The 62,012-nt window shown below is 42.2% G+C and overlaps 1 protein-coding gene across 1 annotated transcript; it reads left to right on the forward strand.

Moving 5' to 3' along the window:
* The first annotated feature begins 301 nt into the window (after nucleotides 1-301).
* Nucleotides 302-59,844, forward strand: ANKDD1B (ankyrin repeat and death domain containing 1B). The gene is made up of 14 exons (XM_012497435.2): nucleotides 302-628; nucleotides 10,624-10,727; nucleotides 14,134-14,232; nucleotides 19,476-19,574; nucleotides 19,680-19,784; nucleotides 28,683-28,781; nucleotides 29,569-29,667; nucleotides 41,177-41,275; nucleotides 44,033-44,131; nucleotides 47,300-47,398; nucleotides 51,410-51,505; nucleotides 54,798-54,999; nucleotides 57,248-57,379; nucleotides 58,979-59,844. Exons 1-14 carry the CDS (start codon nucleotides 436-438, stop codon nucleotides 59,038-59,040), a joined length of 1,587 nt encoding a protein of 528 aa, XP_012352889.1. The 5' UTR covers nucleotides 302-435; the 3' UTR covers nucleotides 59,041-59,844.
* Nucleotides 59,845-62,012: the final 2,168 nt, after the last annotated feature.

Raw genomic sequence — 62,012 nt, forward strand, 5'->3', positions numbered from 1 at the left:
TCTTACTTTATTCACAAGAAAATGTTGGAAGCCCATTTGGAAATGATTTGATATTGAAGTTCCTATAGTGTTGGTTATAAATTCAACCTTGACATTTCTCAAAATTATACAAAGAAGTGGTAGAGTAGAGCTGGGAGTTCATTGGGGCTTGTAGATTTTGCAGGATGTTTTATTTTCCGGAGAACCAAACCTTAGCACAGTGCGCGCCACACCTGAGGGCGGATTCTCCCAGGCCAGCCCAAGTCAGGGCAGGGCTGGAAAACCAGGGGCTTGTTGCCCAGTGAACCGCCACAACAGAGAGCGGACGCGATACTGCGCTGCGGCCGGGCTGACCTGCCTGCGTCCAGCCCCGCGCCCTGGGCCTGCCTGGGTCTGGGTCTGGGTCTGGGTCCGAGTCTGGGTCTGGCCCTGCGCTCCGGGCCCGCGGAGGCGACTATGGACTCCGCCGGGCGCGCCCGGGGCCAAGGGGCCACAGCAGGGGGGCGTCTGCTCCGGGCTGCTGCGGCCGCCAAGGGTCTCAGGGAAGACCTGTGGGGCGCGGCCGCCCTGCCTTGGAGGAGCCTGTCCCGGATCCCAAAGCGGGAGGGGCTTGGAGAGGAGGACACAGCAGTTGCCGGACACGAGCTCCGTGAGTCCCGGGACGAGGTCTCAGAAAATCAGGCTGCGGGGCGGGGCGGGTCGAAGGGACTTGACAAGGTACCCAGTGCAGCACCTCCGGACGCTGCAGGAGGGAAACTGGCGCGGCGACTCCGTCCTGGGACCCCGAGTCCCAGCCTCCACCGCTGCACTCCCTGTTGGCTGGTTTTCAGCTTTGGAATTCACCCCCACCGTGTAGTGTGGGTGGAAGGACAGTATTATTCTTCCGAATTAAGCAGGAGGCTTTTTTTTTTAAATTTTTTTATTTTTTGAGACGGAGTCTCGCTCTGAAGCCCAGGCTGGAGTGCAGTGGCGCAATCTCGGCTCACTGGAAGCTCAGCCTCCCAGGTTCCCGCCATTCTCCTGCCTCAGCCTCTCTGAGTAGCTGGGACTGCAGGTGCCCGCCACCACGCCCGGCTAATTTTTTTGTATTTTTTGTAGAGACGGGGTTTCACCGTGGTCTCGATATCCTGACCTCCTGATCCGCCCGCCTTGGCCTCCCAAAGTGCTGGGATTACAAGCGTGAGCCACCGCGCCCGGCCGGAGGCTTTTAAAAATAATGATTAAGTCCTTTTGCAAATAAGAGTTTCATGTGCTCTTATCTCCTATATCGTGACTCATGCTCCGATTTATTGTCTGACTTTAAATAAGTCAGTCACTTAATCTTTCTGCACTTTTAAAGCATGGAGTGGATCATCTATGCCTTGGGAATAATGTGTAGCATAAACTGAGGCAGCTGTTAAGCAATTCAAAAGCTGAAAGCGATTCAAGTCTGCCCCCCCGCCCCTCCCCGCAAGCAGGGTCTTGTTGCTCTGTTGCGCAGGCGGGAATGCAGTAGTGCAATCACAGACCTCCTCAGGCTCAGGTGATCCTCCCACCTCAGCCTTCCCAGTACTCAAGCCTCTTAAAGGGGCACACCATCCAAGCCTACTGGCTGGGACGGCCTTAGTTCCTAAACCAGGCTTGGTAACTACACCAATTCCTCAATATAGTGTTCATTCAGTCATTCTAGAAATATTTTCAAGGGCTTAACTGAAAGGGTGACTCTGTAGGCTCAGACTCAGACCACGCCACACCGGTTGCAGTCAAGAGATCTTTATTGGAGGAGTCCGAGGGAGAGCCGAAGCGGAAGAAGAAAAAGAGCGTGAGGGCTCTGCAGCCTCCGTCTTTTATGCCTAGGGACGTTACGTGGGGGTCGCTGGTTGGCTGAGGGGCTGGGTCTAGGCTGAGGCGGGAAGGCGTGACCTCTGATTGGCTCCTTTTGGCGGGCCTGTGTTGGGGAGGAAGAAGAACCTGGAACCAGCGCCATTAGGGTGCTCTTGTTACCTAACATTCCTCCCTTTTTTGTTTTTTAAGAAGTGGGGAGGTGGGCGTCGCTGTTCGTCTGGCTACTTCCTGCTGAACAGGGGCGTCGTGGGGAAGGGATATTGGAGGACTGTAGGGGCAGAGCAACAGCAGGAGGCCAAAGAAGACGGTGCTGAAGGTGAACACTTCCCGGGGTGTGAAGTCTAAAGATGTCCCTTGTAAGTAGAGGTCATCTATGGACGCGAGCCATCCATATGGCAGGGAAGGATCTGCTGTGAGCCACGTATCTTCTTGGAGGGCCTGGAGGAAATCTGAGAAATTACAGGTCCTGGAGGCGGAGGCCATAGGTACAGGAGTCCTGGTCATCTTCCTCAGTTGCTAGGAGTTGGTAGTGCCTAATGAGAAGCTGGTTAAAAGTCTGGTTAGATAAGGAGGAGATTCGTTGTTGTATGAACTTTATTAGGCAAGGGAGGAGAATACACAAGGCCGCTATGCCTAAGAGGGGTCCGAGAAACGGTAGGACCCAAGCTAAAAGAGGCATTTTTAGAGTGTCCCAGGAGAAGGAACGAGAATCTGAGATGCGTTGTCTGATCTCAGAAGCCTTGTCCTGTATACGCTGGGCAGCATCTCGCACTATCCCTGACTGATTAGTGTAAAAACAACACTCTTCCTCTAAGAAGATGCAGAGTCCTCCTTTTCCAGCAGTGAGGAAGTCTAGGCCTCGGCGGTTTTGGAGAGTCACTGCTGCTAAAGTCTATTTGAGATTGTAAAGTAAGAATAGATTTTGTTATTTCCTGTAAACTGTCTGAGAAATCTTTTGAGAGTGTGTGGTAGTAGGATAATGACGTGGACAAGCCGGTTATTCCAGTTCCTGTGGCAGTGGCCATTCCTGACCCTATAAGTAGGGGTATTAGTTGCACGGCTCTCCGCTGACGGACTTGAGCTTTGAGGGGTACTGATAAGGTCTGATTCCCTGGGGCAATGTCAATGTGGGGGCTTAGAAAGACTAAGGTGCAGGTGCCTGTCCAGTTAGTGGGGAGGCAGATATAGGTTGACATTCCACATAAGAAGAATATGTCTTGGCTGGGTAGACAGAACTCGTTATGTATGTTAAAAAGGTGTGTGAGTTTGTTGTTTTCATTCTCCCATACTCCTAGAGTACTTGCTAAGGTAGCTCCAGTGAGCGGCTGGAAAGGGGTGTTGGGAGCAAACTGAGTGGCTCCCTGTGTTTTATTTTCCCATTGGAGGAAAAAACGTTTTGTATCTACTAGGAGCCATTCGAGAGAGCGATTGAAAGAGGGGATGAGAAGGCACTCACTAGTGGTGGGGGCGCTGCTGCAGGGAGTCCAGGGGTGAATGGTCATGCAGGGAGTATGTCTGCCATTACAGAACCCGGACTGTTTGTTGATTAGAGAGGAGGTGATGATTTTGGGGGGCCCAGAGAAGCGGACAGGCTGGTTGAATGGAGCTGTTTGGGTGACTTGAAAGCTAGCATGATCCATTGGGGCTTGAAGTTGTAAGGTGTAATTACACTGATGTGGTGGTAGGTGCCCTAGAGGCAGGCCAGATGACAGGTTGCGTTGTATGCGTAAAGGGGCTTGGAAAGTTAAAATAGTATTTGTGGTTACAGGGCCGTTTATGGGCTTTTTATTGTTTGTGTAACGGGTGATGTTGGAAATGTAAGAAAGCAAAAGTTGGGTTGCACGTCCTGTCTAATGACTGCATGTTTAGAAGTTGGAAAGGGTCTTTTCCTTCATAACGAGGGTGGTAGGTCAAATTGGTGAAGACCTAGTTTTTTTGCGGGAATGGGAGTGACAACATAGCCAGAGGCTGATAGAGAGATACACAGCCAACAGTCATTTGCCAGGGAAGGATTGGACTGGTTTAACAGAGTGTGAGTTAAGTTGAGAGTCTTGTAGAGGTAATTAGGAGCTAGTGAAAGGGGAGGGGTGGTTGTATGAGGTACCCAAGGAAGTAGGAGGGATATATAGGCAAAGAGCAAATAGGAAGGTAAAGAGGGTGCTCTGGAAAACGAGATCATTTTATCTAGTATGAGTTCTTTCACCTGTGTATTTTGGAGGAAGCGGTCGTTCCTCAGGGTTAGTGGTAGGAGCCTTTTAGTCTGGGATGTTTCTTTCTGAAATAGGAGGTGCAAGTCCTCTAATTGTTCACAGGTGTCTTGGGATTCCTGAGCTGATGATCTCCGACTATGGAGGGCCAGAGGTGGAGACAGTGCCCCAATACCCCTGCAGAACCGAGAAAGTAGCTCTGGTATTAAGGAGGAAAATGACGAGACGCCCATCCACTGTAAGAGGCACCCTGGGCTCCTGCGTGGTGATGGTGTGTGTCAGGGAAGAGGTCCCAGGGCCCCGTCAGTCATAGGCCGCTAACCCAATGAGATCGGCTTCAGGACGGGGGTCTGGCCCAGCTCCCCCGAGGGAGCTGGGGCAGTCGGTCGTCCAGTGGCCGGATTGTTGGCACTTGGGGCACGGTCTTTTGGGTGGCCTGGGATTAGGACACTCACGAGCCCAATGACCTTTGTTCCCACATTTAAAGCAGGGTCCAGGGGGTTGGCGGTGAGTGGTGGACATAGAGGCATGGCGTCTGATAGGCTGGGTTGAGGCCTTGAAGGCCTGAGCCAACATCTTGCACTTTTGCCTCCTTGCCTGCTCGTCACGGTTGTGGTAGACTTTGAATGCGGTGGCGAGGATCTCGGTCTGCGGGGTAAAGGGACCTCTGTCTAGCTTTTTTAGTTTGGCCCGAATGTCTGGGAAGTTTTGTGCGAAGGATTGGGACATGAGAAGTTGCCTGCAGTCGGGGGCTTCGGGGTCTATGTTGGTGTAGTGTTGGAGTGCCTGTGTAAGGCGGGCGAGGAAGGCGGACAGGTTTTCATGTTTTTCCTGAATGATTTCATGAAGTTTTTCAAAATTGACTGCCTTTTGGGCTGCCTTGCAGAGACCTGTTATTAAACAGGTGGCGAAGTGGTCTCAGGCCAAGACACCGTTCTGGGAGTTATAGTCCCAGCCAGGGTCGTGTTCGGGGACTGCCTGCGCCCCGATGGGTAGGGCTGGGGTTGTTTGGTGAACCTGATCTGCATAAGTACGGGCCTGCTCCCAGACTGGTCTGCGCTTCCTGAGAAGGAGGGGGTTAGAGAAATTCTGATATAAGAGGTGGAGTTAGAAGTGTATGAGCCTAAGCGTTGACAAGACAGTCATAGAGAAGGGAACATGGACAGGAACAATATATTTTGTTCGTTTAACTTCTGTAAGAGGGGCGAGGATGGAAAGGTGTGATGTGGAACGAGAGGTGGGAGGGAGCTGGGGGGGTTGTGGAGGAAGGGGAAAGGAGAGAGAGGTTGGGGGAAGTGATAAAGGGCGGGGCTGCTGCTGGCCGGGGGCGGCCGGAGGGTGGGGCTGAGGGGTGTTAAGATTGGGGGAAGGTGAGGGCAGCGATACGATGTTGAGGGTTATACGGGGCTGTGGGCATAGGGGATCTCTTCCCATTCTCCTGTTCGCTCACAATATTTAGAGGCCTATAAATGGGCCATTTATTTTGGTTGTTTAAGGGGTTGTGAATTTGATTAAGCATTTAGGTTTGAGGTCGGCGGCAAGGCCTAGGGTAGCCAGATTATTTAAGAGGCACTGTAGGGGAGAGTCGGCCGGCAGGGATGTGGAGCCTCCTATTGTGGGGCTACAAGAGGATATGCAGTGAGGGCTAAGTAGGGCGTCCCCTAATAGCCGAACACTGCGACGTGACTCAGCTTCCGGTTCAGTCGTCACCAAAGCGGAAGGACTGAGGGGCCGATTATGGCCGAGGACCATGGGCCACCTGGTACCAGGATTTTCGGAGCGAGAAAGGGAAGGGACCCAGGCCGGAGACGCGAGGAGGAGAGGGAGAAAACTTCGTTCCCTGCAGGCCGAGGCGGAAGTGAATGATGGGGCCTACCAGTGCCGTAGGGGCGTCGGGCAAAATATGTTTGTCACGGGAGCGGCTACGGTCTGGCGATTTGCCCGAGAGGTAGGCCCGGGAGGGGAAAACTTACCGAGATGAGGCCGGTGGTGGGCAAAGAGCTTGGCGAACAGGAACATGGGCAAAGACTGACTGGGGCCTGGTCTGAGCCTGAGAGGGATTGGGGTCCCACCAAAGGCGGGGAGTCCCAATCTGAGTCACGGCACCAATGAAAGGGTGACTCTGTAGGCTCAGACTCAGACCACGCCATACCGGTTGCAGCCAAGAGATCTTTATTGGAGGAGTCCGAGGGAGAGCTGAAGCGGAAGAAGAAAAAGAGCGTCAGGGCTCTGCAGCCTCCGTCTTTTATGCCTAGGGACGTTATGTGGGGGTCGCTGGTTGGCTGAGGGGCTGGGTCTAGGCTGAGGCGGGAAGGCGTGACCTCTGATTGGCTCCTTTTGGCGGGCCTGTGTTGGGGAGGAAGAAGAACCTGGAACCAGCGCCATTAGGGTGCTCTTGTTACCTAACATTAACTATTTGCTAGGCATGTTCTAGATGTAGAGTTGAAGAGAACAAGACAACCCCTGTTCTGGTGGAACATTCTGTTCTGGTGGAGGGGTGATAGACAATAAAATAAGTAAGCAAATAAATGAATAAGATAATTTAAGTGCAGTGAAGGCCATGAGACAGGGTAATGTGGTTGGAGTCAGGCTGCCTGGGACAATTCTATTACTTACAAAGCATGAACAAGTGGTATAACTTTTGAAGATCTCAGTTTCCTCATCTGTAAGATGGAGGAATCATGCCTACATCAACAGATTATTTGTTTTATATAAACCCTAGGGCATTCTAATAGTCGAAGATCAAGCAAAGGAAAAAGAGCCAGTAGAAAAGACTAGAAAGCCACAGTTCGTTTACCAGACCTCTAGAGAAGAACATGTTACATGGAGTGTGTGTTCCTCTGTGTCAAAGTTGCCAAGAGCTCAATGCACATGACGGAGGTATGATGACTAGGTTTTGGCAAGACAGAGTGACCTCAACAAGAGCAGTTTCAGTAGAGGGGTGGGAAAGATGTCTGATTAGCATGGTTTGAGACAAGACTGTAAGACGAAGAAATGGAGACAGCAATTATAGAATACTTAAGTTTAGGGTAATGGAAAGTTGAAAAATGCAGCAGCAGTTGGAAAGGAAGCTGGGGTCAAGGGAGGGCTTTTTACACACAGGGTATTACGGCATCTCGGTATTTTTTGAGGGGAGTGATCCACTGGAGAGAGATTAAGTGATCTAGAGGAAAGAAGAGATAATTTCCAGGAGATTGACATGAAACACTTGAAAAGATAAAAGGGGATGGGATCCAGAGCCCAAGTGTAGAGGTTGACCTTTCCTAGGTACCGGGATGCTTCACCCTGCATATACAAATGAAGGTATGTTGGTAGACTCACCTAGGTGGGAAGATGTGGGAATTCGTGTCCTATTACTTCTGTTTTCACTATGAGGCAACGGTATTAACTGAGAATTAGTTGATGGTAGTGGGAGGAAGTAAATTAGGTAGATTAGTAAATTCAGATATTTGAGGAGAAAGGAAAGGATATGACATGTTGAAGAAGGGAAGACTAGGGAAATGTAGAGGCTAGCTAGTTGTGCTGAGATGAGTGGGGAAGAATTTAAGAGACCTGTTAGCATGTGTATCAGTCAGGACAAAGTAAGCTTTTCCTGCAGCAATAAATGACTCCTACATCTGAGTGACTGGACATAAAAATCATCTATTTTTGGCTGGGTGTGGTGGCTCACACCTATAATCCCAGCATTTTGGGAGGCCCAGGTGAGAGGATCACTTGAGACCAGGAGTTCAAGACCAGCCTGGACCACGTAACGAGACCCTGTCTTTACATTTAAAAGAAAGATCTATTTCTTGTTCATGTAGCATGTCCAAAGTAAGTTGGTGAGGGTCTCTCATCTTCTTAGTCTCTCAGGAACCCAGGTGTCAAGGATCATAAAGGGGTTGAGATTTTACCCTACTTGTAATCTCACAAGTTAGCTTGCTGGGTGATAGAGATGCTGGCAGAAGACACTTTTGGATCAGAGATGATGAATTTCATTACTCACAGCAGTAGCAGTAGCCAGAGTGTTAGCATTTGTGTCAGTTCTCCAAGCCCCAATTCCCACAGGGAGATATAAAGATGCTAAATGACACCTGCACACACAGTGGGTTGTGTTACAGAAAAATCCTGTGCTTAGGGAACCCAAATCTTTTGTAATAGTCAGTAAGCATGCCTTACCATTGCTTTCTTCCAAGAATGCAAGCAAACCTGCCCTTTGCTCCAGAGGAAGATATTATCTCTATCTGTCAAGGCTTTTCACTATACAAACATCCTTGAAAAGATAGTAAAGAGCAAAGCCAGTCAGTGCTTTTGCTTGTAAGATGTGCAGAAATGTGAGAGACCCAAGGAGAACTGTGTCCCAATACCAAGTTGATGGAGGTACCACAATCTTGTGACCCCTTCATTTAAACACGTGGCTTGCAGTGTTGATAAGGCAGGGAAAAGAGACCTAGAGGGTGACACAGGCTTTTCACTGACTCAGCCCCAAAGTGACCTGCCATCACTTCTGCTTTCAGTCCATTGGATACACCTCATCTAGCTGTATCCAGGCTGGGTTATGGGCTTGCACATGTGACCAGGTAGAAGAGAAGAAGCAGATATTGATGAACACTAGCAATGTCTACCACAGCATGGCTCTGTGTTTTTCTCCAGTACCATTTAGCTGTTCAGGTACAGAAACAAAGCAAGTAGCAGTTGGATTTAATCTCAGAATTAGGATTCTGACCAACTAGTCTAATGGAGGAAAAGAATGGTGAGGGAGGTAAGTGTTTGCACAGAAGTGATTTCATAGGTGGACCATGTGCTATGGTCTGAATGTGCAAAATAAATTTCTGTTTTTTTTTTAAATTACTCAGTGTCAGGTATTTTGTTATGGCAGCAAAAACAGACTGGCACCATGGAATCTAAACATGGTAAGGAGAGAAGTAAGGACATAGAGATGAAGAATATGAAAAAGGGCTAGAACTGTGGACTGGAGGACTTCAAAAGGTTGCAGAATTTCTGGACTTGGAGAACTAGAGCAGCTGAGCTGAATGGATGAGAAGTTGTGGTCAAAGAATAGGATTCTGGAAGTCAGATTTCAGTTTGACTGATGATTAGTTCAGGAATGTGTCTCTGAAATTTGATGGCTAAGGTCAGATCTGGGGAAGATTATTAGAGGTGACAGAGTCAGGGAACTAAGAGGCCAAGGTGTTGGATTAATCATCTATGAGGAGGTTGAAGTCACCTAGAATGGTGACAAGAGTCGGGGTAGGAAGGAAGAGAAGGATCCAGGTAATAGAAAGAATGAACATGTGAATCTTTATGAGTCTGCTCAGGCTGCCACGACAAAGTACAGCAGACTGGATGGCTCAAACCACAGACACTTATTTTCTCACAGTTCTGGAGGCTACAAGTCCAACATCAAGATGTTGGAAAAGTTCAATTCTTCTTAGGCCTCTCTCCTTGGCTTATAGATGGCCACCTTCTCCCTGCCTTCACCTGATCTTCTGTGTGTGTGTGTGTGTGTGTGTGTGTGTCCTAATCTCTCTTCTTATAGGGACGCCAATCATATCAGATTGGAGCCCATTCATATGACCTCATTTTACCTTAATTACCTCTTTAAAGGCCCTATCTCCAAATATAGTCAACATTCTGAGGTACTTGGGGTTAGGACTTCAACATACGAATTTTGGAGGGACACAATTCATCCCATAACAATATTTCCCAAGAAGATACTCCTTGGTTGGTCCTTGATTGGACTTGGCAGTATCCTGAAAGGTTTTGCTTTGGCAAAAACTTGGGGAACATTGAATGTCATGATGGTACCATTTAAAAAACAAGCAAACCCTTAGGAAACTACTCCACAACGCATCTACAGAAACCTCTCTTACGGTCTTTTCTGTTTGGAGATGGTGTGTTATTGACTCCTACTTAACCTCAATTCTGGTCTTATCCCCTTATGTTGGGCTGTCCTCTGAGAGCCCTCTACTCCCCTACATAACAAAAAACTCAATAAACCCTGGAATCTTCTCTATGATAGTTAAGAAAGCCTACCATATGAATGTATATATGTGTGTGAAATGTGATGTTTATAGTACATGTCAGTCTACTTCTATGTGTTTTTATATAAATGAGAATAAAACATTTTAATCCCCTTTACCTTTGTGTCTGTACGTATGATGGGCTGCATTTTGAAATTTTCATGCAGGCCTGGCATCTGTATAGAGTTCTGAAGACAACAGTTTTATCTTTGTGAGCTGTAGGAGCATTTGGACTCCTCCTTTCCTAATCTTGTACAAGGTTTTTTACAAACAATGCCCCCTGGGAAGTCTACGGCCTTCTGACCTTCTAAGCCAGATACCACGTTACTGACTTCAGGGTGGTCCTCATGAATAATGTTTTGTTTGGGTCCAGGAACATTTTTAAGGGTGTGAAAATGCTTGCAGCATGAGGAGAAAATTAAATCTTGATAATACAGTTTTGTAAGATATTGAAGCAAAGTTCCCATGTCCTAAATAAAATAGCAAAATGTGAAAGACTCAAGGCTGTTGTTTCATTTCAAGGCTGTTGTTACAAGGTTTGCCCTATGAAATATGCTTTCTCTTTGGCCTCCTTAAATTCCCTCAGTCATGCTTGCTTTGCTTTCTTTCAGTACTCCCAAATGAGAGAAGCTTTCAGAATGCTGCTAAAAGCAATAATTTGGATCTTATGGAGAAACTGTTTGAAAAGAAGGTTAACATTAATGCTGTGAACAATGTGAGTAGAAGTCATAATTATGACAAGTGACTTCTCCAGTAATGGCTTGGGTTTACACAGGACATCTGAAATAATAATAAAAATAAAAATCATGGTGCTGACTGAGATAAGGGAGAGCTGCTTTGTTGGTAATCCAGGTGTGTTTAAGCTAAAAGGCGGAGTCAAACAGTGGAAGAGGCTCTGGGTGTTTTAACTCCTCTTCCAAGAAGGGGAGTGCAGAGAATCTTCATGCCTATCTGTTCAAAGTCTGTGGGTGGGCAGTAAAGCTAGCTGTCAGGGTCGCAGGCCCGGACTTGGTCCTGGATTGTCGCCTGTGGATCAGTTTGGCCTCACACATTCTGGAAAAGCAGAACATTTTTTGCTATACAATCTGGGTTGTTTTCTTGCCAATGATGTCCTTTGTGGTTCTGTTTTTCCAAATTTAAAAATCTAAAGAGGCGTGTGGATTTTCATTATACTGGTTTTGAAATGTAGTGCGTCTGCCTCTTGGGCAATGAGGCCTTATCTAAAACCTGGCTCTTACTTGTTCTTTAAGTGCCTGGGTTTTAGCAGAGGGAAAGTCCACTGCCATAAATTTGGATTCTCTACTGCTTGCTTTTGTGAGGATTTCCTGATAGTCCTTTGAGGCTAGGTTTATCAAAGTGAAGGTTGGAGGCTGTGTCAATTGCTTAGGACAATTTGTGGAGTGGTTCAAGGTGGGTGTGGCAGAGGTGGATTTAATGGTAAATGAAGCATAAGCTTCAGGGCCCTTGCTTGTACAGTCCCCTTGTAAGGCACTGAGAGGGCTCTAGTAATATGTTCCTATGACTATATGATTTTGTAAAATCTGAAAAAATATAAGGCATTTTAACTGCAATTATTTAAGCTTTCTGACTCTGGCTTTAAGGAAGACTCCCTAAATAGTCTGAACTCAGGTTTCACAAAACCTGTGTCTGTGGCAGGCAGTAAGGTCCTAGAAACTGAGGCTGCAGAATCTGAAATCATGTCCCATGTGCAGTGGAAGAATGTTGTGCATGTGGGGCGGGGCGGGTGCTTTGTGCTTATGTGTGGGGATAAGTGTGGGGATTGATATGTCTGTGTATAATGTGTGTGTGTGATGTGTTATGGGTGTATATAGTGTTCATGTTCCATAGATATCCTGGAATAGGAAAGCAGCAACATTTTGTAGTGTAACAATTTTAGGGACAAAAAGAAAAAAAAAGGAATCCAGAAAGGAAGGAAAGGCAGAAAGGAGAAAGGATGGAAAAGAGGGAAAAGAAAAGAAATAAGCAAGTCTCTTTGAAGGGAATATTTGCATAGTTTCAAAAATGCTTACGGATAGATATCTTTGAAGATTATTATGTCCATGGAAGGTTAATTGTGGGAGTAAGTGAAGCAATAATCACTTTTCCAAGTAGCAGGAAATAGATTCTCTAGTATACTATTTAAAACATTTAACATTTTTCCATATACAACTGTTATTTTAAACTTTTTTTTAATATTAAAGTACTTGAGAGAGATACTACAATCTAATACACTTTAACTTGCAGTGTGGCAAGTTATTATAAACTCCTAATGAATTGTATTATACTTTCTAATGACATCTGTTTACTGTTTACAGCAAATTGTTGACATGGTTACTTGTAGAGTTCCTTAAAACCAGTGATGATGGAGATTTTAAAAATATAAGTAATTTTATTGAATTATCTTGGGTGCAATTTTGGCTTACATCCTTATTCACAAGTAAAATTAATAGTGGAGCTTATAAGCCCATATTTGACATAGTAGAGCAAAGCTCCAGATTTCAGACAAAGTCATAATAACTCTTGGGTTTTTTTGTTTTGTTTTGTTTTGTTTTGTTTTGTTTTGAGATGGAGTCTTGAGCTGTCACCCAGGCTGGAGTGCAGTGGTGCAATCTCAGCTCACTGCAACCTCCACCTCCTGGGTTCAAGCAATTCTCCTGCCTCAGCCTCCCTAGTAGCTGGGATTACAGACACGCGCCACCACGCCTGGCTAATTTTTGTATTTTTAGTAGTTACAGGGTTTCACCATGTTGGCCAGGCTGGTCTCAAACTCCTGACCTCAGGTGATCCACCCACCTCGGCCTCCCAAAGTGCTGGGACTACAGGCATGAGCCACCGTGCCCAGCCATAACTCAAGTTTTGTTGAACTTATTTTATCACTGGTTTAGCTATTGTGAAAGTTTTCAGAATCAAAATGGAGTCATCGATATTAAGAAAACCTTGACAAATAGAGCTGGGGAAGGCCATGAATACAGGGTTCTCATGCTTGTATACCTGATAACAAAAACTATCACAAAAGACTGCAAAACCCACAACCTTGCACAAAGGCCATCACAACCTTACACAGAAAATATTCTGCAAAGACATCTGCCCAGCAACTGCCTGTCTAATCTAAGACTGGCGTCAGCTTGTTGTTGAACTTTGTAGCAAAGGATAATTATTTCAAAACAATTATGTAATCTGCCTCATTTTTTCCTTTAAAAACCTTTGTCTTCTTTTACTTCCCTAAATACACACATAGTTTACTATGACATGCATATTCCCATTGCAATGCTTTATTCCCAAATAAATATATTTTCTTTTGAGAGTCTTTCTTATTATTTAAGTTGACACTACCAAGAAAATCAAATATTTAAACAGTTCTCATTTTTTTATTATTTATGTGTAATGAAGAATAGTAAAGCCATGCCCAGACATCTTATTTGGTAGCAAAAGCAGTGTCTAGAATATGGGAAATATGACACATATCATTTCCAAGCAAAACTTCCATTATCTGAAATGTATTAGACTGTCTCTGGGTATCCCAGGAGCACCATGTTGACTTTCCTTTGGAGCAAGATAGTCATAGCTTTCTTTCTCTGCCTTTCTTTATTTCCTTCCTCCTTTCTTCGCTCCTTTTATCCCTTCCTCCCTTCCTTCTTCCTTTCAGAAGGACTTTATTTGCTTCAGTAAAATTTACAGTCCAAAAACTTAGAGAAGAATGAACACGAGTGGATTGAATATCTAGGAAAATTTCTGCTATGCATTATTAGTATATTCTAAGCAGGAAAATTTACCATTATTAATGATTGTATAAGGGGGGAATCCAACTTTTACTTTCCAAACAAAACCCATTATATTGCTACAACATAATGCTACAATACAATACAATATAAGCTGAAACAAGAATTTCATCTTGAGGCGTGTCCTTCAGGGGACTGCCAAATTCTCTAATGTTATCTCATAATGAAGGCAGAATTCAGCTGGACACAATTCTCTTAACTTTCAAAGGTAAAGGCAAAGAGTGAAGCCAAACAATCAAAATAGAAACACTTGATAGAAAAGTATGGCTATTCAAGAAACAGGAAACTTAAAAACACTAAATAATGATCAGATGATTAAAAACATAAATTATGCCTCCTCAGATGAACCGCACAGCCCTGCATTTTGCAGTGGGGAGAAATCATTTATCTGCAGTGGATTTCTTGCTTAAACACAAGGCCAGGGTGGATGTTGCTGATAAGGTAAGCTCATCTTGAGTAGAACAAGTTGGAGCATAACCAATATACAGGGAGAATCTGATCATTCCAGTTAGACATCTTTTCTTCACATACAAACAAAATATTTTAATTGGCAGTGTTCATTTTGGAAAGATCTCTTCATAGAGAATATACATATATGTGCTCTTTGAATTTGAGGACTAAATTGTTTCCCCTTTACATATGGGACCTGGGTTTTTGCTTATTTTCTCATATTGACTTTACGGCCAATAGCATCCATTTGTAAAAGCAAGATCATTGTCCAGAGTATAATCTGGAATGTGGAAGACAGAAGCTAACTGGCCCCAGAGACATCAAATATTGACTTTGCTCTATGAACCCTGATAATAAATAGGCTTATTAAACAGCTCAGGGGTAAGCCCAGGAGCACACACAAAACTTTATGCCATCCCTTTCTCAGGCTCCATCCTCTCCCATGATCAGCTCCCCTACATTTTCCAGCTCCCCACCCTCTTTTCCTGGTCCTCTGGCTGGAAAGCCAAGGCTGTGGTCTCCCAGCTCTGCTGTGTACTTCTCACAAATAGGTCTGCCTCCAGGACCAAGTGGGGGAGGGTAACGAGAACATTTGGATTCTCCCTCCACGCTGCTTTATGACCACAGTTCCTCTGATCAGAGAGAAAGATCCCCCTATGTCAGAGTTTAAGGTGCTTGCCCAGCCACTGCTGCTACCCCTACCACTGTCAAGTTGTAGCTTTGGGAGTGGGGCTTGGCTTGGGGGAGGGGGCAGGGCCAGTAGAGAAAAATGAAGCAGAGAATTTCCTCTACCTTATCTGTTCTATAGGGGCTCCCTTCTCCTTCTTAGACCAGAACGAGAGAGCTTCTCTTGGAAATCTTTCTGACTGTGCCCAGGGCACAGTTCCATGATTTGCACTGCCTTGAGTCCAAGTTGGACGGTATGGGAGGAAAAGAAAAATCAGGAAAGTCACTGCAGGATTGTCCTTACTTTGAGTTCTGATATTTTCCCCAATCCACCTGATACCATTTACAGAGTCCTCAGCTGTTCCATGCATTCTTTTTTTTTTTTAATTTTAATTTAAAATTTATGTGGGTATATAGTAAGTGTACGTTCCATGCATTCTTTCCAGAGATTTTGTTTTGGTGGCAGAGATAGAGTGGACTGTGCTTACTTCGTTTTAACCAGAACCATAACCCCAAATCTTTAACATACCAAAGTAGAGGGAATCTTACAGCAAACACCTTTGTATCCATTGCCCATATTAGATTGCATCTTTTCTTTTAAACAGCATATCTGAGGATTGCCATGTTTCTAATATGTTAAATACAGGACTGGTTTGTGTCAGAGTGCAAATCAATTATTCCTGAAATGATGGAGAGATATTTCACCAACTTGCTCTCCTTGAGGTTTTTCTAAACATCTGTTTGTATTACCTTGTCTCTGAAGCATGACTATTTCTCTTAACTTTGCCTGAAGATTGAAATAATGTCAGGTGGGAAATATAGTAATTCCTGGTGTGTCTCTTTTTCCTGCTTTGAAGGTTTCACTAAGTTAAATATGTTTATAACTGATTAAATCATCTACAGTGGCATTACTCTATAACTAGTAAAATGTTTTTCATAATTCAAGCAAGGTCATGTTTGACCCAATCTGGCAGCTTCTTTATCTGAATGATGAGCCTTGAGTTTGACTTCTTCTAAGTTCTAACACCATTTGCAAAGAGCTAACATTTGATCCCCTTCACCATCAATATTTATTCAGTGGCTGTTGTGCATATGTCTCAGTGTCAACTACTGAGGATTCAATTAGACAGAAGTCCTTGCTATTTAAAGTGTAGTCCCAGGGCTTGAAGCATGCACATCATCTGCAAGCTTGTTAGAAATGCAGGATCTCAGGCCCCACCCCAGGCCTCAATCAGAATCTGCATTTTTAAAAAATTCCTAGGTGATTGTTTTTGGGAAGCACTGGTATGAGAGTCATGGCTTTGCAGGGTGTACAGTCTATCTGGGGAGCAAGGACAGAGACTGTACCAGCTGAGTGCCATTCAAGGCACTGCATGCTAGGGACCAAAGTGAGCAGCACCCCCGAGTCCTGGGAAGAGGCAGACTGGATAAATGGAGGATCTTACTCCAGACAGGAGTAAAGAATCCCAGGTGGGTGCAAGTGGTGCTCAGAGGATAAAAACATCTGCTCACAAAGCTTCTTACCTCTGGGAAGCTCCTAACATAGAAGTGTTCCCCAGAGGAAATTATTGGCCTCACATATGACGAGAGACTGGCAATGAGGACAGGTTGTCAGTGACTATTGGGCAATGTACACTTTACAGAGCCTCGTGAGCCAACTGTGAGTGTAATTTGTGACACATGGTCTTAAGTAGTCTCAGGTATGCCAGTTTCATATCAGAAGAATTTGTTTTATGGAGGTTCTTCTCGGGGAGTTTACACCTGTGAGCGGTGATTCATTGCCTCTGAGGAACAATGGCTCCACTCTGAGTGTGGTTTTAGAGACTCAAGTTGATTGCAGCTTGAATTCTCAGCTTTTAGATTTTATGATCGGAGCTTGGAATTTTAAAATGTAGGCTGCTTTGAAATTAGGAATTACCTCTTAGGGAAAAATAGATCTCCTATCAAAGAGTGATTTGTCACCTGTCTCAAATATTTCTGGTGTGTTTTTTTTTTTCTTTTTTTTTTTTTTTGTTTTTGAGGTGGAGTTTCACTCTTGTTGCTCAGGCTAGAGTACAATGGCGCAATCTTGGCTCGCCACAACCTCCTCCTCCCAGGTTCAAGCGATCCTCCTGAGTAGCTGGGATTACAGGCATGCGCCACCACGCCTGGCTAATTTTGTATTTTTAGTAGAGATGGGGTTTCTCCATGTTGGTCAGGTTGGTCTCGAACTCCTGACCACAGGTGATACGCCCGCCTTGGCCTCCCAAAGTGCTGGGATTACAGGCAGGAGCCACCACTCCTGGCCTTCTGGTCTCTATTTGAATGCAGATTTAGTATTACTAAATATAGAGCATTGACTTGTAGGGAAGTCCAAATTAAGGGGTGGAATTGTGTTTAGGGAACATGTTTTGAAGAACCTCAAGTAGTCATTGTTCATCATTTCTCTTTGGGACAAAGAGTCCAGAAATTAAGAGTCTTCTTCATGCTGGAATTGTAAACCTACAAATGGACTAACTCACCATCTAGAGTGACAGCTGAAATATAAATTTGATAGGATATGCACATTAAGAGCGGGATTTCTCAACAGTGGTGCTATTGATATTTTGGGCCCGATAATTCTTTGTTGTTGGGGATGCCCTGTGTATTGTAGGATGTTTAGCAGCATCCCTGGCCTCTATCCACTAGGTGCCAATATTAACCTCCCCCCCACCCACAGCATGACAGTAAAAAATATCTCCATACATTTTTCCAAATGTTTCCTGGGGGCAAAATCACCCCCAGTTGAGAATCACCACTTTAGAGTTATGCCTCAATAATTTGGGACTTGTTGTTTTACTCTCCCAACATGAATTCTACTGAGAATAAGAGAATACATTAATGCAACTTGGGGGCAGCCAAAATAAATGCCAAAAGGCTTATGCACTTTACAAATAGAAGTGTACTACAGGCCCTCATTCCTTAGTCATTTACTCATACTGTGTACATCTAACAAACAGTTTCCAGATCACAAACACAACTGATTAGGAAAGGCAAATAAAATGTAGTGTGAGAGCTTACTCTGGGTAGGCACTTGTACTGAGGAAATGGATTACTTTTTCGTGGAGCTAAAGGAAACAGAAAAACAGACACTTGAGTTTGCAGGTAAGGAAGCTGAAGCTGAGAGTTAGAACTAAGTTCACCAAGATCCCCATACTTGAAAGTGATAGAAAGTGAGCAGAATCTGAGATTAGTTCTGCTTGATCCTGGAGATCAGGCTCAGAGTGTCTGCCCTATCCTGCTTCTGTAACTTAGGGCCCCGGGTGCAGGTGCATTTTTTTGCTTATTTCCCTAAATATCTCACCTCCCTAAAATAACCAGTGTTAACTGCTGGCTGTGCTTCCTTCCACACTTTTTTCTCTTATTTGGTAGACAAGTCAGCGTACAACTGCCCACAGCATCCCTACAGGTCACTAAGTCCTGGTCTTTTTCAGTCTAACAACTTTATGCACACGTGTTTGCACACAGACAAATCTAAATAATTTTGTATAAATAAAATATTTTAAGTAGCATCTATATAAATGAGATCCTTTTTATAACTTGTGTTTTTTTTCACCTGTCTGTACCCTTTCCTCCTCTGGTAACCATACTTAACAATCTGAGATATGTGTGTTTATTTCTGTACTTTTCTCTTGCTCACATAGTCATATCTATATTGATCAATCGACCTACCTACCCACCAACCCACCTATAGATAGACATAGATATATACATATACATGTACGGGGTTTTGTTAATTACTCCTTTTTAACAAATGGGATTATATCATATTTATTCTCTATTTTATTTTCCATATTTAGCAAAGCTCATGGAAATCTTTCCAAGTCAATTGTTGTAGCACTAATTCATTATTTTTAATGCTTGCATTATATAGTCTGACTATTCCATAACTTATTCAGCATTCCTATGTTGATAGGCTCTTATCTTGCACCCAGTTTTTAGTATTACAATTAATATCCTTATATATATAGAATTAGGTACTGACATTTTTATTTTCACGTGATAGATTCCCAGGAGTGGGACTGCTGGTTGTATTTTCAATTCTGATGTCAGATACTTAAACAATAATCATTTCCATTTCCTTTCTTTGTCCATTTTTCTGAGTTTGTCTTTTTCTTCTCCATATGTAAGTGTGCTTTCTGCGTTAGAGAATAACCATTTATCTTTATTAAAGATACATTTTAAAAAATCTGTCATTTTTAATTGACTTTGTTTATTATCTATCTGTTCTAACTCTGGATTAAGAGACTGTACATTATAGCCTGGATTTTATTCTAATATATTTATTGTTTGTGTGCTATTTTGTGAGTATGGTGTGATACAGCTTTTCATTTTATTTTCTTCCAGATGGAGAACCACTTGTGCCTGCACCACTTATTAAGTATAATCATTTTTTTCCCATAGAACCAAAATATCACTTTTGCTGCATATTAAATTCTCAATTTCTTAGTTTTCAACAATCTAGTATTAATTTGGCCTTTGTTGATGAGGCAATATATGCTACAGCTCATCAGAGTGATAGATTCTCTTTTTCTGTCTTCTTGGGGCAGCACGGCTTGACAGTAATTCACCTTGCAGCCTGGTCTGGGAGCCTTGAGGTCATGCTCATGCTGGTTAAAGCTGGAGCAGACCAGAGAGCCAAGAATCAGGTAGGTATATGGATCATGCCTGGACAAAAGCTCTTACCTCACCATTGCAGGAGAGAGGAAGTTCTGAGGTCACTGTGTATCTCCCCCACCCCTGGCTCTCTTCAGGATGGAATGAATGCCCTCCACTTTGCTGCTCAGAGCAATCATGTGCGCATCGTGGAGTATCTTATTCAAGATCTGCACCTCAAGGACCTGAACCAGCCTGATGAGGTGTGTTTACTTTGGTTGTATAGGAATTGCATACACCTCTATCAAATTTCACTTTCTTTCCACCTCTGGTACAGCTGTGAAAGCAGCCAGCACAGACAGACCTGGCCCTGTAGCCAGCTCCTCCACCACCATGGCAGACCAAAGAACCAAAGAGGAGTGTTGGTATTAGTGGTGGTCCTGGCCCCTGCTTATAGGGAGAACAGTAAATGTTGAGGAAGCAGCCAGATTCCTTCTTCCCATTCTACTCCCTCATCCTGGCCAGAGTGTGGACAGTATCCTATCCCCTTTAGTAATCAGAATGTGTACCTAAATTTTATTTTATTATGCTTGGCCTTTTGGGAATATATTTGACCCAAAGCTATACAGTAATGAGCCTTGAAATACAATGCAGTTTTATTGCATTTGTCAATATTCCTTTTCTTTACATAAGGGGATACATAACAATACCAGCTACTACTTAACGAGTATCTATTAATGTAGGTACAGAGGAAAGCTATTTACATACATTATTTCAGTAAGAGGTCTTGGGCCTGGTACCTACTGATGCTCAACAAATCATTGCTGAATTAATGAATGATCTCATTAACCCCTACAATAGTCCTATAAGGTAGAAAATATTTTGCTCATTTGTAGAGGAGAGGACGTTGAGGCTCAGAGAGGCCAAACACCTGATCAAAAGTCTCACAACTAAAAAGTGACAGAGCCAGGACTTGAAGCCAGGTCTGGCTGAATCCAGCCTTCATGCTGTGCTGTCCCCTCCTCAGACTAACGTTGGGTATTGGCCATGTCAGGGACTGTCCTTCCCCTGGAATATCTCCCTCTAGGCCTTGTTTTTTTTTTTTGTTTTCTTCATAGAGGAGTAGCCTTTGTGCACTTGGCATTTTGATTTCTCAGCGGTAGAATATACTTCATGAATGGGACTTCCTTTTCTCTGTGCCACCAGAATACTACACCATAAAAGTTTCTTTAGAAGCTGGTCAGTAATAGTCACTTCATTTCACCTGTTTTTAAAAATTGTGACATTTGTTTTCTGACCTTAATCTTAAAAAGAATATTAACAATAAGAAGTATTTCTTCAAATTAGGTCTATAAACTTCTTTGACTTCCTCTACATATGATTAAACAACTATACATTTACAGCTTAGAGGAAGACAGACTTGGGCTGTGGTCTGGTCAGTACCACCATGCACTAGCTGTGTGGTTTTAGGCAAGCTCTTCAATTTCTGAAACCCTCAGTTTCTCCATCTATACAATGGAAACAATAAAATCTACTCTATGGTAACAACAAGGGTTGATAGGAGAAGTCTTGTCCCACATACAATTTTTTTTAAATCAGCAAACCTCCATTCTTTCATATATAATGATTGACATTTCCTCAATCTTACGTAAAAGTACCTATGCAAATGAGCTTCATGGTGAGCAATTCCATAACCCCCTTTCGTTTATGCCATTCCTTTGTAGCAGTGTTGGAATAGCCACTGCTGAGATGCTTAAATGAGCTAATGACTATCAAGCACTTAGCAAGAAGCCAGGCACATTGTAAGTGCTCACTGCTGTAACAATTGTTGTAGGATACAATATCCTATCTGATTTTCTCAAAGTGACAATCATAGTCAAATGCTATTTAGTATCAGAATAAGGAAGTTGGATCTTCCTAATTTTATCCATGCCAAGTAGAGATGTGGCCAATGAATGAATTCCATTCAGTTCAGTTCAGCAGATATTTGTTGACGGCCTGTTATGCATAAGACACACAGTTATTTTGCCCTTCAATGTGCTCTGATTGCTTCCATGAGAGATGGTAGTGTGTGGGAAGGATCAGGCAGGCTGATGGGGTTCAGAAACCAAAGCAGGTTTGCGGGGAGCCTTCCCCACTTCTTGAGTTTCTGCTGGCCAGCAGCCTTCCTGTCCAAAACTCTTTTCAGCTGATTCTGGGCATGTCCTCTTCTCTCACCTTCTTCCTCCTCTATCTGTTGGGAAAAAGGGCTGGCAGCAAACTGCAGAGAGTAATGTCCAGCTGCGAGATCTTAAATTGAGTTCAGAGACATACAAGGAATGAGCAAATAATGAGTCCACTGGGTCATGTAGGGAAAGAAGACTCTTTGAGTCTAAGCCCAACTTTAGTCTCTTAAGAAAACTAAATTGGTGAAGAGAAAACACACACACAAAAAATCTACTTTTTTTTCTAAGATCTGCGAGTGGGCCACACCTGTTGACAAAAGTCAGTTGGAATGGTAGTTGCCAGGAGCTAGGAGGAAGGGAAAGTGGGGAATTATTGTTTAATGAGGACAGAATTCCAGTTTTGCAAGGTGAAAAGGGTTATGGAAATGGATGGTAGTGATGGCTAGACAACCATGAATATACTTAATACCACTGAACTGTACACTTAATAATGGTTAAGATGATAAATTTAGTTATGTGTACTTTACCATAATAAAAAAATTGTGGGGGGAAATGCCAATTGCAACTGGGATCAGAAGCTCAGGGTCTGTTGATTTACTGCTGGGTTTCCCATTTGCATCTGCTTAAAGGTATTGTTGAGTTTGTGAAATACATTTGATATTTAAGGCATCTTCACCTTCACAGTGTTACTTTCTTGCCTAGTTTCTTATCAACAGAAAGTGATTGAGAGCCTGTGTACCTGCCAGGTTTGGTAAAATCCATCTCTTTGGCCTGGAGGGAACTCCAAAAGCTAACAAGGAAAGCTTTCCTGGAAGGAGGCCCTTAAAACAAAATGGATTTAACTAGGCCAGGGGGAGTTTGGGTGGGGAGAGATGGAGGATGCTGGGAAACCTTTTGAGATTTCCCCCAGCTCCACAGCCATAAAAATCATTGAGGCCTTTCCAGGGGAGAGAGATTAGAGCAGCCAGGAATTATAAATAAAGTATAGATATTTTGAATCTACGTGTAAATGTCCATCTGGTGATCAAAAATACTCAGACTAACATGTTTTGGGAGGGAGAGAAATAGGAAGGCCTCACACTCCATTCATATATTTGTTGAATATTTACAAGAATTTGGTGGTACAATGTTGGGTTGGTTTCAGCTACGAAAATGGTAGACTTCCATTGGTTTAAAGTCTCTGGAAGTCAAAATGCAAAGAAGCTTCTTTTTCTGGGAGGGAAGGGGATAGTGAGTAGAAGGGGACTTGAGAAGCCACCTGTTTTCTTATATAGACCCGAGGCAACGTTTAACAACTTTAGATTTAATCAAATCTATTGTTTCCTGTCTGTGAGGGGAGAACTAACCCAGTGTCTCCCACCCCACCAGTGCCACTTTTTCATATTTAACATGCTGCTTTTCTTTTTTTAACCTCATGACGCATATTTTTTTTACCTCTGAAATTTCTAGTTATTCAGGGTTTCCTCTGCCTCAAGTGCCTGATCCCGGGGTGATGGGAAATGTTGTAGGCAGGGACATGCACTGGAGGCCCACCAGCACCTCTCCTCAGGGGCTCCTAAGAGCGACACATCTCAGGGATCCCTGTGGTGAAGGAAGGTCAGGTTGGACTTTGGATACCCACTTAATGGCTATTTATGAAATTTTTGCTGAATTTGATAACATCAAATTTGATGACTTCATCTTCTCAGTAAACTTAAAAATAATTTATAACAAGCAATCCCAATCCCTCAGACTCACATGCAAAAAAAAAAAAATTAAATGCCTTGAGTTAAAACATATCAGGTTAGCCAGGCACAGTGGCTCACACGTGTAATCCCAGCACTTTGGGAGACAGAGGTGGGAGGATCTCTTGAGCTCAGGAGTTTGAGAACTAGCCTGGGAAGCATGGTGAAAACCTACCTCTACAAAAAAAATACAAAAAATTAGCTGGCGTGTGGTGGTGTGCACCTCCGGTCCCAGCTACTCTGGAGGCTGAGGTGGGAGGATCACTGGATCCCAGGAGGTAGAAGTTGCAGTGAGCTGAGATCATGCCACTGCATTTCAGCCTGGGTGACAGAGTAAGACCCTCTTATAATCAGGTTAAATAGACATTGAATTAATAGAGGAAAAAAAGAACAGGAATCCTGGACCCTGCTTATTTTAGTACTTAAACGGACAGGATCCTGAGCCAGGGAGTCTTTGTGATTTGCCCAAGGCCTGGAGCCCAGGGCTCTGACACCAAGCTCCACCATCCTCCTGGCTGGAAAAGCTTCCTGCCTTCCAACTAAAGGAGGTCCTATGAGACTGCCCTGGATAGAGGCCTATTTGAATGTGATGAAAAAGGATTGGGTAGTTAAAAAAAAAAAAGGACATGATAAGAAACTATATTGTTTAAAAACCACATATATCTTTGAAATTCCTGTTATTTTGTCTAATAATATGTACTCAGTGAGAGAAAAGATTTATATCTCATTATGCTATAATCTCATCTTTCTTTATGTTACCTTTTCATATATTTATTACAGATTACTTTAAATGTCTTTACTTTGTGTAATTTTGCTTTTACATCTTTTTCCTGGATGATAACTGTTTTAAAGGGCTTCCAAAGTTCAAACTAATAGTGTTTCCATGGAAAGGAAAGATGTTTCATGTGTGGTAACTGTAGTCTTTTATCAGAACCTCCCATCTCTTAGCAGGTGAAGCTTTCTTTCACTCTGTTATCTATGCAGTAATGCAAAGGGTAAAAAAGTGCCATTTTAAAGTTGAACAGATTAGTATTGTTACCAAACTGATAAATATGTATTAGAATTCTTTCTGTTGTAAAGACAAAAATCCATCTTGATTGAGAATAAGCAAAGAAGGTAATTTATTAACTTCTAACTAAAGAGTTTGAGGGTGTATCTTGCCAGCTTCAGGCATGGCTGGACCCAGCTCTTTTTCTTTCTCCATTTCTTAGCTGTCTGCATGTCGGCATTATTCATAGGTATACTTTTCATATAGTAGGAAAGATAGCTGTTACCAGCCTCAGGTTTAATATCCTTATGGATTTCAATCCATAAGAAATAAAAATAATAATCTGTCATTAAATGTTTATATATAAATCTCAGGAACAACTCTGGCCCTACCTGAATCATATGCCCAATCTCGAACCAATCACTGTGACGACAGGGTTATGTAATCACTTCATGTGGCAGAGGGCAGGCAGGTAAGGCCTGGAAATGGACAGCACTAAATGGTCTAAATGACAGGGTGTGTGTATGTATGTGTGGTTGTTCTGCAAAGTAAAATGAAAGTGCTGTTACTAGAAGAAAGGTAAATATAAAGGCAAAAGCAACAAATGCCACACTAGAGCACAACACCTTCGGGTATTATTTGTGGTCTCTGTGCATAAAGAGCTAACAAAAGCCCTTTCCTTCTGCATGATAATTTAAATTTTGATTAAGTTTTTGCCTCTGTGTCCTTGCAAACTAAATAAAGATAGATTATTAACTATGTTACTAAGCAGCAGAGATTATGATAAAATGACCCCTAATTGGTAAATTCCATCTAGACTGGGAAGAACTCAGATGAACTATAATTTCCAGAAGGAGAAACCATCCTTTGGGCTTCTCTGAGTGCAGTGACTCTTGTAACTAGGCATCTCTCTCATGGGGACCCTGAAAGCTGTGCCTAAGGAGTTGTTCAGGAGATATTTATTCTTGTGGAGCATGAGCCTTCTAAGCCAGGGTGGCTCTGACCCATCCAATGTGGATCTTGTCACTTTGCAACTGTGCGCTCATCTGGGGGTCCAAAGACAATACCTCCTGGACAGCTATGTGGACTGTGTCATGAAGAGGGACAGCTGATAGATACTGACAAGCTATAATTTGTGCCCACATCTTCTGAGAAAACTGGTGCCAGATGTGGCCTGTGATAATTTTATGAGTCTGAAATGTTTAGTTGAACCTTAAAAGACTCACTGGTGGGCTAGGCGCAGTGGCTCACACCTGTAATCCCAGTACTTTGGGAGGCTGAGGCAGGTGGATAACTTGAGGTCTGGAGTTTGAGACTAGCTTGGCCAACATAGTGAAATCCCGTCTCTACTAAAAATACAAAAAATTAGCTGGGCGTTGTGATGCACGCCTATAATCCCAGTTACTTAGGAGGCTGAGTCAGGAGACTCCTTTGAACCCAGAAGGCAGAGGTTGCAATGAGCCAAGATTGTATCACTGCACTGCAGCCTGGGCAACAGAGCAAAACTCTGTCTCAAAAAAAAAAAAGACTCACTGGTGGACATTGAAGTTGCTCTTAATTCTCTGACATAGGCAGTTGATTTAAGGAAGCCATCTAGTCAAAGGTGACAGAAACTCAACCCAAACCATACTAAGGAAAGGAATTTATTGGCTCATTCAATTAAAAATCTAGCCATGGATTCAGGTATGTCTGAATGCAGGAGCTCAGATGATGTCAGCAGGGCTCTTTATCTCTTCCTAGTTTTCAGCTCTGCTTTTCACTGTGCTGACTTCATTCTTAGGCAGGGTCTTCTTATCAGGTGGCAAAGAGGACTACTAACAGCTAGCTGATGGCTCTAGAATAAAAATAGGATATGCCAAAAAAATATCTCATGGTTGGCTCTCATAGGCCTAGCATGTGACCATCCCAGAACCAAGCACTGTGGCCAAGGGATAGGTGGTAGAAGAGGCAGGAGCCTGTAATTAACAGCTCCACAAAATGAGCCAGGGGTCATTCTCCAGTGTAAAAGATAGCAGGCAGGAATCAGGTAACAAGTGCTCTTTTCTCCTGTTCCAGTGCATTAGCAACCTTTAAAGGCCTTCTTCCACCATGTCTCACCACCCGACTTTCCAGCCACAAACACACTTATGCTGAGTTATGTACCCCCATATTTAACCAGCACTCGGTTACTACATTACATTATAATTACTTGCTTATGTGTCCATCTCTCCTTTTGGATTCTGAGCTTGAGGATGGGCAATATATTTCTCACCTTGGTCACTCTATTGCTTAGCACATTATCTGGCATATTCGCAGGTGCTCAACAATTGTTGAACAAATGAATGAATTATTTATGAGGATATGTGACCAGATCTTTTCATCTAGTATATAATCACTGTCTCTTGTTCCCTCTTTTGTGATTTGTTTACATGAAGCTTTACCTGTAGTTACTATTTGCAGATATTTATATATCAAACACAATAATTTTTGGTCTGTCATTTCCAAAGAGTTGCTCATGACTCAGGATTAAATTTTACCCTTCAATTAGTGCCTACCTTGAAAGCAGAAAACTGTGGTTCCAAGCAGTCTCTGTTTCTTTCCTTTGCCATTTCTTAGTGATTTCCTGAGAATGAAATCACTAAACCCTTTGAAGGGTTGGGGATGTAGATCTCATTGGTGACATATGTGGCCCAAGAATGATGAATTAGGTGAACTTTTTGGTGCAAATTTGTTTCTCCAGCTTCCATACATGCATAAATACAGACCTCTGTAGGACTGATCTTTATAGATTTGTTTTTGTCTTTGCTTTTTGCCATTTATTATTTCAGCATTTTTTCTTCCTTTTTTTCTCCAGTTATTAGGGGCTCCTGTGTTGTTATCTCAGGTTAACAGTGGCCATGATCTTTTCATTACCCTATTTTATCGAGTGTTAGATGAGGCTCGTATCTATTTTTTAACATTAAGACACCTTGCTAAGCTTTCAGTTAGTAACACACTAAGCCAATCTGTGAGTGTTTTCTTCTCTTTAACTGAAGAAAATACTTCTGCTGCCATATTGCCACCACAACTTCCTTTTCCTTATTTTAATTATCTCAAGTTACAATGTTACATTTTCTGTGGATGTGTTATAGTTTGGCTATGCTTTGTCCCCACCAGAATTCATGTTGAAATTGGATCCCCAATCTGGTGGTGTTAGGAGGTGGGACCTATTGGGAGATGTTTGTGTCATGAGGGTGGATCTTTCATGAATGGCTTGGTGACATTCTTCAGGTACTGAATTCTCACTCTGGTGGGACTAGATTCATTCTCATAGGAATAAATTAGTTTCCACAAAGGTGGGAGCTAGGATGCTCTTGGGTTTCATCCCTTCGCGCATGCTTGCATCCCTTTGACTTTCTCTGTCATGTTATTACACAGTGTGAAAGCCCTCACCAGAAGCCAAGACCATGCCCTTGAACTTCCCAGCCTGCAGAACTGTGAGCTAAATAAACCTCTTTTCTTTATAAATTACCCAGCCTGAGGTATTCTGTTATAGCAACACAAAACAGACTAAGACAGGTCTTTCACTTTTCTTGATGACATTTTGGCTATGGAAAATATAGTCTCCATTGGCAACATAAAAAGTAGGAGGAATTCCATAATCAGAAAATTCTATATTTGAGCTTATCTTCTAAAAAAATCAAACCTAAACGTTTCTCTTCATCTATATTCTCTGGGTAATGCCTCATTTCTTGATTCCATTTTGTATTGACCTATTCTCAAGAGTTTTCCTATTGATTCTCAGTAGATGTTGTAGATAAATCTATGAGGAAGAAACGAAGGCCTAAGGAGAAGCAGTTAATCAAATGTCATGTCTGAATGAGCCACATAAATAATAAGCCCCAGAGTAAGGGAAGGCTTAGTATGATGTGCAGGTGCCTGAGACAGGGTCTGACACATAGTAGCTTCTCAGTAAATGGTGAAATAACTATGGAATAAATAAAGTTCATAATATTGCTATATTTAAAAGGGAATCTTGTCGTCTGACTGTGATGTTGCACCTCTCCTGATGCTTGAGAGGACCTTTTCTGAGCAGTATTTGTGTGCCACCATGAAACAGATTTCATGCTGATGTGGAGTCTCCCACAGTTTTGAGTGAAAACCCAGACCTGATCTGGTTTGGAGTCAGAGATAGCATCATCTTCCTCCCTGAAGAAGGGCCATCTTGGACTCCCCATCATCCTTGAAATGTTGCTAGCTTTGTCCATTGTCTTGCTTGTTCACTAAGAGTGTAATAAATGCTTGAGGTTTGTGATTGATTTTTAGAAAGGAAGAAAACCATTTCTTTTGGCAGCTGAGAGGGGCCATGTTGAAATGATAGAAAAACTTACCTTCCTAAACCTGCATACTTCAGAAAAGGACAAGGTGAGTTGGACTTTTATTTCTTTGCTGAGAACAAGAGAAAGGGGAGTAACAATTCATGTAGAGGGGTAACAATTGGCATGTAGATTTGGTGAGGGCATTTTAGTCAGCAGGAGAGTTAAATTGCTACTGTACTCAGAGAGAATCATTAACTATCCAGGCAAAATCCTTCCACTGTTGCTGTGGGTTGTCCAGATTGGCAGTTTTTGCTTCATAAATGTTTGTGAAGTCAATAGACCACATGGATTTTTCCATGATCAACTCCACCCCTCTTCTCTCCTCCCATGAGGTCTCCTGGAGGCTCAGCCTTATATGAAAGGGAAGGGGAAAACCCTGGGGTAGACGTCCATATCTATATGTACACCTTTGATGACTTTCTTAGGAGAAATTCCTAGATGTGGAATTGTGGGTCAAAGGCTTCTGCACATTTTAAAATCTTTGGGTGTACAATATTGCTAAAATGATCTCCCATAAATTTTTCACCATTTTACCCTCACATAGGTCAAATGGAATTTCTTTTGTTGCACCATGTTTTGCTAGCAATTGGTAGCAAAATTAGAACAAGGAGCATGGATGATTTTTTTCCTACTGGTTCAAAAAGCTATACCTTTTTACTTAAAACTTAAAAATGTATAAATTTCACTTAAAACTGCAGATACAGTGGTCCACACTCTGGACCGCAGCTTTAACCAAAATGAAAACTTCCAGAAACTCCATTGCAGCCCCTACTATTGAAGGAGCATGCTTTCCCAGCACAGGGGATTCTACGTCTAGTGTGTCTCTGTTGCAGGAGGGAAACACTGCCTTGCACCTCGCTGCGAAGCATGGTCACAGTCCTGCAGTGCAGGTGCTGCTAACCCAGTGGCAAGATATAAATGAGATGAATGAGGTACGTGAAAGTGCTCATTACAGGCACAGGACTTAAATGGCAAAGGGTTGGAGGAATGGCTTTCAAGAAAAGAGTGGAAGGAAAACAAAGGTGTTAGTGTCATGGAGTGTAAAATGTGATGCTGAAAGATTCTTACTTTATTCTTCAAAGTATCCCACAGCACTTCATTTGTTAATCCATTCATTTATTCGCCCATTCATTCAAATAACATTTGTTTAATATGTACTGTATGCCAGATGAAGTATGTATTCTTATTCTAGAAGCCTACAGGGCAAGAAGGGCATGTAAAACAAATAATGTATTGGGCTACATGCAATAATAGAGGTCTACAGAGAATGCCGTGAAAACACAGAGAAAGATGTTTTTCAGAAATTACAGTTTTCACAGAAGAAGTGATATATTATCTGGGTCTTGACATTGTAATGAACGTTGGCAGGAGGGATTTTGAGGATGGCACAAGTATAAAGTATTTCAGAGGGAAAAGTCCAAGTAAAAGAACCAAGGCAAGAGTATGGTGTGTTCCGGGCTGACAAGCTCAGGGTGGCAGAAATTGAGGATAGGAGGGCTGGGAAAGCTGGAAGTTAGTGGGCCAAGGAAGACAGACGATGAAAGGCCATGCTTTACAGGAGGGAGGGTTTGGCTTTGATGTAGTTGCCAGCAGAGACCTTGAAGGGTTTTAAGCAGTGAAAAGGGATGGGATTCATCTTAGGTGTGGGCAGGTAACTGTCACAGCCATTTGAAAGGCAGACTGGTGCCAGGAGAGCCCAGAAGTGGGGAGGACCAGTCAGGTGACTGCCAAAATAGGGGAAACAAGACCTATGGAAGGCCTCTCACTGAGACACTCATGAGCAACAAACAGGATGAAGTGGTAGGAGGAGGCAGAGTCCACAGGACTTGTGACCAGGACTTGGGGAGAGGGAGAACTTTCTGCCCCCAGCTATCTGGCTTGGGCTGTTGTTGGGGAGTACAGTGGGGGAGCAGGTGAGTGAGGTTGGTAATGAGGGCTTGAATGGGTTTGTTTGAGGCACTTGGGAGGTGGGTACATTCAGGTGGAGTGTTAGCGAGCTGGAAACTGTTTCTGGGGCCGGGTGTGGTGGCTCACACCTGTAATGCCAGCAGTTTGGGCGGCTGAGGTAGGCGGATCACCTGAGGTCAGGAGTTTGAGACCAGCCTGGCCAACATGTGAAACCCTGTCTCTACTAAAAATATAAAATTAGCCGGGTGTGGTGATGGGTGCCTGTGATCCCTGCTACTCGGGAGGCTGAGGCAGGAGAGTCGCTTGAACCTGGGAAGTGGAGGTTGCAGTGAGCCCAGATCGTACCACTGCACGCGAGCCTGGGCAACAGAGACTCTGTCTCAAAAAAAAAAAAAAAAAAAAAAAAAAGAAAGAAAAAAGAAACTGGTTCTGGATTTGTTGGAGGGGATGTGGCTGTGGCTATGCAGGCAGGTTTGTGAGTCATTTGCCCTGGATGGTCACTTCTTAACCTATGGTCCAGTAACTTTTTGTCTGGCTGTTTGGAAACTCAGGTAAGTGAGGTCCTCTTGGATTTCACAGTTTAATGTTCTGATCATTTCTAAACTGGATGCCTCTCCTAAGAGCTACGGAAAGAACTAGTATCATAAGCATTTACCTTAAGATACCATTGATTGTAAGGCACACCATTATTTTGTGTAACACTCAGAAAAAATAATGCTGCCATTTAACTATGACAAAACACTTTATTATCACTTAAAATATTTATTTTATGCTGCCTATTTGAAGATGTGTTTAGATTTTTAGTTTTTTACATGCATATATAAAGGAAAAAATAAGCAAAATAACTCAGTTAATTGTTTCTAAATTTCATGCTGATTAGATTCTTCAAAATCACTTTCTTATTCAGTCTTGACAATTTCTTTCTTTTTTTCTTTTTCTTACTTTCTTTTATTTCTTATAGAGTCAGGGTCTTGCTTTGTCACCCAGCCTGGAGTACAGTGGCACGGGAAATGCAGCATTTCTTAAAGAATGCCCCACTGTTGTTTCTAAGATTTTCTTCTAAGCCACTGATACCCATTCCAATGTAATGTACGTGCTCAAACAACGACAATTATATCCACCTGGTTGACTGAGCTAGCGCTCATGACCTAATCACCTCATAAAGGCCACCTCTTAATCTTATTGCATTGGGGATTTAAGTTTCAACATGAATTTTGGAGGGAACAAATATTCAAACCAGAGCAGAGATCAAGTCCTGTAGTCACAGGATTTATAGTCTTAGTTATTTATATTCTTAGTTATGCTTTCCCTGTTCTATTAAAACATGTTTAAACCACTGGAATGTGTGCGTGCATGTGGATTTCATCTTCCTTTCAGTAACTTTGGAGTGAGGGCACATTGGGGAAACTCATAAAGCCCAGGAAACTTTAATTTCAGATTATGATAGGTTTCATTTGCACAAAATTAAGGGCACAGTGATAATACTATCTTTTTCAATATGATTCATAATGTTTGTCCAGTGGTGGGCTGCCTCTGTTTCCTGATACAAGCTATTGCCAGATCAGTTAGAGTGACCCACGTGAATGCTCTAGAGCCGTGGCCTCTAGACATTCTTGGTAGCAAACCCATATCAGTAAAGAAAGTTTGATCATGTGGCTATCACATATACATTTATAATTCAATTAATTCATTATAAAGCATATGCTAGAAATATAAATTTTTAAAATTCAAGATAAAAAATAAATAGCAGTTTTGTATTTTCTCTAAACTCAAATAATTATTATTATTTATTATTATTAGAAATAGGGTCTCACTATGTTGCTCAGGCTGGTCTCAAACTCCTGGCTTCAAGTGATCTTCCCATCTCAGCCTCCCATGCAAGTGAGATTACAGGTGTGAACTACCATGCGCAGCTCAAAGGTTGATCTTATACACATCTGATGGATTTTACTACCAGTTTCCTTTGTGTTCCTCCGCATATATGTACAATATATTTTTCACAGCTGCCCCAAATTCACTTAACTATTCTGTAGCTCTTGGATATTCAGCTTCAGTTTTTATTATAGGTAGTGCTGTCACAGACCTCTTTGTATATAAACCTTAGTCTGAATTCCTCACAATTGCCTTTGGGTATATCCTTGGAGGTAGATTGTAGTGTCCAAGATATGAAACCTTCTCAGGCTCTGGATATATTAAAGACGTGAATTGTTTCCTTTACACTTTATTTTAACATATATTTTTCCCACTGGTACTTGTCTTTTTGCATCTATTTTCCTGGAAAAATGAGAAGAAAGATTATGGGGAGAAATGCCTTTTTTGTTTGTTTGTTTGTTGGTTTTTTGAGACGAAGCTTCGCTCTTGTTGCCCAGGCTGGAGTACAATGGTGTGATCTCGGCTCACTGCAACCTGTGCCTCCCAGGTTCAAGTGACTCTCCTGCCTCAGCCTCCCGAGTAGCTGGGATTACAGGCACATGCCACCACGCCAGGCTAATTTTTGTATATTTGGTAGAGACAGGGTTTCACCATGTTGACTAGGCTGGTCTTGAACTTCTGACCTGTGGTAATCTACCCGCCTCAGTCTCCCAACGTGCCGGGATTACAGGCATGAGCCACTGCGCCTGGCGGAGAAATGCCTTTATAAGCAGATGGCTGTCCCAGGCACCCAGGTAAAGCAGCCTAGAATATAGTTTTCCCACCTTGTTGGAATGGGAACACTGGTTTCTATACTATTGTGTTCCTGTTAACATGATTGTTTATACCTAATTAGCTATGAGTAAAGCCTTCTGAATTTATCCTAACGCAGTTGTTAAGCAGAATAATGTCCAAGGAGGGAAATCATTAGGGAATGGGGGAGGAATTCTGCATTTCTTCCAAATATTTTTAGGAAATTCTGCATGAGGAAAGGGAAATAGCCAAGTAGCTATTGTGTGGGACCAGCTCCTTCTTTTTCCTCTATGTTTTGGCCTGAATTAAACTCTTACTTTGTCCTCCTAGTATTTATCTTGAGTTTCAGGAAACTGAAGTTCTGAGATTTTTTTTAATTAATGTTATTTTTTTAAATGTCATGTAACATTTAATCAGTTGTAAAGATTAAAGTTATACTTGGTACAAACGTACTTCTAATTTTGTATGTTTCATACTGTACTATAATTCCGTATTTCTGAGATTATCTTTTTGTTTTGTTTTGTTTTGAGACGAGGTCTCACTCTGTTGTCTAGGCTGGAGTGTGGTGATGCAATCCTATCTAACTGTAGCCACAACATCCTGGGCTCAGGTGATCCTCTCACCTCAGCCTCCTGAGTAGCTGGGACTATAGGCATTCACTACTATACTCGGTTAATTTTTTTAACTTTTTGTAGAGATGGGGCTTTGCCACGTTGCCCAGGCCAGTCTTGAACTCCTGGGCTCAAGTATTCTACCTGCCTCAGCCTCCCAAAGTGCTGGGATTACAGTCTGAGCCACTGAACCCAGCCACTTTGACACTTTTCAGCTGAGGTTTAGTTTTCTTATCCGTAACATGTGGATAATATTAACCCTGCCCTTATAGCATTGTGTGATTTAACTGTGCCAAAGCGTATAGTCTTGGCAGTACAAGTTGACACATAGTTGTTGAATAAATGCCATCCATTATTAAGAGTAATGCACAAAAGGCATAGAGAAAGCATGTTGTTTGTCAAGTAATTTCATTCCATGACAAGGGGCAATTAAATTTAACTTATTTTTCCTTTTGTTAGAATGGAGAAACACCATTCTTTCTGAGTGTCGAAGGAGGTCATGAAGAGTGCAGCAAAGTGCTGCTGACAGCAGGAAGTGACATCAACATTCCAAATAAAGTATGTGTTCTAGACCATGTTCACTCATGCAGTGGGAAGGAGACTTAAAATGTTCTTTGGAAACTCTGGTCCTACACTGATCCACTCACTGGTACTTTAGGATTAATATTTATAATATGCTTTGTTTTTGGTAAGAATTAATGATTTACCTCTAATATTACCCAGTTACTGTGTCCTCAAAAGCAATGCCATTCTTTCTATTCTTTTGGGGAAGGAATAATTGAAAATGGGGCAAAATGAGCAAGTACTTGTCACTTCTTAGAAACAGACACTCTATTCTACTTTGTTTTCTCATAGCAACTAGTGCACGCTTGGCTTATACAGAGAAGACACTGAAAAAAAAGTTTATTGTGTGAAAGCTCAAGTGGTCAGCCTGGTGCATGAAGAAGGAAGGATGGCGCCTTCCTCTAAATTCAGAATACCTTTTTTTTTTTTTTTTGAGACGGAGTCTTGCTCTGTCGCCCAGGCTGGAGTGCAGTGGTGCAGTCTCTGCTCACTGCAAGCTCCGCCTCCCGGGGTCACGCTAGTCTCCTGCCTCAGCCTCTCTGGTAGCTGAGACTACAGGCGCCCGCCACCACGCCCGGCTAATTTTTTGTATTTTTAGTAGAGACGGGGTTTCAGCGTGGTCTCGATCTCCTGACCTTGTGATCCGCCCGCCTCGGCCTCCCAAAGTGCTGGGATTACAAGCGTGAGCCACCGTGCCCAGCCTGCAAAATACTTTTGTATGTAGTCATTGTGCTAAGAACCTTTGAAACTTTTGAGATTGTGTTATTGTTTTTATTTTTTTTAGACCACAAAAATAGAATTTGGAAAAGTTAAGGAAACCATTCAGAATCATGCAACTAGTCAATAGCAGTGCAAGGATTCAAACTAATGTCTGACACCAGTGCCTCAGCTTTTAATCCCTGCAGTGGCTTTGTCTTCAGACGGTTTAGTTTCTTTTTCTGTTTTTCTAATTAATTATAATGAAAACTCATGACAAAAAATTTGAATAGCATTACTCCAACCCCACATCGCAATTTTACTCCCCAGAACTAACATCCTTAATAGTTTATTTAGTCTCCCAGGAATTTTCCATGAATCCACATGGAAAATGTAATTAAATCCATACACATATATATATATATATATATATATATATATATATATATATACACCAACACTGTATAAACAGTAGCACAGTATATAATGTATGCTGCTCTGCACCTTGGTTTCTTTTGATTGCCAATATATTTTAGAGATCTTTATATCCACACAATATATAAACAATTTCTTTTCAACAAGTACAAATTTAAACATGCAAGAATAAAGTCCCAATCAAGAATAAAGTCCCAAACTGGCATGTTTGATACCCTGTATTCTGCTGGTGGGAGTGTATATTTGTATAATCTTTTGAAAAGCAATTTGTCACTTTCCTTTTAACCACACATGGCAAATTATGTTAAGGAAATAATTTAAAAGGCAGAAAGCTAGCTGCATGCATTCAGATAGATGATAAAGTTAGCTCCAATAGCCAAGAACTAGATACAACATATACGTGGAATGAATAGTAGGAGAAGCCTGAAAGAAGGTTTGGTGCATGTACCTGGAAAATTATGTAGCTGTTAAAAATTATAGTGATAAATACTAAAAATATATTGCAATATTGAACATATTAATCATAGAACACTAATTGAAAAAATATAGTAGAGTAAATATTAATATGATTGGATTTATATATACATGCACAAGGATTGTGAGAGAGGAAAATCAAAGTAGTGTGAGTTGAGTCCCACTGAAGTTGCAAGGTTATTGATGCAATAAATAAACAAAAAGTTAAGAATTCATGGGAGCCATGAAATATTCAGAATGTGGAGAGCTGTGCCGCCACAGTCATTGCACAGGTGCCTCCTTTTCCCCAGTCTGTATCCCGCTTCAAGTTCCTGGGAAGCCTTCCCAGGTTAGCAAGAGTCTGTCAGGCTTACTCCATTATTTTGTACCCTGCCTCACCCTTGTCCTTAATTGTTTTGCCCTTAAGTATTTTGCTTTGTAGTGATTTTCATATGCACACGTTCTTCCCGTCCAACTGAGACTGCAGGCTCCATATTGCCCCTATCCTTACAGCCAGTGGCCTCAGCTGCTCTAGGCAGCCTAGAAATGATCGTGAATCCATTTTTTAGCTTTTACTACTAGAATTTTTCCCGAGTTCATCAGCACACTTCTCAATCAACAACCTCAGCCCCCACTAGCTATCCACACCTATCTGTCCAACCCAGTGAAAACCTTGGGGAGAAAAGCAGAGTGAAGCAAGAAGCCAACAGCAAGAACACACATGAGCCCGGGATGGGTTGGACTTTGGTTTGCTTTCACATTTGTAGGTGATTGCTGTGTTTGATCTTGAATATGCTTCACCTGCTGACACTGATGAGTGTTGGTTTCCAGGAGATTGCTTTTGTGCTCCCTCCCACCTCCCCATCAGCAAGGGGAGCGGGTAAACGGTTGAGTCATTTCTAAGGAGGATGTTGGAGTGAGATTATGAATGTAGTTGACAGCTGGCTTCCTCCATTTGTGTTGGGTGGAGGGGCTGCCTAGAGTTAGGGCAACAGGCTCTCTTTAAGGCCCTATTAACTGCCCTGGGTCCAATAAAGGCTTTTGTAGGTCCTAAGAACTCATATTCCTGGAGGTCCTACCTCACATTTTATCATACATATTTAAGTCCTCCCACATTCCTCTTTACTTTTTTTTTTTTTTTTTTTTGCTGTTAATTGCTCTAAAAGGCTTTTTTGTTTTTGCTTTTTGCAATTATTTGGCTATGACGGACTCACCTAATTTATGATTGACTCTGATTTCTTAGAACTCTGTGCATAACTGGGAATTTGAGGGAGGTGAAAAATGCAACCTACAAATTGTTTATAAATGTAATGAATATTTTATGAATATTACATTTAACAATCAATGAAGTATGAATGTCAATTAAATATTTATTCACTTCAATTTTGTGGTTTTCTTTTGGTATCGTGGAACCAATAATTTTTTTATGTTTTACATTTTAACGGTTTCTTTGGCTCATAAAAAGTCTGTAGGCCCTACACACGGAGCCCATGATGCGTAGAGGTAAATGCTGTGGACTCCCACAACTCTTCCTACTACAGGGTTCCTGCTTTGAGTTTCTTGTAAATTTGTTTCTGCTTTAGGTGGCTTCTGATCTTCCCAGGGAGGGCACTTCTGACCATTCTGATCTCAGTTTAAATGTCACCTTATCCAAGAAGGCTTTGTTGACCAGCCATGAGAAAGTAGCCAACAAGTCATGCTATTTTATGTCTTGTTGTAGAACTTACAACTAGCTGATGTTATTCTTCTAACAACATCCAGAATCTAATAAGCAGATTTAATTTAAGTCCACTGATCTGCTGATCTACCAGTCTACCAATCTATGGATCAATTGATTGTCCACCACCACTGAAATGTAATGTCTGAGATCTTGTCAGTTTTGTTTACCAACATATCCCTCCACTATCTAAAATAGTGCCTGGCACAAAATAAGTGCTCAATATTTTTTTTGTGGAATGGATAAAATAATAGTTATGGTTACCATACACATTTACTGGCCCATGTATCCTCCCAGTAGTATTGTGATTTCAGAGAAAGAAGGGGGATGATGTGGTAGGCAAAGTCAGGCTCCCCACCCCAGAGATGTTCACATCCCAATTCCCGGAACCTGTGAATATGTTATGTTACGTGGCAAAGGAGAATTTAAATTGCAGATGGAATTAAGGTTGCTAATTGGCTGATCTTAAAATGAGATTCTCCTGGATTACTAGGTGGGCCCAATGTAATCATGAGGGTCCTTTAAAGAGGAAGAGGGAGGCAGACGAGGATGTCGGTGATGCAGTGTGAGAAGGCCTCAGCTAACTGTTGCTGATTTTGACAGTGGAGCAAGGGGGTGTGAGCCAAAGAACATAGGAGGCTTCTAAAACTTGTAAGAGACAAGGAAGTGGATTCTCCTGAGAGCCTCCAGAAGGGAGCATAGGTCTGTGAACACTTTTTTTTTTTTAGCCCAGTGGGATCCATTTCAGACTTCTGACCTCCAGAAATATAAAGTAATACATTTTTATTAAGGCACTAATTTTGTGGCAATGTCTTATAACAGCAATAGAAAACTAATATAGGGGCCATTTTTACAGGTGAAGGCAAAGAGGCCTGTACTTGATAGGCCACATATCCAAGGTCATATAGGCATTTAGCATCATGCAAGCTAGATTTCAGTTGGTCAGAGATATACAGGTCATTGCTGTTGGCATCTGTTCCATTATCTATTGCTTCCTAACAATCCAACCCAAAGCTCAGTGGCTTAAAACAACAATGTATTATTATTTTCATGGCTCTGTGGGTTGACTGGGCTCAGCTGAGAGGATTCTTACTTTGCGTTTATTATGTGATTTCAGTTGGAAGTCGGCCAGGATTTTGAAGGCTTACCTGAGCCCAATATCCAAGAGAGTACGCTCACATACCTGGCAGTTAATGCTGGCTGTCAGCTGGGAGCTCACCTGGGCCTCACCATGTGCCTCAGCCTACAGCCTGGGAACTGGCCTCTAAGAGGAAGGATTACAAGAGCAGGCATTATAAAAGGCATTATAAAAAGAGAGCAGCAGCTGCCAGGCTAGTTAGGGGCCATGCCTGGAACTGGCACGCTGGAACTTCTGCCATAGTCTGTTGGTCAAAGCCGTTACAGGGTTGACCCAGATTCAAGGAGGTGGAGAAATAAACCCCACCTCTTGATGAGGGGAGTGGCAAGGACATATTGCAGAGGAGCCTGTGGAACAGGAGATACTGATGCAGCCATTTTGGGAAAGCAATCTCCAACAGCATCCTTATTTGGAAGATGTGAAAATACTTTGTAGCAATCTTACAATTAATCAGTCAACAACCAATTCATTGACTTTGTATTATTGCAAGGCACCATGCTGGGCCATTTGGAGGATGGCAGGAGCGCCAGGAGCAGACCATCCCCTCAAGCAGTATGCCCTCCTCCTTGGGCACTAAGCGAAGACAGCTGAGCACAGGGAAGGAGAGGTGCTGAAAGCGCCAAGTAGGAAGATGATGAGGGAAGCTGCACGTAGAAATTATGCTGAGCATTGAATGTCTGCCTAGCCCAGGGGAGACTGGCAGTAAACAGACAGGGCTGCAGGAAACAGGCCTTTCTTGGGGCTGATACCAAGTCACCTATTTTGGTTCAAAGAGGGGTTTTGCTGAGGTGTATGGAGAGAAGACCTGGTTCTAGTCCACCTCATACTTCCTAGGAGAAGGGAAATGAGGATTTAACTCATATTTGCCCTAGGCATAGTGTCTTAGCTCAGGCTGCTGTAAAAAATACCGTAAAACTGGGTGACTTAACAAACATTTATTTCTCATAGTTGTGGAGGTTGGAAGTCTGAGATCAGGGTGCTAGCGGATCAGGTTCTGATGAGGCCCTCTTCCTGGTTTACAGACAACTGTCTTCTTGCTGTATCCTCACATGGCAGAAAGAGAACTAGCCAGCTCTCTGGCCTCTTTTTGCAAGGGCATGGGTTTCATTCATGAGGGTTCCACCCAGGGTTCACCTAGATTCAAAGGAGTGAAGAAAATAACCCCACCTCTTGATGAGGGGAGTGGCAAGGTTATATTGCAGAGACTGTGGGATGGGAGATACAGCAATTGCGGGAAAGCAATTTCCAACAGCATCCTTATTTGAAAGACCTGCAAATACTTTGTAGCAGTCTTACAATTAATCAGTCAACAACGAATTACCTAATAACCTCCAAAAGTCCCCACCTCCTATCGTCATCACGTTGACGTTAGAGTTTCAACACACGAATTTTGGGAGGGACACAAACATTCAGTCTGTTGCACACATGTTTGCTAGGGTTCTGACACTTTTATGGGAGACACTTAGAAAAAAACAATTAGGCATAAGCCACAGTTGCTTTTGTACCAGCCTAATAATAGCTCCCCTTCACCCCGGTAATTAAAAACACAATGGATTTTCTATTTATTTATTTAGAGACTGGGTTTCACTCTGTTGCCCAGGCTGGAGCGCAGTGGCATGATCTTGGCTCACTGCAATCTTTGCCTCCCAGGCTCAAACCATCCTCCCACCTTAGTCTCAGCCTCCCGAGTACCTGGGACCACAGGGACACACCACCAAGCCCAGCTAATTTTTGTAGAGACAAGGTTTCACCATGTTGCCGGGGCTGATCTTAAACTCCTGGGCTCAAGTGATCTACCGGCCTTGGTCTTCCAAAGTGCTAGAATTACAGGCACGAGCCACTGTGCCCAGCCAGATTTTCTTTTTTAAACACAGCCATGCATCTCTGAATGACAGGGATATGTTATGAGGAATGCCTGATTTCGTTGTGTAAACATAAATAGAGTGTACTTACACAAACCTAGATGGTACAGCCTACAACACACTATATGGTATATCTATTGCTCCTAGGCTACAAACCTGTACAGCGTAGTAACATAGTGACATAGTTAAGTACTTGTGCCATAGGAATTTTTCAGTTCCATTGTAATCTTATGGGACCACTGCAGGTCTGTCATTGACCAAATCACTGTTATGTGATGCACGACCGTAGTTGTACTATTTCATTGTATTAACTGATTACCATGTCATAAACACCAGGAAACATGCTGAATTATAATGGGAGTTCCTCCCTGTCCTCTCTATTGTCTCTTGCAGCTCAATATCAGTAGTTTGCAGATAGCAACCAGGAACGGCCATGCATCCCTTGTCAACTTCCTTCTCAGTGAGAACGTTGATCTGCACCAGAAAGTGGAAGTGAGTTTATTCTAATGACATGGGCTTTGGTCCTGGCGCCGTGAGGTTGGCTGTGCCAGGGAGATGCCCCTTGCAGATATGTGTAGGAGATGTAATGTTTCACAAGGGAGGAATTCTTTCTGGGAGGGCTGGCTGACTTCTTTTGGAGGCTGAGTCTTAATCCTGAGAAATAAAATCCGAGGGATAAATTTTAGAAAGTCATTGAAGTTCTTGAACAAAATGAAAGCTTTGTGTTTTAAATATTGGTATTTGCTGCAAAAAAGCTTTCTCATATGTCTAGAGATGCCGTTACTCTTGTATTAATTTTATCAGTCTGGGAAAATAATGAAGCAGCTGTACATATCAAGAAGAGTGATAATTTTTCTCCCTTCACTGAATGTTCTTGTTTTTCTTTTGAAAGTCAATTCTTTATACTGATTTAGGTTTTTTGACGTTTGAATTGGCTTTGGCAGAATTAACAAAGGCCCTCTGTGCTGGAATTAAACAAGAAACATGCCTCTATTTTTCCACTCTATTTTCATTTCTGCATTGAGAATATGATTTCCTCTGATCTTGCTGAGCCATTACTATTTATTGTATTAACTCAAGAAGAGGGATGTGATTTAAACCATGTCAGTTTTTGGAGCATGGTGTTGGGGGAATTGGCTCTGAACTTACCTGGTTCAGTCCAAGGACACTTCCTGTTTTTCAGGAGGAGCTGCACCCCTGCGAGGCGGGTGGCCCCGGCAAGAAGGCCAATGCCCACTTCTTTGCAATGTGGGATGCTTTCTCGTTTTTCACACTTAGTGCCTCAAGGAGGTTATTCCTGGGCAGAAGAGACCTACACAAAAATTCTTCCTTTCGTGCTGCTGCCATAGCCCCGCTCACATCATCTCTCTGCTTTGACCCTTGCTGGCCTCCGACAGTCTCTGACTTACTCAGCTGTGGTCTTCTACCTGTCCCCTCGTCTCCCTTCCCTCCATCTGCTGGTGACACTCTTGCCAACTCGCTATGGTCTCTCTTCCATCCATGTACCCCCATCTCCTGAGACAGAGCCTGGTGCAGATGGTAGAGTGAGAAAGGTCTGGGTTCAAGTCCTGTCTCTGCCACTTCCTTGCTGCATGGCCTTGTGGAAGTTGCTGATCCTCTTTGTGTCTCATGTATGAAGTGGGGAATATGATATTGAATGTCTAGGGTTATTGACATGGTTTCTGAAAAACTATCAGCCTGGTGTCTAAAACAGAGTATAAACTGTTAGGGCAGCCTGGGCAACATGGCAAGACCCCATCTCTACAAAAATTTAAAAATTAGCCAGGCACAGTGGTGCATGCCTGTAGCCCCAGCTACTTGGGCCGCTGAGGTGGGAGGTTCACTTGAACCCAGGAGTTTCAGGTTACAGTGAATGACGATGGCTCCATTGCCCTCTAGCCTGGGCAACAGAGTGAGACCCCATCTCTGAAAAAAAAATAAAAGAAACAGTTGGGGAAGTGAGTGTGTAATAAGCACCACAATGAGAATGTGCTGAGTGTGTCTGATGCGTATCATTAGTATCAGCTATTCCACTTGAGCGACGCTGCACTTGTCCTAATCACTCACCCTCGTAGGCGCCTGTTCCCTCTCGCCACCCGCTCCACACTCAGCTCTGCTCCTGATCTGCACAATGTCACTGGATCTTCAGCCCTTGCTGTCACACCCGTCCACCTTCCCCTGGTACCCCCCGCCGCCTCCCTTATGCTGGATGCCCCTCACCTCCCTCTCTCTCATGCCTTAATCGCTTCTGCCCTCACTTTGTTGCTTCTTCCCTCCCTTTTCCCCCTTCTCAGCTGCCGTCTCTACTCCTGGGGGCATGTCTCCTCTCATGTCTCCACAGGCCAGTGGCAGCTGGGTGGGACTGCAGCAGCATGGGAGCCTGGAGGCAAAGTGTTGGGGGTAGACATAGGCCCTGCGGTTTAGCAGGGTCGGGTAAGAAGCCAGTGGTTGGGGTAAGTGAGAGGGGCCAGGGGCTCCATGAAGGGCTGTGGCTGGGAAGACAGGTGGTTTAGCCACAAAGCTGCAGAGGGCTTGGTGACCACCCTGTGGCTGGACGCTATGAGGAGAGAGCTGAGCATGAGGATGGTGCCCCTGAGTAAGGGGGACACCAGTCCTACAGGGCACACTACGGAGTCGGGGCTCCAGAGCAAATCAATTCAGGAAATTCCAAATGTGCAACGATTTTGCCCTTGTGGCTACTCTTATTGCCCTTTAGCTTTTTGAAGGCTCTGACAAGTCCTATGGTTCAGCCTCTTTAACACTTACTTATCCTTCATATTTGAGCTTAAATGTCAGTTCTTCAGAAAAGTCTTTTCTGACCTCCTGAAAGGTCAGCCTTCCCCCTATCCCCACACTGGCTCTTCTACTTCCAAAGCACTTAATTGTGTACTGTATTTGTGTGAGTTAAAAAAATTAATATTTGCTTACCCAACTAGATTGGAAGATCCCTGAGAATGAGCTTTGTTCACACTAAATCCCTAGCAACCTGAAAAGAGCTTGGCCCATAGTAGGTGCTTAGTATGTTGTTCCAGAAAGAACAAAGGGGGTGGGCTGATTGCTGGGGAGCAAGTTTGTTTCAAAGCCTTGGGATGACAATAAATGCTGAACACTTACTAAGGGTCACCACTGGGATGGGCAGTTTCAGTACTTGGGAGATCATCAGGAAATAGCTGCTGAAATGAGTGGCTTTTTGATTTGAATGTTGAAGCCGGAACCTTCTGGATTTGAAATTTTTATTTCTCTCTGCAGCCTAAGGAGTCCCCTCTTCATTTAGCTGTTATCAACAATCACATCACGGTTGTAAACAGTTTATTAAGCGCACAGCATGATATTGACATCTTAAATCAGGTAAGCCAGGCAAATCAGAGCCTGGAGGGTCTCTTTTCTTAGTTTCAACACAGTGTGTGTTTATGGGGAGTTTTGATCAAGTTCAAGGTACCTAAAAATTCCTGGGAGGGACATGTGCATCCTTTTTATCCTTTTCCTTCTGTAACTCTCACTCCATCCCCATGACCACACACATACTTTTGTCTTTCTCAACTACACAACTGGAGTTCAGCCAGTGTATGATTAAATCCTTCATGTTTAACAGGCCCAGCATTTTTGATAGAAAAACAGTAGCTCAGAACTAAATGGCCAGAGGCTCTTTAAATCAAAAGCCACTCCCCCAGAGTGAAATATTGTAATTGGCAGGGAGCCTTTCCCCCACAAGAAGGAAGCTTTGTTTCTATTTTAAAGACAGCAAATGTGTCTTCTCTTTACCTAAAGGCAAAAGAGTCCTCTTGGAATAAAAGAAAAATCACCCCAAGTTCAGTCAACTGGAGCAGAATCAAATGACTCGTTAAAGCAATCCATCACTGGCTGGAAATGGGAATGCCGCAGCGGAATGATGAAGATAATGGGGGTGGGCACTGAATGAGCCTGCTCTCTGGGGCTCTTCTTGGGCTGGCCTGCCCTCTTCCAGGATATGTAGGGGAGTGGGAAGAGGAACCTTTCCAGGGTCCTGAGGCCAGATGAGACCTTCTGGCTGCCTCTTCCCAGAGAAGCCTCTGCGGTGCCCCTCCAGCTAGGGAGGAGCCACGGTGCAGTGGGCATGCCTGCTTGTCCTAATGCACTGTGAAACCAGAGCATTGACTCAGACCTCTGCAGTCTCCTCCAATTCCCACCTATGAGCTCAATTTTGCTCTGAGCTGAATGAAGATTTACCTGTACTTCTGTCCCTTCTCTCCTCCAGGGAACCTAGCCTCCTCCCCTGCCTTTACCTATCCCAAAAGTTTTTCTGGGGAAAAAACCAATCTCCTCTTGTTATTAAATATACTTATGCATTCAACTATGTTAATATCTAAAATCTTTCCCAATGGGCAAAATCTTTGCTAAATATGGAGACAAAGCCTCGTGCTCACAGAACTGGCTAGATGTACTCTAGGGAAGGAGTGTTTGTTAGGCTTGCTATCCTTTTTCAGAACCAGACTTCATCACTTTAATTTTTTTATTAGACCAAGAATACACATAAAAAATAGGAAATTTTATATTTTAAATATAAAATATGTATGTAAAATTAAAAATATAAGCTAAAAATCTTAATGTGTTTGAAGTCCCCAGCAAAGAAAGATAACTCTTAATGTTTTAGTGCATTTCCTGCCTTCTAGACTTGTAGCAGTATTGTTAAAATGGGTTTTGTTGCATTTGATACATTCCATTTTCACCTCTGTTCCATGTTGGTACAGATCTTTCATAGGTTTGTCAGTATAAGTGTAATGTCTTGAATGACAAACACCTAGACACACTGCCATTTGAAGGTGAGTCTTTAAGAAATGCTTTTTGGGGCCGGGTGCGGTGGCTCATGCCTGTAATCCCAGCACTTTGGGAGGCCGAGGTGGGCGGATCACGAGGTCAGGAGTTTGAGACAAGCCTGGCCAACATAGTGAAACCCTGTCTCTACTAAAAATGCAAAAAATTAGCTGGGCGCCTGTAATCCCAGCTACTTGGGAGACTGAGGCAGAAGAATTGCTTGAACCCAGGAGGTGGATGTTGTAGTGAGCTGAGATCACACCACTGCACTCCAGCCTCGGCAACAGAGTGAGACTCCATCTCAAAAAAAAAAAAAAAAAAGAAATGCTTTTTGGAGGCCAAGTGTTTTGGGTCACACCTGTAATCCCAACAATTTGGGTGGCCAAGATAGGAGGATTGCCTGAGGCCAGGAGTTTGAAACCAGCCTGGGCAACATAGTGAGACCTCATCTCTCCAAAAAAAAAAAAAAAAAAAAAAAAAAAAAAAAAAAAAAAAAATTAGTAGAGCCTGTAGTCTCAGCTACTCAGGAAACTGAGAAGGGAGGATTGCTTGAGCCCAGGAGTTCGAGGTTACAGTGAGCTACTATCATGCTACTGCACTCCAGTCTGAGTGACAGAGTAAGAAACTGTCTCTAAGAAAAAAATTAAAATATAAATAAATATATAAATGTTTTTTGGTAATATCCCCAGCATATTGGCCCTGTGCTCTGGTAAGGAAGAGTAGTGGGCCACATGCCATTGCCCAGCTCTGTGAGCCTGGGGTAGTTGCTTCCCTTTCTGGTTAAGGAGTTGGGCTAGATCACATCTAAGGCTCCTCTCTGCCCTAATATTTTAGAAATCTCTTCACATCTGCATTCCTTTTGGTGAGAGGTTAAGATGGGTGATTTTCTTGTGATTTCAGATATGTCTTTTGAAACTCTTATCCTCTTGATAGGAAAATGATTACTCCAGAAGGAAATTAGAAGTCTTGGACTCCTTTATACATTACAATGTAGAAAATTTAGAGAACAGAAATGCATTGAGAAGGCAATAAAAATAAACTAATCCCTTCATCTAGACCTTATCATTAGCATTTTTCTGTACTGTATTTTCTTCTCTTTCTCTGTGTGTATTTTTCATTAAATCAAGCTCAACTAGATAGTATCATTTCCTAAAGTTTCAAACATTATATCAAAAGCATTTTTTATTTTCAAAAAATCTTCAAAATAATTTTTATTGTAGTAAAATACACATAACAAAATCCACCATTTTAACCATCTTAAGTGTACAGTTTCAGCAGCATTAATTACATTCATTTGGTATAATATCACCACCATCCATCTCCAGAACATTTTTCATCTTCCCAAGCTGAAATTTTATATCTATTAAACACTAACTTCCCATTCCCTCCTCCTCCAGCTCCTGGGAACCACCATTCTACTTTCTGTCTCTATACCTTCGACTACTTTAGGTACCCAATATTGAAATCATTTTTTAAAAAATAATTTTTAATGGTTGCCTATTATTCCAATATACAGATGTATCATAATTTATCTAGTGAGTCTCCTTGTTAAACATGTAATTTCCTTTCAGTTTTTCAGTATTGCAAATAATACTGCAATGAATGCCCCAGTATCCGTTAAAAAATGTACGACCTGTGTTTTCCCTTGAGCCTAAATAGGATGGCTATACTTTCCATTTGTCTTTTCACCGTCCAAGTTTGTTTGCCTCCTTAATTTCATGGCAGAAGCAGCAAACCCCTCTGCATGTAGCTGCTGATCGTGGAAATGTGGAACTGGTGGAAACCCTGCTGAAGGCGGGCTGTGACTTGAAGGCTGTTGACAAGGTAAGTGCATGGACTTTACTCCATTCAGCTGAGATGTTTGCTAAGACCTTCCCGTTGGATGTCAGCCTTGAGCAGCAGTATTGGAATATCCTTTGTGGAATGGGCACAAACTGGAGAAACCATGCATCTTCATAGTCAGTAAAATATCCCAATTTTGGTTGAGCTATGTCAGTAAGAATTTTTACTCTGAAGAACAAATATGTGTTTTGAAATTCAAATTCTGAAAAGATTATAGACTCATATGGTCCAAAAATAAAAGAATATAATTAGTAAGGGTTTAACAGTAAAAATTTCCCACCCACCCCTGTTCCTACTTGTCTGGTTACCATACTACCCTGCTTATATGTATCCACTATTATAAATTATTTCTGTTCCTTCCAGAGTTTTTTATGCATATGCAAGCAAACATAAACACATTTTACTCTTATTCCCTTCCTCCATCCTTTTTAGACACTGATGGCATACCTATAACTAGTATACTGTTCTGCATTTAGCTTTTTTAGCATTATTAAGTGGAGATATTACTACATGGAGAGTTTCTTCATTCTTTTTTTTTTTTTAGAGCTGCATAGTATAGAGTGGCACAGACATATCACAACTTGTTCAACTAGTCCTCAGTTGATTGACATTTAAGTTGTTCCTAAGGTTTTGCTCTTATAAACATAGCTGCAATGAATGACTTTACATATGTCTAAACTTGTTTTTTTTAAATTAAAAAATTTGTGGTAAAATACACATACATAAACACTGTCTTAACCATTTTTATGTATATAGTTCAGTATGGTTAAGTATATTCACATTGTTATGCAATTGGTCTCCAAAACTTTCATCTTGCAAAAGTGAAACTTTATACTTGTTCAATAACTTGCCATTTCTTCCTTCTCCCAGCCCCTGGGAACCACCATTCTACTTTCTGTTTCTATGTATTTGACCACTCTAAGTACCTCAAATAAGTGGAATCACATGGTATTTGCCTTTTTGTGACTGGCTTAGTTCACTTAGCATAACGTCTTCAAGGTTTATCTATGTTGTAGCATGTGTCAGAATTTCATTTCTTTTTAAGGCTAAATAACATTTCATTGTATGTCTATACCACATTTTGTTTATTCATTCATCCATTGATGGACATTTGGGTTACGTCCACCTTCTGGCTATTGTGTAAACTTGTTTTTAAAGAAGGACAATTTTGTTTCTTTCAAGTGGTGCAGTAATGCAGGCTAAGCTCCGGAGGGTTGTCAGAGAGCTGTGTTAGGTTCCAGCTTTACTGAATGTTATACAGGAGGCCGCTGGGTACAGCCCTGTCAGGTGCTCACACAGGCCATATTACTTCAATCCTCACATCTCAGTGAGGTGGACAAAATTACTCCAGTTTTCAAGAGCAGGTTGGAGAGATTCTGATGACATTGGATCACATGCATAGTAAGAGGCAGAGCTGGCTTCAAACCCAAGTAGTGGCTGCTTTGTCATCTGGTGCTTTGCTACAACTGTCAGCAAAGATGACTGCTTCCGAAACTTGCAGTTTTACCTTCCTTATTTTTACCCAACAGTTCAATAGCCAGCACCTCCCTAATTCACAGTGGAAGCCTGAGTCCACCCTACTCTAGTTCAGAATCATCCATTTTACATGCATAGGATCTAAAGTAGTTATATGTTATTTTACTTTTCTCTGTGTGTCAGTTTCTAAAATTAGGTGTTTTTTTTTGTTTTTTTTTTTTCTGATCATAAAAAAAGTAACACAGGCCAGCTGGGTGCGGTGGCTCACGCCTGTAATCTCAGCATTTTGGGAGGCTGAGGCGGGCAGATCATGAGGTCAGGGGTTCGAGACCGGCCTGACCAATATGGTGAAACCCTGTCTCTACTAAAAATACACAAATCAGCCGGGCGTGGTGGTGGGCACCTGTAATCCCAGCTACACTGGGGGCTGAGGCAGAAGAATCACTTGAAACCAGAAGGCGGAGGTTGCAGTGAGCTGAGATCGTGCCAATGCACTCCAGTCTGGGTGAAAGAGCGAAACTCCGTCTCAAAAAAAAAAAAAAAAAAAAAAAAAAAAAAAAGTAACACAGGCCCACTGTGGACAATTTAGAACACATAGAAAAGCTTAAGGAAGGAAAACACAACCCATAATGTTATCGCTTGTGTGGAATTCCGCCACTTTCACCAGTTGTGCCTGGTTAATTTGGTTTAACATTTAGCCTTAGTATTTTCTAATGCCGTTGTTTTGTAATTTATTCTACTTTTTCTTGAATACTTAATACCCCCAAAGCCATTCTGTGGGTACGAAATCTATAGCATTGGGCAGGGATTTATGTTGGGGTCCCAGGTGCCTAGTGGACTAGATATTCCAGTAAACACAGTCAATGCTACCATCTGACTTTGTTTTCAAAACAAGAGCTCACAGTTTACTGGGCCTCATGATTTGATTTTCCCAGATTTCCCCTTCTTCTCCTTTCTTTTCAAGGTCTGGCACATAGCTGGCACCCAATACATAGTTAATTAATGAATAAAAAATATCTTTTCTATTGGCTCCCACAATTTTTTTTTTTTTTGCCAAAGAAAAGTGTTTCTAGGACCATGTTAGGGTCTGGTTAGGAAATAAGGAATCAAAGTTTGGTATAAATTTGACTTTCCTAGCAGCTTGTTCTCTGCTTGCCCTCTTGGCCTGAGGTGTCAAAAAGCTCTCAGAGAACCTTCTATCCATGCTACCTCCCAACCCCTAAGGGCTGAAGTGTTTGGATTTTCACTCCAGCATATATTCCCTTGGAAGATTTTCCTATGAACTTGGAAACTGGCTCTCAGAATGCTGCCTTCTCAAAGCAGGCTAATTATAGTGATTCAAATGGCTCTACAAGCCAGAATGTAGACAGCATACAATTAGAGGCTTGCTAAATGCCTGCAAAATGCAGTTCTTCCTAATTTCATTACTGTCTCTTTTGATTAGAGGCTGATTACTTTCAGCCCTAATTTTCCTGCTCGCCTGGGTCTTAGTGCCTAGACTAAGAACCAAATCATTTATGTTGGTGGGAATTGCACTTGTTGCAAATATCTAACCATGTAAGATAATACTTGGGATATATTTCTGGACCCATAAGGGTTCCTAAGATTGGAACTTCTTCTTGGGTCATTTCTGGCCATTAATTTTAATTGTTTTCTGAGCAAATTCTTCATGGGTCATTTGAAAAGCAAATGAGAACCACCATCCTTTGCTCAGGGGAAAATATTTAGATGTTGAAGTGGTGCACTCTATGAAATCCAGAGGATTCTGCTTGCAAAGCTCTATGCCCTGGCTTTGAGCTCTGTCCATCTTGAGAAAAGTGTATCTTTTTGTAATTCGTCTAAGATACCATGTGGACTCCAGGCAGTTCATTCCCAAAATTATATCCAGAACAGCCCTTGTTGATCATTCCATTTGTTTAAGATTCAAACCTCTCACCCTTGGTGAGAGGCAGTATGGTATAATAGAAAAAAATTCTAGTTAGGGGTCCAGTGACCTATGAATTACCAGGGTTGCCATTATTGATATTATTCTTAATAAGATCCAGCCCTTTTCTGTCTTATTACTCAATGCTCCTAAAAACATGGCTTCTTCTTCCTGGTCTAAAGTGGCTGTTCAGGCTCCTGCCATCATGTCAGCATTCCACTCAGGAGGGAGAAGAAAAGAAGGAAAATGCCATTCATCCCTCTTCTGTTTAAAGATACTTCCCAGAAGTTGCATGTCCCACTTCTATTTACAGACCATTGGCCAGAACTTAGGTCACATAACTAACTGCAAAAGAGGCTAGGAAATATTCAGGGTGGCACAGGTTCTAAAGGCTTTATATGCATTATCACATTTACCCCTGACCACTCCACTATGGGGTAGTTATAAAGACCCAAAGAAGCAAAGGACTGGCCTAAGTTTACCCAGCATGGGCTGGTAGAATCAAGATTTGAACCCAGGCCCCCTTGTTCTGAAACTAGAGCTCCCAATCACTAGGCCATACCACCAGCATTTTTTTTCTTGTTTAATTTTAGCAAGGAAAGACTGCCCTGGCTGTGGCCTCCAGGAGCAACCATAGCCTTGTGGTGGACATGCTCATTAAAGCAGAGAGATACTACGCCTGGAGAGAGGTAAGGAAGGACGATCACAGCACAGCAGGGGCTTTCCTGGCAACACCCATCTTCGTGCAGGGGCAATGGGGGGTCTGTGCCATTCTTTGCTCTAATGAGCAGAGCCCTGGTCAGTACAATTATAACTGTCCCTTCTGTCTTGTGCTGCCCCCATTCATGGAATGAACAGCTGCCTCTTCCTTTGTGGACATCAGACGTCAGAATTGAGAGTGCGTAGAGTTCACTAGGGCCAAGTGGCATTGACCAGGCCAGCTATAATGGGCCTAGCGTGTGAGCCCCTGATGGGTGACGCCTGGTTGTTCCCTCTGTCCACAGTCTGGCCATGAGCTATTCCCAGAAGCACAAATGAGTGGTTAAAAAAACTCCTTTCTGTGGCTCGGCAGTTTTCAACACACTGCTGTGCAGGCTTTCGGGCACTCAAGTATTCTGTGACAGTCACGAAAATCTTATTCATCTAAGAAAACAAAAAACCTTGTCTGTAAGTCATTCTTTTTGCTATTCTTTCATTTTTATTTCCTCTGATATCTGCTACCCATGCAGCTTCTCAATAGACTGCCCTCCCCTGCAAGATTCAACTCTATGCCCTCAGGCAAGAATGGCACTGCCAGGCACCATTCTTGACTTATAGTGATGTGTTGTTTCCATTCTAGGCTGCATGGCTACCCCTGACCCAATGTGTTAGCTCCAGAATTCAGGCCCTAATCACTTGGGGCCCACCCTGAGTTTCTACAAACCTGGATTGCTGTCCACCTGGCCAGTCCTGGGAAATTTCCCTTAAATCCTTAAAGCAAAAAGCATTTACTCATCTCCTTCTCTCTCACAATCCTGTTTAATTAGCTTGGTAGTCTTGATATATATGGATTCTTTTAAAGGTCACACCATCCTCCTTGCAACTTTTCTTGCCTGTAAAACAAAACAAAAAAAAGTGCTTTGCTTGTAAAACTTTTTAACAATTGGAACTCTCTGTTTCTTCTCTGCCATTCCTCATATTTCTATGTTCTTCCATCTCCTCCCTTTACCTCTTCCTCTTTTCCTATCCTCAGGCTCAATTTCTTAAATTATCATTGTATTTTATTGAAGACAACTTTACCAAGTTCCATCTTTTCTCTTTCTCTTTAACTTGCTTTCACATTTTCTTTGGAAATAGAAATATTCATTGGTTCTATTTTTAATTCCTGATAGCTTTTTAAAAATTCTTTTGGGTAGATGAGAATAAATTACTTTCCCACCAAATGAATATGCTCTCTTTCCTAATGAATCTTTAAGACATAAGAGTTAGGTATACTTTGAAAACCATATATAATACATGAATATAACTAAAGGAGACCCCCAGAAATGGTAAGAGTTGTTAACTCTGGTGACAATTGGGGTCCTGGGGTCTGGAGTGGGAGAAATACTTGTTTTTTAAGATACATCTTTAAACATTTTTTTTAACCAAATGCATTTATTATTTTAAATTCTCTTTGTTCATTGAACAAGTTTATATCCTCGCCTAATATAAAATGGTTCCTAGTAAAAGGATTAAATATATGATTTAAATTTCCTCTCTCATATCCATTTATCCATTAACCTAACCACCCAATCATCCATTATTAAATTCAGTGGTTCAGAGGCAAATGGGAGCTTCCTAAAACCTGGCTTATGTTATTTTAATTTCCACCAGTTCTGGCTCATGTTATTCCTGCAAATAGTTCAGTGTTTTGGCAGGCAAGCTATTTAATGCTTCACTGGCTGCTGAAAAAGACCTAGGCTTTCCAAATCTCCTGCCCTTTTCAATGGAAGCCTAAGGGACCACCCAGTCCAATCCTGAAAGGCACAAACCACGTAAGTTTCTTGAAGAACTAAAAATGTTACCGCACAAAGATAAATGCAGAAGCATTTTGTGTTCTTCCCTTTCCCTTGTGACATTTAGGCTTTTGATCTTGTTGGATTCATCATTGTTTCAGGAGATGGAATGAGGAGAGAAGGACAAAGTGAAGTGGCCCGCAGTTCCCAAGTTTGTTGGAGCTCCCCATCCTCAGTCTTACTTCTTGTAGAATTCCTGGGAGCTAGGCACTGTGGAAGTAAAGCTGAGGCTGGGTTGGAGAAGACCCTGCTTTTTACAGTCTCTGAAACAATTATGGGTAATTCACACCTCCCATTCCTATTCCAACTTCTGTACACAAAGTTCAGATACAAGAGGAAGGTTTTGCCCTTCTTGGCCAAGCTTCCCAGGAGGAGCTTATTGCACTTCCCTTGTTGAGCTTCCTGGAGGAGGTTGCTGATGCTGTGAAGGATCCATGGTGGGGGCCCATCAAGTTCTTCTCATCAGTTTTTAAACCCAGGGTCCTAGACACTTTTGGTTCATTTCCTGCCCCAGCCTGGATTCCCATCTTGTCAAGAATATTTTCATTAAGATACACCTCTATTTAAGTGAAAGACAAAAATAGAAGTCACTATACATGAAAAAGGAGAGGTAAGTAGGAAGTCCCAGACTTCTTGGTGAGCCGCGTGTCCTGCATGTCCTTAACTGATCTGCAACCTTCTGCAGGAGGATTACCTGGATTCCTAGTGGCATAAGCACAACATGCAGTTCTAGGAAGCCACGATGCCTGCTTTCACTCAGTGATTTTCTCCAGTGTTTGTGGTTTAATTCTGCAGGACTCTGGTGGATTCTGCAGAAGGGACAAAAGGAACCTTTCAACAGTCAGAAAACAAGATGCCAATCTAGGCATAGTGCTGTTGGGCTGAGCCTGGCTGCAATGACTTTAAATGATGTCCACTCCTGTCCTCTCCACCCCGCTGGTCACCTCTTCCCCAAGCCCCACCCTGAGCTAGGCTCCTAGTTTGCTCTCCTCATGCTCACCAGAGAGCAGGATGAATGAGGGACCAGCTATGGGGTCTTATTAAGGATACAGCCAATCTGGGCTCATCAAAGCTTCGATATGAGAACCTCAAATACCCAAAAGAAGAAAAGGGGGTATGGGTTCAAATGAAGGCCATTGAAGATGGTTTTGTTGTTGTGACATATCCTTTCCCAAGACAGCCTCTCTGTTCTAAGCAGCATGGGACACAATAGGCAAAATCCCTTACATTTCCTATGTCAGACAGACGGTACCCAAGCTTTTAATTTCAAGCATTTGTTTCCATTTTGGATGGCAAAAAAAAAAAAAATGATCCAGTGACAGATGGCATTGAAAACATAGTCTCGGTTACCACCTTACCAGTTATGTTTGAAAAACATATATACTCTGAAATAAGGTAATAAGTAGAACATGTCTGAAATCTTCTGATACAATTATTTTCACTTTAGGAACATCATGAGAGCATCAGGGACCCATCAACAAGCTTTACTCTGACATTCAAGCAAGATCACAGTCCAGAGACCAGACATATTCGCACGCTTCTCTGGGACCTGGCTTACCATCAGCTGAAGGCCAATGAGTGGCAGAGGCTGGCCCGTTCGTGGAACTTTACAGATGACCAGATTAGAGCCATCGAGGAGCAGTGGTCGGGTGAGTACGGACTAGCTGATGTGGGCAGGAGGAATTCACTGTTAGGAACAGCAGTGCCTCCTGCTGTGAGGTCTTCCGAGGAAGTTCGTGGCACTCACAATAAGCCGCAGTCTTCAAGGGGTCCAGGAATAGGGGCAGCTAGCTCACCAGTGATTTGGGCGTTAAGATTTGCAGAAAGTGAACGCTCATGGTCTGCAGTAAACTGAAGTTTGCAAGGGATAGTTATGTTTATTGAGCCATATCAAACATGTGGCATTTAGCCTAGAGAGAAATTAAGGTTCCCAACTGGACGGTCACTAAGGAAGCAAGGATTTAACAGTTGGTGTGACAGTGGGAAGCCAATCTGATTTCTATGTTCCTTGAGACTGTCCTGGGGTGAATGGGTTTATTCTGTAATCAATAGGCTCACTGTTTAAGTCTGCGTTCCAGAAAGAGGAATTCCTCAAACCAGGTGGGTGTGGGAGAAAGGGTTGTTGCAGGACACTGCCTTAGGGGAGACTTGGCTGTCACGTGAGTGACACAGGGAATACAGACTCAGAGGGCTTTCTTGGCTAGATGATTCCAACAATGGAATCATTTCAGCTGGACTCAAACTGTCAGAATTAGTGAGGTCAGGTCAGCTAGATTCCTTAATTTTGCTTTTTTGTGGTTAGACGAAAACCTAGGAAACTTAGAAAGTTTACTTGGCATTAGTCAACTAATTAGTTTTGAAAACAACGAAGCCAACACGTTTCTTGGCAAAGTTTTCTATTCAGAACACTGCCCTCTCATGGACATCCTAAGACGAGAAGATGTCCTTGCTCAGGGGTTGATTTGTATTAGGGATTGCTGGGTACTGGGGATGGCAGAAGCACAGCCCGTGAGCACACACTATTTACACCACATACAAGTAAATTATGAGACTTTGTATTGCACATTCTTAGGATACATTTTCATGTGAAAAATAGAAGAAAATCTATTGAAAACATTGAATACTAACTAGTTTCTAACTAGAAAAAATTTTTTATTGTTAAGATTTCTTTTTTGTCATTAATTAGGCTTATAGTGTTCTGTGAAGTCTTTAGGAAAATTGAGTTGCCTCCTGGAACTCTATCTTGACCTAAAGAGATGACTTGAAAATATAGTGTATCTTCAGAGTACTTGCCAGCAGGATAAGGGGGATTTTAAAGTGTTTTGATGGAAACTTTATGGAGGGCCTGGAGTGTTTTTTTCTGCCGGATGAGGGATAGATACATCAGCTCTCTAAGCCATGCATGTTTGATGGAGTTTATAATCTAGTTGGCACAATAACAATGACATTTACAATTCAATTACGTTGTGATCCAGGGTAAGGTTACCGGCACTGGGGAGTTTGTGGGCTTTTGAGCAAAGGAGTGACAGACTGATAATGGTATTTAAGAAAAATTAGTTTGTCAAGAGCAAGATTAGGAAAGGAACAGAGGACTTGTCCAGGAGTACATTCTGTAAGCACGCAGTTCCCTCTCCCTGAAATGCCCGCCTCTCCCTAACAGTCTGTCCAGTGAACTTCTCCCTCACCCCTGCGGAGCTCAGGCCCTTCCCTTGCACAGCATGTCTGCTCCTGCACACTCTCTCTCAGAGCAAGGAGCCTGTAGTGAAGTCCTGTTGGGAACCACAGTGGCTTTGTGGCTCCCTATCCCAGTACTTCCCCCAACGCCTCTCTAGGCTGAGATATGCAGTGAGTATTTATCAAATGAATAATTCTGGCCCAGGGATGCAAACTTCCCTCAGAGTAGCTTCCTTGAGACTGAGTGGCAGAATGAATGGTGCATGCTTGCTGCTCAGAGTGGGGAATATGGAGCAGCAGTGGCAGCAGCACCTGGGAGTTTGTTAGATGCATGGATTCTTACCCCAGACCTACTGAATCCAAACTTGCATTTTAGTAAGATACCCAGGTGAAATAAGCACTGTGAGTTTGAAGAGCACTGGTCTATGAGAAGTTGCACATTTCATTAAAACTGTTCCCGCTGGGCAGGCGCCACAGCTGTCCTCTCTCTTGTACACTCCTTTGGGTGTGTGCCAAGCACAGCAGGTGCATGGCAAGGGCTGGAGGGAAAGCAAATGCTGGTCATCATAAAGCAGCACAGCGAGGGCAACTGGAAGGGCTTTTTTCGAAGAGGAACAGGCAAGCAACCACAGTCATTCAGAAAGTTTAGCTGGAACTGAGATCACAATGGAAAGAGATAGCAGCTCGTGGTGTTTTACCTCGGACCTCTTGTGCTTGGCACAGGACATGAAAGCTTCCGTGAACATGGCCACAGGGCTCTGCTAATCTGGCTACACGGGACCCTGATGACTCGGGTTGACCCGGCCAAGCACCTGTATGAAGAGCTGGTACGCGCAGGTTTCCCAAAACTAGCTGGTAAGTGACAGTTTCAACAACAGAAATTCTTTCTCCCTTAAAATTTCAGGAAGCAGTCTACAGAAATACCATCCTGACCAGCTACAGTCCCAGCGTGGTGTTAGCTGTGGCTCACATGGAGTGTGGAACTATGGAAGGGGCTTGTAAGCTGTCAGCAGCTTCTCCTTTGGGGAATGACCCAGTCAATACTGGTTACTCATTAGCCCGGCAGTTCTGTGTCATCCCCCTACTCGGCATTTGAAAAAGTGTGGGAGTGTTTTTGTTTATGTGTATGTGTGGTGGGGGCAGGTGGGGTAGGGCAGAAGTGCTAAACTATCCCATACAGTTATAGGATTGTTCTCCACCACTAAGAGTTGTCTTGCTCAAAATGCCATTTTACCCCTGTTGATAAACTGCAGGTTAGTGTATTTGAAAATGTTATCTCTAGGTAGAACAAAAAGAGCAGACAGGCTATTACTTTGCCACCTGAGGTTATTGCTAAAAATCAGTCTGCCAAAATCACTGACCATATTGTCAGGAAAGATCGTTTAAAAACTCACCAATAAATTAGGAGGTGTTGTAGCTCTCATATAATAACAAGCATTCAAGCAAAATACAGGAATATCTGCCATTATTTTCACTGAAGCAGTTTTACCTGGAGCAAGAAGATAAATGAGTGAACACCGACTGATCCAATAGTTTCCAGCAGTAGTAGGTACAAGGAACAATGTGTGGATACCTACCTTCCATCACATGATCTCATAATATTGGAGTTTTTCCCTCAACTTTAACCCTGTTCCCATTGGCCCCGAGAATACTTGGCAGCAGTGCTTGCAGCATTTACCCTGAGAAAACTTTGCCATGAATTATCTTGCTTTTATTATTATTTTTGGATCGCTCTAGTATGTTGACTTTGGAAACAAAAGATATCATTCTACTTATAGCATTCTGGTTTTACTAGTGGTATTTCCATTTACAAAATATGGAAATTCTTGATCATTGAAAATGTCAAGTCCTAGAAAATGTAGCATTCCTATATGTGATGTTACCATCGTTCTCAAACAATTGTTGGCCAAAGATTCATTCCATGAATCCAATTTTTCAGAAATTGACGATTCGGATGATTCAGACTATTCTGATGTTAGTTCTGTTTAGAAATAACTCCAAGAAGCTTTTATATTTGTTTTTCACAATGAAAATCAATCAGATTTGCTTCATCCTCAAAGAGCGTGTTTATGTAAAATTAAAGCAGCGCTGGCAGTGGGCTGCACTTTTTTTTCTAAATGGGAAAAGGGTTAAACGTATTCTTCCTATGAAAGAGGTTCCATAAGAACGCTCAGAGAAGACGAGGATGCAGTCCACTGAACTGGCTAAGGGCATGTGTTCCGATGCAAGGCTGTGTGAGCTCACTCTTGAACTCCAAAGCTGACTGACTGGTTGTAAATCTTGAGCAAGTTCTATGACCTCCCTGTGACAACCTTCTCATTTATTAACTAGGAAAGAAAATAAAAATGTTTACTTCAAAGGGCTGTTGTGGGATTTAATGAATAATAGTGCTTGGTAGACGATCAGTGCTTTAAAAATGTTAGGTATTGATAAATGTTATCTTATTTTTTCCAGAAAAGACTCGTCATTTCAAAAGCAAAACTGACTCAAACTCCAAGAAATGTGTAGTTTCATAAATGCCTAAAGAAATTGTATTTACATGATTTTCCACTCAGCACTTAGTTCTTTTAATGCCATAAATTTCTTCTAGCAGTAGCACTGATTTTCAACTATGATGATGGTGGTGACAGGGTATTCTAACAGATGAAAGAAGAGTAATTCCATGATACTTTTCAACCACTAAAAAGTCAAATATAGGTTTTTCTGCTGAAGGCAAGTTGTATATGATTTTCCCATTTCTGTCATTTGATGTAACACATGTAATAAGATAATCTAGGAGGGTTTTGTATGTCATGTTTTTTAAAAAAACTCATGGGAGCAGCATCACGGTACAGTAAAAAAACAACAGTTTTTACAGTAGACAAATATGGTTCTGAACTTGGTTTTGCCACTTATTAGATGTGAACCTTTGAGCATGTTAATGTTGTTTAAGTTCTTAGATCTTCAGTTTCCTTCTCTATAAACTGGGAGAAATGTCTATTTAATCCATAGGGTTGGAATGAAGATGAAGGGAAAATGCCTGTGAAATGCCTAGCCTCATGACCATAGTACGGAAATCAACTGTTATTTCTCTTTCAGTAAGAGAAACTGGGTTTGGAATTTAGTCACTGTTGACTTTAAATCACACATTTTGTGTAATATATTACTTAGGAAAGACCAGAAGTATGTACACCAATTTTTTTTTTTAAATCTCTTGGTGATATAATTACAGATGATTATTTTCTTTGTACTTCTGGGTACAGTCCATTCTTTTTTTCACAATAAACATGCATTATTTTTATAATCTAAGAGTTATGAGATAAATGTAAAATTGAGTATCAATTTGTGTCAGTTTATGTGCACCTATTCATTGGAATTTAACTCTCCATTCTCAGATTCTGACTCTAAATTTACAAGGCACATAATAAAACCATAAGCAATTTCAATCCAGTTATTCTATCATGAATTTATAGTTTTATGTCTTTGTCTCATACTGATTATAAATGGCCCACTTAATCTTACGAATGTTTAAAACAGGTAATAGATTCACATGATTCCAAAATGTTTTTCAAAAACGTATTGAGAAGTATTGTCCCATCTGTTCTTCAGTATGGCCAGTTTCCACTGACCTCTCTTTCTCTATCACTGCTCCCCACCAGATTGCGGTAACCTCTTTATGCAAAAATAAACACGAATACATACTATAACTGTGTCAAGTGTTAAACTGTTGAATTTCCATTAACTTAGGCCAACACTAATTGCTTGGTGCTTTAGACAACATTTCTAGAGCTTAAAGCTTAAAAATATGTTTATAATATTCTTAATCACAACATTCATAATATTCACTTCAGTTTGTCCATATTGTTTTGGCTTGGATACTGAAAACCATTCCTAGTTGTAGTCTAGATTCCTCAAAAAGTAGAGCTTGTCTAAGACCGAAGTTTGTGTGCAACAACTTTTTCAGAAGTGTACATCCGGGGAAGCAGGAGGGGAGGAGAAAGGGGAGTTGCCTAGGGAAGGAGGGAGAGCGAGAACAAAGTGAATTACCTAAGTGGCCATCACTTGGTACAAGCATAACTGATTATTTAATCTTTGGTTACTCTATTCTGAGACACAAGGTATACTAATGCATCTCAAGACAATTCATACAGGGAGAAGGAAGGAAGAATTGGTCTGTTTACCACAACGCCAAGTATTAATTCTGGGTTGCATGAGTGGGCTCCCCAGTGGAGCCTGCACTATCCTGACTCAACTGGGAGTGAACGGGGAAGCCTGGGAAGAGCACGCACACCGAAAGGATGCGAGATGAGGTGCTGGTGGTTTGTGTTCATGAAAAGCTTGCTGAAGCCCATGAGGGGTGGAGCTGTTCACCACGATGGTAGCCGGGCCAGAATCCAGAACAAGTGTTGTGTAAATATCTAATACCCTTTAAGAAACAGTCTGATAATAATTCAGAAAGGCCTTAGTGGGCCCCATTAGAAAATGGGATTCTATTTGCCTGTATCACATTTATTCTCTGATGTCCTGTGAACAATGTGAGGCAGCAAGAAAACCTATTTCCTATAATAAAAATTAGTGCAGAGAACTTAAAATCAAATTGGAAGAGGCTTCAGATGATTAAGTCCATCCACTCTGTTAAAGATATGGAAATTAAGGTCCTGGACAGACTCTTTAGAACCTGTTCATTTTTATGTATAAGTACTGTGAAATAGTAGGTAGATTTTACTCTTATTTCACAGATGAGGATCCAGAGATTCATTTAATTGTCTGGCCCACACAATCAGTCAGCAATAAAACCATTAGAAGCCAAGTCTTGTCTTGTTCACCTAAATCAGTTCTGCCCAGGTGGTTTCTTTGTATTGGCCAGCCAATGAAAAATTGCTGCCTAGGCCTAGGTCTGCTGAGTTGCTCAGGGCTACACCACCACAGAACAGTGTTTAGATGTTCAGCGAGAACAAGGTAGGTTCAGTGCTGCAGAGTTTCAAATAAGGTGAGAAAGAACACCAGAAACAGGATCATTCTAACAGGAAATTTCTGATACTTCTGTAACTCTAGTGCTAGTATTACAAATGTTTTCCCTTTTGGCATTAAAAAATGATTCATAGGTGTTGCCATTTCCTTCTATTTTCAACTGTTAGAATCCTGGAAAAATGAAGACTAACACGTTAAAGCCACAAAAAACTTGGGGCTGCGCGTGGTGGCTCATGCCTGTAATCCCAGCACTTTGGGAGGTTCAGGCGGGCGGATCACTTGAGGTCTGGAATTCGGGACCAGCCTGGCCAACATGATGAAACCTCGTCTCTACTAAAAAAAAGATACAAAAATTAGCCAGGCGTGGTGGCTGGCACTTCTAATCCCAGGTACTTGGGAGGCTGGGGCAGGAGAATTGCTTGAACAGGGAAGAAGGAGGCAGTGAGCCAAGGTCACACCACTGCAGTCCAACCTGGGTGACAGAGCAAGACTCTGTCTCAAAAAAAAAAAAAAAAAAAATCACTATTACACTTGGTCT

Source organism: Nomascus leucogenys, chromosome 18 (genome assembly GCF_006542625.1).
Source record: "Nomascus leucogenys isolate Asia chromosome 18, Asia_NLE_v1, whole genome shotgun sequence".
NCBI lineage: Eukaryota > Metazoa > Chordata > Mammalia > Primates > Hylobatidae > Nomascus > Nomascus leucogenys.

What these genes read in the sequence shown, in the direction of transcription:
- ANKDD1B (XM_012497435.2), top strand. Translation starts at nt 436, where the DNA reads ATGGACTCCGCCGGGCGCGCCCGGGGCCAAGGGGCCACAGCAGGGGGG. An exon ending in ACATTAATGCTGTGAACAAT is followed by an intron (nt 10,728 to 14,133) that starts GTGAGTAGAAGT and finishes ATGCCTCCTCAG; the next exon opens with ATGAACCGCACAGCCCTGCA. An exon ending in GGGTGGATGTTGCTGATAAG is followed by an intron (nt 14,233 to 19,475) that starts GTAAGCTCATCT and finishes TTCTTGGGGCAG; the next exon opens with CACGGCTTGACAGTAATTCA.